Source organism: Schistocerca gregaria, chromosome 10 (assembly GCF_023897955.1).
Source record: "Schistocerca gregaria isolate iqSchGreg1 chromosome 10, iqSchGreg1.2, whole genome shotgun sequence".
Taxonomy (NCBI): domain Eukaryota; kingdom Metazoa; phylum Arthropoda; class Insecta; order Orthoptera; family Acrididae; genus Schistocerca; species Schistocerca gregaria.
The window spans coordinates 27638901-27710989 of record NC_064929.1 but is presented as its reverse complement, the minus strand read 5'-3'; positions in this window follow the sequence as shown (position 1 = coordinate 27710989).

The following is a 72089-nucleotide window of genomic DNA, read 5'->3' as shown; positions in this document are numbered from 1 at the left end:
CAGTCGCCATGCGCTCTTTCCTCCACGGGAGTAATGTCTCAAACAGTCTACGCTTTGATCGTTCCCTGGAAGACCAGTAGTAGTTTGCGATGCACATCTGGTTTCATTCTGTAATCAGTGGACTATCAGAGTGTTGATGAAACACAGAAATTGCAACGTGGTTTAATACAACAGTCACCATGCGCACATTCCTCCATGGGAGTAATGTCTCAAACAGTCTTCTCTTTTATCGTTCCCAGGAAGACCAGTAGCAGTTACCGATGCACATCTAAAGGCATTCTGTAATCTGCGGACTATCAGAGTGATGATGAAACACAGAAAATGCATCGGGATTGAATACAACAGTCACCATGCGCACTTTCCTACATGCGAGTAATGTCTCAAACAGTCTACGCTTTGATCGTTCCCTGGAAGACCAGTAGTAGTTTCCGATGCACATCTGGAGCCATTCTGTAGTCTGTGGACTATCAGAGTGTTAATGAAACACAGATATTGCATCGGGATTGAATACAACAATCACCATGCGCACTTCCCTCCATGGGAGTAATTCTCAAACGGTCTACGCTTTGATCGTTCCCTGGAAGACCAGTAGTAGTTTCCGATGCACATCTGGTGGCATTCTGTAATCTGTGGACTATCAGAGTGTTGATGAAACACAGAAACTGCATCGGGATTGAATACAACAGTCACCATGCGCACTTTCCTCTATGGAAGTAATGTCTCAAACAGTCTACGCTTTGATCGTTCCCTGGAAGACCAGTAGTAGTTTCCGATGCACATCTGGTGGCATTCTGTAATCTGTGGACTATCAGAGTGTTGATGAAACACAGAAATTGCATCGGGATTGAATACAACAGTCGCCGTGCGCACATACCTCCACGGGAGGTATGTCTCGAACAGTCTACGCTTTGATCGTTCCCTGGAAGACAAGTAGTAGTTTGCGATGCACATCTGGTGGCATTCTGTAATCTGTGGACTATCAGAGTGTTGATGAAACACAGAAATTGCATCGGGATTGAATACAACAGTCACCATCCGCACTTTCCTCCATGGGAGTATTGTCTGAAACAGTCTACGGTTTGATCGTTCCCTTGAAGACCAGTAGTAATTTCCGATGCACATCTGGTGGCATTCTGCAATCTGTGGACTATCAAATTGTTGATGAAACACAGAAAATGCATCGGGATTGAATACAACAGTCACCATGCGTACTTTCCTCCATGGGAGAAATGTCTCAAACAGTCTACGCTTTGATCGTTCCCTGGAAGACCAGTAGTAGTTTGCGATGCACATCTGGTATCATGCTGTAATCTTTGGACTATCAGAGTGTTGATGAAACACAGAAATTGCATCGGGATTGAACAAAACAGTCAACATGCGCACATTCCACCACGGGAGATATGTCTCGAACAGTCCACGCTTTGATCGTTCCCTGGAAGGCCAGTAGTAGTTTGCGATGCACATCTGATGGCATTCTGTAATCTGTGGACTATCAGAGTGTTGATGAAACACAGAAATTGCATCGGAATTGAATACAACTGTCACCATGCGCACTTTCCTCTATGGGAGTAATGTCCCAAACAGTCTGCGCTTTGATCGTTCCCTGGAAGACCAGCAGTAGTTTGCGATGCACATCTGGTGGCATTCTGTAATCTGTGGACTATCAGAGTGTTGATGAAACACAGAAATTGCATCGGAATTGAATACAACAGTCGCCATGCGCTCTTTCCTCCACGGGAGTAATGTCTCAAACAGTCTACGCTTTGATCGTTCCCTGGAAGACCAGTAGTAGTTTCCGATGCACATCTGGTGGCATTCTGTAATCTGTGGACTATCAGAGTGTTGATGAAACACAGAAAATGCATCGGGATTGAATACAACAGTCACCATGCGCACTTTCCTCCATGGGAGTAATGTCTCAAACAGTCTACGCTTTGATCGTTCCCTGGAAGACCAGTAGTAGTTTGCGATGCACATCTGGTGGCATTCTGTAATCTGTGGACTATCAGAGTGTTGATGAAACACAGAAATTGCATCGGAATTGAATACAACAGTCACCATGCGCACTTTCCTCTATGGGAGTAATGTCTCAAACAGTCTACGATTTGATCGTTCCCTGGAAGACTAGTAGTAGTTTCCGATGCACATCTGGCGGCATTCTGTAATCTGTGGACTATCAGAGTGTTGATGAAACACAGAAATTGCATCGGGATTGAATACAACAGTCACCATCCGCACTTTCCTCCATGGGAGTAATGTCTGAAACAGTCTACGATTTGATCGTTCCCTTGAAGACCAGTAGTAATATCCGATGCACATCTGGTGGCATTCTGTAATCTGTGGACTATCAGAGTGTTGATGAAACACAGAAAATGCATCGGGATTGAATACAACAGTCACCATGCGCACTTTCCTCCATGGGAGTAATGTCTCAAACAGTCTACGCTTTGATCGTTCCCTGGAAGACCAGTAGTAGTTTCCGATGCACATCTGGTTTCATTCTGTAATCAGTGGACTATCAGAGTATTGATGAAACACAGAAATTGCAACGTGGTTAAATACAACAGCCACCATGCGCACATTCCTCCATGGGAGTAATGTCTGAAACAGTCTACGATTTGATCGTTCCCTTGAAGACCAGTAGTAATATCCGATGCACATCTGGTGGCATTCTGTAATCTGTGGACTATCAGAGTGTTGATGAAACACAGAAATTGCATCGGGATTGAATACAACAGTCGCCATGCGCTCTTTCCTCCACGGGAGTAATGTCTCAAACAGTCTACGCTTTGATCGTTCCCTGGAAGACCAGTAGTAGTTTGCGATGCACATCTGGTTTCATTCTGTAATCAGTGGACTATCAGAGTGTTGATGAAACACAGAAATTGCAACGTGGTTTAATACAACAGTCACCATGCGCACATTCCTCCATGGGAGTAATGTCTCAAACAGTCTTCTCTTTTATCGTTCCCAGGAAGACCAGTAGCAGTTACCGATGCACATCTAAAGGCATTCTGTAATCTGCGGACTATCAGAGTGATGATGAAACACAGAAAATGCATCGGGATTGAATACAACAGTCACCATGCGCACTTTCCTACATGCGAGTAATGTCTCAAACAGTCTACGCTTTGATCGTTCCCTGGAAGACCAGTAGTAGTTTCCGATGCACATCTGGAGCCATTCTGTAGTCTGTGGACTATCAGAGTGTTAATGAAACACAGATATTGCATCGGGATTGAATACAACAATCACCATGCGCACTTCCCTCCATGGGAGTAATTCTCAAACGGTCTACGCTTTGATCGTTCCCTGGAAGACCAGTAGTAGTTTCCGATGCACATCTGGTGGCATTCTGTAATCTGTGGACTATCAGAGTGTTGATGAAACACAGAAACTGCATCGGGATTGAATACAACAGTCACCATGCGCACTTTCCTCTATGGAAGTAATGTCTCAAACAGTCTACGCTTTGATCGTTCCCTGGAAGACCAGTAGTAGTTTCCGATGCACATCTGGTGGCATTCTGTAATCTGTGGACTATCAGAGTGTTGATGAAACACAGAAATTGCATCGGGATTGAATACAACAGTCGCCGTGCGCACATACCTCCACGGGAGGTATGTCTCGAACAGTCTACGCTTTGATCGTTCCCTGGAAGACAAGTAGTAGTTTGCGATGCACATCTGGTGGCATTCTGTAATCTGTGGACTATCAGAGTGTTGATGAAACACAGAAATTGCATCGGGATTGAATACAACAGTCACCATCCGCACTTTCCTCCATGGGAGTATTGTCTGAAACAGTCTACGGTTTGATCGTTCCCTTGAAGACCAGTAGTAATTTCCGATGCACATCTGGTGGCATTCTGCAATCTGTGGACTATCAAATTGTTGATGAAACACAGAAAATGCATCGGGATTGAATACAACAGTCACCATGCGTACTTTCCTCCATGGGAGAAATGTCTCAAACAGTCTACGCTTTGATCGTTCCCTGGAAGACCAGTAGTAGTTTGCGATGCACATCTGGTATCATGCTGTAATCTTTGGACTATCAGAGTGTTGATGAAACACAGAAATTGCATCGGGATTGAACAAAACAGTCAACATGCGCACATTCCACCACGGGAGATATGTCTCGAACAGTCCACGCTTTGATCGTTCCCTGGAAGGCCAGTAGTAGTTTGCGATGCACATCTGATGGCATTCTGTAATCTGTGGACTATCAGAGTGTTGATGAAACACAGAAATTGCATCGGAATTGAATACAACTGTCACCATGCGCACTTTCCTCTATGGGAGTAATGTCCCAAACAGTCTGCGCTTTGATCGTTCCCTGGAAGACCAGCAGTAGTTTGCGATGCACATCTGGTGGCATTCTGTAATCTGTGGACTATCAGAGTGTTGATGAAACACAGAAATTGCATCGGAATTGAATACAACAGTCGCCATGCGCTCTTTCCTCCACGGGAGTAATGTCTCAAACAGTCTACGCTTTGATCGTTCCCTGGAAGACCAGTAGTAGTTTCCGATGCACATCTGGTGGCATTCTGTAATCTGTGGACTATCAGAGTGTTGATGAAACACAGAAAATGCATCGGGATTGAATACAACAGTCACCATGCGCACTTTCCTCCATGGGAGTAATGTCTCAAACAGTCTACGCTTTGATCGTTCCCTGGAAGACCAGTAGTAGTTTGCGATGCACATCTGGTGGCATTCTGTAATCTGTGGACTATCAGAGTGTTGATGAAACACAGAAATTGCATCGGAATTGAATACAACAGTCACCATGCGCACTTTCCTCTATGGGAGTAATGTCTCAAACAGTCTACGATTTGATCGTTCCCTGGAAGACTAGTAGTAGTTTCCGATGCACATCTGGCGGCATTCTGTAATCTGTGGACTATCAGAGTGTTGATGAAACACAGAAATTGCATCGGGATTGAATACAACAGTCACCATCCGCACTTTCCTCCATGGGAGTAATGTCTGAAACAGTCTACGATTTGATCGTTCCCTTGAAGACCAGTAGTAATATCCGATGCACATCTGGTGGCATTCTGTAATCTGTGGACTATCAGAGTGTTGATGAAACACAGAAAATGCATCGGGATTGAATACAACAGTCACCATGCGCACTTTCCTCCATGGGAGTAATGTCTCAAACAGTCTACGCTTTGATCGTTCCCTGGAAGACCAGTAGTAGTTTCCGATGCACATCTGGTTTCATTCTGTAATCAGTGGACTATCAGAGTATTGATGAAACACAGAAATTGCAACGTGGTTAAATACAACAGCCACCATGCGCACATTCCTCCATGGGAGTAATGTCTCAAACAGTCTTCTCTTTTATCGTTCCCAGGAAGACCAGTAGCAGTTACCGATGCACATCTAAAGGCATTCTGTAATCTGCGGACTATCAGAGTGATGATGAAACACAGAAAATGCATCGGGATTGAATACAACAGTCACCATGCGCACTCTCCTACATGCGAGTAATGTCTCAAACAGTCTACGCTTTGATCGTTCCCTGGAAGACCAGTAGTAGTTTCCGATGCACATCTGGAGGCATTCTGTAGTCTGTGGACTATCAGAGTGTTAATGAAACACAGAAAATGCATCGGGATTGAATACAACAGTCACCATGCGCACTTCCCTCCATGGGAGTAATTCTCAAACAGTCTACGCTTTGATCGTTCCCTGGAAGACCAGTAGTAATTTCCGATGCACATTTGGTGGCATTCTGTAATCTGTGGACTATCAGAGTGTTGATGAAACACAGAAATTGCATCGGGATTGAATACAACAGTCGCCATGCGCTCTTTCCTCCACGGGAGTAATGTCTCAAACAGTCTACGCTTTGATCGTTCCCTGGAAGACCAGTAGTAGTTTGCGATGCACATCTGGTGGCATTCTGTAATCTGTGGACTATCAGAGTGTTGATGAAACACAGAAATTGCATCGGAATTGAATACAACAGTCACCATGCGCACTTTCCTCTATGGGAGTAATGTCTCAAACAGTCTACGATTTGATCGTTCCCTGGAAGACTAGTAGTAGTTTCCGATGCACATCTGGTGGCATTCTGTAATCTGTGGACTATCAGAGTGTTGATGAAACACAGAAATTGCATCGGGATTGAATACAACAGTCACCATCCGCACTTTCCTCCATGGGAGTAATGTCTGAAACAGTCTACGATTTGATCGTTCCCTTGAAGACCAGTAGTAATATCCGATGCACATCTGGTGGCATTCTGTAATCTGTGGACTATCAGAGTGTTGATGAAACACAGAAAATGCATCGGGATTGAATACAACAGTCACCATGCGCACTTTCCTCCATGGGAGTAATGTCTCAAACAGTCTACGCTTTGATCGTTCCCTGGAAGACCAGTAGTTGTTTGCGATGCACATCTGGTGGCATTCTGTAATCTGTGGACTATCAGAGTGTTGATGAAACACAGAAATTGCATCGGAATTGAATACAACAGTCACCATGCGCACTTTCCTCTATGGGAGTAATGTCTCAAACAGTATACGATTTGATCGTTCCCTGGAAGACTAGTAGTAGTTTCCGATGCACATCTGGTGGCATTCTGTAATCTGTGAACTATCAGAGTGTTGATGAAACACAGAAATTGCATCGGGATTGAATACAACAGTCACCATGCGCACTTTCCTTAACGGGAGTAATTCTCAAACAGTCTACGCTTTGATCGTTCCCTTGAAGACCAGTAGTAGTTTCCGTTGCACATCTGGTGGCATTCTGTAATCTGGGGACTATCAGAGTGTTGATGAAACACAGAAATTGCATCGGGATTGAATACAACAGTCGCCATGCGCTCTTTCCTCCACGGGAGTAATGTCTCACACAGTCTACGCTTTGATCGTTCCCTGGAAGACCAGTAGTAGTTTGCGATGCACATCTGGTGGCATTCTGTAATCTGTGGACTATCAGAGTGTTGATGAAACACAGAAATTGCATCGGGATTGAATAAAACAGTCAACATGCGCACATTCCACCACGGGAGGTATGTCCCGAACAGTCCACTCTTTGATCGTTCCCTGGAAGGCCAGTAGTAGTTTGCGATGCACATCTGGTGGCATTCTGTAATCTGTGGACTATCAGAGTGTTGATGAAACACAGAAATTGCATCGGAATTGAATACAACAGTCACCATGCGCACTTTCCTCTATGGGAGTAATGTCCCAAACAGTCTGCGCTTTGATCGTTCCCTGGAAGACCAGTAGTAGTTTCCGATGCACATCTGGTGGCATTCTGCAATCTGTGGACTATCAGAGTGTTGATGAAACACAGAAAATGCATCGGGATTGAATACAACAGTCACCATGCGCTCTTTCCTCCATGGGAGTAATGCCTCAAACAGTCTACGCTTTGATCGTTCCCTGGAAGACCAGTAGTAGTTTGCGATGCACATCTGGTGGCATTCTGTAATCTGTGGACTATCAGAGTGTTGATGAAACACAGAAATTGCATCGGGATTGAATAAAACAGTCAACATGCGCACATTCCACCACAGCAGTTATGTCTCGAACAGTCCACGCTTTGATCGTTCCCTGGAAGGCCAGTAGTAGTTTGCGATGCACATCTAGTGGCATTTTGTAATCTGTGGACTATCAGAGTGTTGATGAAACACAGAAATTGCATCGGAATTGAAGGCAACAGTCACCATGCATCCTTTCCTCTATGGGAGTAATGTCTCAAACAGTCTGCGCTTTGATCGTTCCCTGGAAGACCAGCAGTAGTTTGCGATGCACATCTGGTGGCATTCGGTAATCTGTGGACTATCAGAGTGTTGATGAAACACAGAAATTGCATCGGAATTGAATACAACAGTCGCCATGCGCTCTTTCCTCCACGGGAGTAATGTCTCAAACAGTCTACGCTTTGATCGTTCCCTGGAAGACCAGTAGTAGTTTCCGATGCACATCTGGTGGCATTGTGTAATCTGTGGACTATCAGAGTGTTGATGAAACACAGAAATTGCAATGCGGTTGAATACAACAGTTTCCATGCGCACATTCCTCCATGGGACTAATGTCTCAAACAGTCTTCTCTTTTATCGTTCCCAGGAAGACCAGTAGCAGTTACCGATGCACATCTAAAGGCATTCTGTAATCTGCGGACTATCAGAGTGATGATGAAACACAGAAAATGCATCGGGATTGAATACAACAGCCACCATGCGCACTTTCCTCCATCCGAGTAATGTCTCAAAGAGTCTACGCTTTGATCGTTCCCTGGAAGACCAGTAGTAGTTTGCGATGCACATCTGGTGGCATTCTGTAATCTGTGGACTATCAGAGTGTTGATGAAACACAGAAATTGCATCGGGATTGAATACAACAGTCACCATCCGCACTTTCCTCCATGGGAGTAATGTCTGAAACAGTCTACGATTTGATCGTTCCCTTGAAGACCAGTAGTAATATCCGATGCACATCTGGTGGCATTCTGTAATCTGTGGACTATCAGAGTGTTGATGAAACACAGAAAATCAGCGGATTGAATACAACAGTCACCATGCGCACTTTCCTCCATGGGAGTAATGTCTCAAACAGTCTACGCTTTGATCGTTCCCTGGAAGACCAGTAGTAGTTTGCGATGCACATCTGGTGGCATTCTGTAATCTGTGGACTAAGAGAGTGTTGATGAAACACAGAAATTGAATCGGGATTGAATACAACAGTCACCATGCGCAATTTCCTTCATGGGAGTAATTCTCAAACAGTCTACGCTTTGATCGTTCCCTCGAAGACCAGTAGTAGTTTCCGTTGCACATCTGGTGGCTTTCTGTAATCTGGGGACTATCAGAGTGTTGATGAAACACATAAATTGCTTGGGGACTGAATACAACAGTCGCCATGCGCTCTTTCCTCCACGGGAGTAATGTCTCAAACAGTCTACGCTTTGATCGTTCCCTGGAAGACCAGTAGTAGTTTCCGATGCACATCTGGTGGCATTCTGTAATCTGTGGACTATCAGAGTGTTGATGAAACACAGAAATTGCAACGGGGTTGAATACAACAGTCACCACGCGCACTTTCCTCCATGGGAGTAATGTCTGAAACAGTCTACGCTTTGATCGTTTCCTAGAAGACCAGTAGTAATTTCCGATGCACATTTGGTGGCATTCTGTAATCTGTGGACTATCAGAGTGTTGATGAAACACAGAAATTGCATCGGGATTGAATACAACAGTCGCCATGCGCTCTTTCCTCCACGGGAGTAATGTCTCAAACAGTCTACGCTTTGATCGTTCCCTGGAAGACCAGTAGTAGTTTCCGATGCACATCTGGTTTCATTCTGTAATCAGTGGACTATCAGAGTGTTGATGAAACACAGAAATTGCAACGTGGTTAAATACAACTCACCATGCGCACATTCCTCCATGGGAGTAATGTCTCAAACAGTCTTCTCTTTTATCGTTCCCAGGAAGACCAGTAGCAGTTACCGTTGCACATCTAAAGGCATTCTGTAATCTGCGGACTATCAGAGTGATGATGAAACACAGAAAATGCATCGGGATTGAATACAACAGTCACCATGCGCACTTTCCTACATGCGAGTAATGTCTCAAACAGTCTACGCTTTGATCGTTCCCTGGAAGACCAGTAGTAGTTTCCGATGCACATCTGGAGGCATTCTGTAGTCTGTGGACTATCAGAGTGTTAATGAAACACAGATATTGCATCGGGATTGAATACAACAATCACCATGCGCACTTCCCTCCATGGGAGTAATTCTCAAACGGTCTTCGCTTTGATCCTTCCCTGGAAGACCAGTAGTAGTTTCCGATGCACATCTGGTGGCATTCTGTAATCTGTGGACTATCAGAGTGTTGATGAAACACAGAAACTGCATCGGGATTGAATACAAAAGTCACCATGCGCACTTTCCTCTATGGAAGTAATGTCTCAAACAGTCTACGCTTTGATCGTTCCCTGGAAGACCAGTAGTAGTTTCCGATGCACATCTGGTGGCATTCTGTAATCTGTGGACTATCAGAGTGTTGATGAAACACAGAAATTGCATCGGGATTGAATACAACAGTCACCGTGCGCACATTCCTCCACGGGAGGTATGTCTCGAACAGTCTACACTTTGATCGTTCCCTGGAAGACCAGTAGTAATTTCCGATGCACATCTGGTGGCATTCTGCAATCTGTGGACTATCAAATTGTTGATGAAACACAGAAAATGCATCGGGATTGAATACAAAAGTCACCATGCGCACTTTCCTCCATGGGAGTAATGAGTAGTTTGCGATGCACATCTGGTGGCATTCTGTAATCTGTGGACTATCAGGGTGTTGATGAAACACAGAAATTGCATCGGGATTGAATAAAACAGTCAACATGCGCACATTCCACCACGGGAGGTATGTCTCGAACAGTCCACGCTTTGATCGTTCCCTGGAAGGCCAGTAGTAGTTTGCGATGCACATCTGGTGGCATTCTGTAATCTGTGGACTATCAGAGTGTTGATGAAACACAGAAATTGCATCGGAATTGAATACAACAGTCACCATGCGCACTTTCCTCTATGGGAGTAATGTCCCAAACAGTCTGCGCTTTGATCGTTCCCTGGAAGACCAGCAGTAGTTTGCGATGCACATCTGGTGGCATTCTGTAATCTGTGGACTATCAGAGTGTTGATGAAACACAGAAATTGCATCGGAATTGAATACAACAGTCGCCATGCGCTCTTTCCTCCACGGGAGTAATGTCTCAAACAGTCTACGCTTTGATCGTTCCCTGGAAGACCAGTAGTAGTTTCCGATGCACATCTGGTGGCATTCTGTAATCTGTGGACTATCAGAGTGTTGATGAAACACAGAAAATGCATCGGGATTGAATACAACAGTCACCATGCGCACTTTCCTCCATGGGAGTAATGTCTCAAACAGTCTACGCTTTGATCGTTCCCTGGAAGACCAGTAGTAGTTTGCGATGCACATCTGGTGGCATTCTGTAATCTGTTGACTATCAGAGTGTTGATGAAACACCGAAATTGCATCGGAATTGAATACAACAGTCACCATACGCACTTTCCTCTATGGGAGTAATGTCTCAAACAGTCTACGATTTGATCGTTCCCTGGAAGACTAGTAGTAGTTTCCGATGCACATCTGGTGGCATTCTGTAATCTGTGGACTATCAGAGTGTTGATGAAACACAGAAATTGCATCGGGATTGAATACAACAGTCACCATCCGCACTTTCCTCCATGGGAGTAATGTCTGAAACAGTCTACGGTTTGATCGTTCCCTTGAAGACCAGTAGTAATATCCGATGCACATCTGGTGGCATTCTGTAATCTGTGGACTATCAGAGTGTTGATGAAACACAGAAAATGCATCGGGATTGAATACAACAGTCACCATGCGCACTTTCCTCCATGGGAGTAATGTCTCAAACAGTCTACGCTTTGATCGTTCCCTGGAAGACCAGTAGTAGTTTGCGATGCACATCTGGTGGCATTCTGTAATCTGTGGACTATCAGAGTGTTGAGGAAACACAGAAATTGCATCGGAATTGAATACAACAGTCACCATGCGCACTTTCCTCTATGGGAGTAATGTCTCAAACAGTATACGATTTGATCGTTCCCTGGAAGACTAGTAGTAGTTTCCTATGCACATCTGGTGGCATTCTGTAATCTGTGAACTATCAGAGTGTTGATGAAACACAGATATTGCATCGGGATTGAATACAACAGTCACCATGCGCACTTTCCTTAACGGGAGTAATTCTCAAACAGTCTACGCTTTGGTCGTTCCCTTGAAGACCAGTAGTAGTTTCCGTTGCACATCTGGTGGCATTCTGTAATCTGGGGACTATCAGAGTGTTGATGAAACACATAAATTGCTTGGGGACTGAATACAACAGTCGCCATGCGCTCTTTCCTCCACGGGAGTAATGTCTCAAACAGTCTATTCTTTGATCGTTCCCTGGAAGACCAGTAGTAGTTTCCGATGCACATCTGGTGGCATTCTGTAATCTGTGGACTATCAGAGTGTTGATGAAACACAGAAATTGCAACGGGGTTGAATACAACAGTCACCATGCGCACTTTCCTCCATGGGAGTAATGTCTGAAACAGTCTACGCTTTGATCGTTCCCTGGAAGACCAGTAGTAATTTCCGATGCACATTTGGTGGCATTCTGTAATCTGTGGACTATCAGAGTGTTGATGAAACACAGAAATTGCATCGGGATTGAATACAACAGTCGCCATGCGCTCTTTCCTCCACGGGAGTAATGTCTCAAACAGTCTACGCTTTGATCGTTCCCTGGAAGACCAGTAGTAGTTTCCGATGCACATCTGGTTTCATTCTGTAATCAGTGGACTATCAGAGTATTGATGAAACACAGAAATTGCAACGTGGTTAAATACAACAGTCACCATGCGCACATTCCTCCATGGGAGTAATGTCTCAAACAGTCTTCTCTTTTATCGTTCCCAGGAAGACCAGTAGCAGTTACCGATGCACATCTAAAGGCATTCTGTAATCTGCGGACTATCAGAGTGATGATGAAACACAGAAAATGCATCGGGATTGAATACAACAGTCACCATGCGCACTCTCCTACATGCGAGTAATGTCTCAAACAGTCTACGCTTTGATCGTTCCCTGGAAGACCAGTAGTAGTTTCCGATGCACATCTGGAGGCATTCTGTAGTCTGTGGACTATCAGAGTGTTAATGAAACACAGATATTGCATCGGGATTGAATTCAACAATCACCATGCGCACTTCCCTCCATGGGAGTAATTCTGAAACAGTCTACGATTCGATCGTTCCCTGGAAGACCAGTAGTAGTTTCCGATGCACATCTGGTGGCATTCTGTAATCTGTGGACTATCAGAGTGTTGATGAAACAGAGAAACTGCATCGGGATTGAATACAACAGTCACCATGCGCACTTTCCTCTATGGAAGTAATGTCTCAAACAGTCTACGCTTTGATCGTTCCCTGGAAGACCAGTAGTAGTTTCCGATGCACATCTGGTGGCATTCTGTAATCTGTGGACTATCAGATTGTTGATGAAACACAGAAATTGCATCGGGATTGAATACAACAGTCACCGTGCACACATTCCTCCACGGGAGGTATGTCTCGAACAGTCTACGCTTTGATCGTTCCCTGGAAGACAAGTAGTAGTTTGCGATGCACATCTGGTGGCATTCTGTAATTTGTGGACTATCAGAGTGTTGATGAAACACAGAAATTGCATCTGGATTGAATACAACAGTCACCATGTGCACTTTCCTCCATGGGAGTAATGTCTGAAACAGTCTACGGTTTGATCGTTCCCTTGAAGACCAGTAGTAATTTCCGATGCACATCTGGTGGCATTCTGTTATCTGTGGACTATCAAAGTGTTGATGAAACACAGAAAATGCATCGGGATTGAATACAACAGTCACCATGCGCACTTTCCTCCATGGGAGTAATGTCTCAAACAGTCTACGCTTTGATCGTTCCCTGGAAGACCAGTAGTAGTTTGCGATGCACATCTGGTGGCATTCTGTAATCTGTGGACTATCAGAGTGTTGATGAAACACAGAAATTGCATCGGGATTGAATAAAACTGTCAACATGCGCACATTCCACCACGGGAGGTATGTCTCGAACAGTCCACGCTTTGATCGTTCCCTGGAAGACCAGTAGTAGTTTGCGATGCACATCAGGTGGCATTCTGTAATCTGTGGACTATCAGAGTGTTGATGAAACACAGAAATTGCATCGGAATTGAATACAACAGTCACCATGCGCACTTTCCTCTATGGGAGTAATGTCCCAAACAGTCTGCGCTTTGATCGTTCCCTGGAAGACCAGCAGTAGTTTGCGATGCACATCTGGTGGCATTCTGTAATCTGTGGACTATCAGAGTGTTGATGAAACACAGAAATTGCATCGGAATTGAATAGAACAGTCGCCATGCGCTCTTTCCTCCACGGGAGTAATGTCTCAAACAGTCTACGCTTTGATCGTTCCCTGGAAGACCAGTAGTAGTTTGCGATGCACATCTGGTGGCATTCTGTAATCTGTGGACTATCAGAGTGTTGATGAAACACAGAAAATGCATCGGGATTGAATACAACAGTCACCATGCGCACTTTCCTCCATGGGAGTAATGTCTCAAACAGTCTACGCTTTGATCGTTCCCTGGAAGACCAGTAGTAGTTTGCGATGCACATCTGGTGGCATTCTGTAATCTGTGGACTATCAGAGTGTTGATGAAACACAGAAATTGCATCGGAATTGAATACAACAGTCACCATGCGCACTTTCCTCTATGGGAGTAATGTCTCAAACAGTCTACGATTTGATTTTCCCTGGAAGACTAGTAGTAGTTTCCGATGCACATCTGGTGGCATTCTGTAATCTGTGGACTATCAGAGTGTTGATGAAACACAGAAATTGCATCGGGATTGAATACAACAGTCACCATGCGCACTTTCCTTAACGGGAGTAATACTCAAACAGTCTACGCTTTGATTGTTCCCTGGAAGATCAGTAGTAGTTTCCGATGACATCGGGTGGCATTCTGTAATTTGTGGACTATCAGTGTGTTGTTGAAACACAGATATTGCAACGGGGTTGAATACAACAGTCACCATGCGCACATTCATCCATGGGAGGTCTCAAAGGGTCTTCTCTTATATCGTTCCCAGGAAGACCAGTAGCAGTTACCGATGCACATCTAAAGGCATTCTGTAATCTCCGGACTATCAGAGTGTTGATGAAACACACTAAATGCATCGGGATTGAATACAACAGTCACCATGCGCACTTTCCTCCATGGGAGTAATGTCTCAAACAGTCTACGCTTTGATCGTTCCCTGGAAGACCAGTAGTAGTTTGCGATGCACATCTGGTGGCATTCTGTAATCTGTGGACTATCAGAGTGTTGATGAAACGTAGAAATTGCATCGGAATTGAATACAACAGTCACCATGCGCACTTTCCTCTATGGGAGTAATGTCTCAAACAGTCTACGATTTGATCGTTCCCTGGAAGACTAGTAGTAGTTTCCGATGCACATCTGGTGGCATTCTGTAATCTGTGGACTATCAGAGTGTTGATCAAACACAGAAATTGCATCGGGATTGAATACAACAGTCACCATCCGCACTTTCCTCCATGGGAGTAATGTCTCAAACAGTCTACGCTTTGATCGTTCCCTGGAAGACCAGTAGTAGTTTGCGATGCACATCTGGTGGCATTCTGTAATCTGTGGACTATCAGAGTGTTGATGAAACACAGAAATTGCATCGGAATTGAATACAACAGTCACCATGCGCACTTTCCTCTATGGGAGTAATGTCTCAAACAGTCTACGATTTGATCGTTCCCTGGAAGACTAGTAGTAGTTTCCGATGCACATCTGGTGGCATTCTGTAATCTGTGGACTATCAGAGTGTTGATGAAACACAGAAATTGCATCGGGATTGAATACAACAGTCACCATGCGCACTTTCCTACACGGGAGATATGTCTCAAACAGTCTACGCTTTGATCGTTCCCTGGAAGACCAGTAGTAGTTTGCGATGCACATCTGGTGGAATTCTGTAATCTGTGGACTATCAGAGTGTTGATGAAACACAGAAATTGCATCGGGATTGAATACAACACTCACCATCCGCACTTTCCTCCATCGGAGTAATGTCTGAAACATTCTAAGCTTTGATCGTTCCCTGGAAGACTAGTAGTAATTTCCGATGCACATCTGGTGGCATTCTGTAATTTGTGGACTATCAGAGTGTTGATGAAACAAAGAAATTCCATCGGGATTGAATACAAAAGTCGCCATGCGCTCTTTCCTCCACGGGAGTAATGTCTCAAACTGTCTACGCTTTGATTGTTCCCTGGAAGATCAGTAGTAGTTTCCGATGACATCTGGTGGCATTCTGTAATCAGTGGACTATCAGTGTGTTGTTGAAACACAGATATTGCAACGGGGTTGAATACAACAGTCACCATGCGCACATTCCTCCATGGGAGTAATGTCTCAAACAGTCTTCTCTTTTATCGTTCCCAGGAAGACCAGTAGCAGTTACCGATGCACATCTAAAGGCATTCTGTAATCTGCGGACTATCAGAGTGATGATGAAACACAGAAAATGCATCGGGATTGAATACAACAGTCACCATGCGCACTTTCCTACATGCGAGTAATGTCTCAAACAGTCTACGCTTTGATCGTTCCCTGGAAGACAAGTAGTAGTTTCCGATGCACATCTGGAGGCATTCTGTAGTCTGTGGACTATCAGAGTGTTAATGAAACACAGATATTCCATCGGGATTGAATACAACAATCACCATGCGCACTTCCCTCCATGGGAGTAATTCTCAAACAGTCTACGCTTTGATCGTTCCCTGGAAGACCAGTAGTAGTTTCCGATGCACATCTGGTGGCATTCTGTAATCTGTGGACTATCAGAGTGTTGATGAAACACAGAAATTGCATCGGGATTGAATACAACAGTCACCATGCGCACTTTCCTCTATGGAAGTAATGTCTCAAACAGTCTACGCTTTGATCGTTCCCTGGAAGACCAGTAGTAGTTTCCGATGCACATCTGGTGGCATTCTGTAATCTGTGGACTATCAGAGTGTTGATGAAACACAGAAATTGCATCGGGATTGAATACAACAGTCACCGTGCGCACATTCCTCCACGGGAGGTATGTCTCGAACTGTCTACGCTTTGATCGTTCCCTGGAAGACAAGTAGTAGTTTGCGATGCACATCTGGTGGCATTCTGTAATCTGTGGACTATCAGAGTGTTGATGAAACACAGAAATTGCATCGGGATTGAATACAACAGTCACCATCCGCACTTTCCTCCATGGGAGTAATGTCTGAAACAGTCTACGGTTTGATCGTTCCCTTGAAGACCAGTAGTAATTTCCGATGCACATCTGGTGGCATTCTGCAATCTGTGGACTATCAAAGTGTTGATGAAACACAGAAAATGCATCGGGATTGAATACAACAGTCACCATACGCACTTTCCTCCATGGGAGTAATGTCTCAAACAGTCTACGCTTTGATCGTTCCCTGGAAGACCAGTAGTAGTTTGCGATGCACATCTGGTGGCATTCTGTAATCTGTGGACTATCAGAGTGTTGATGAAACACAGAAATTGCATCGGGATTGAATAAAACAGTCAACATGCGCACATTCCACCACGGGAGGTATGTCTCGAACAGTCCACGCTTTGATCGTTCCCTGGAAGGCCAGTAGTAGTTTGCGATGCACATCTGGTGGCATTCTGTAATCTGTGGACTATCAGAGTGTTGATGAAACACAGAAATTGCATCGGAATTGAATACAACAGTCACCATGCGCACTTTCCTCTATGGTAGTAATGTCCCAAACAGTCTGCGCTTTGATCGTTCCCTGGAAGACCAGCAGTAGTTTGCGATGCACATCTGGTGGCATTCTGTAATCTGTGGACTATCAGAGTGTTGATGAAACACAGAAATTGCATCGGAATTGAATACAACAGTCGCCATGCGCTCTTTCCTCCACGTGAGTAATGTCTCAAACAGTCTACGCTTTGATCGTTCCCTGGAAGACCAGTAGTAGTTTCCGATGCACATCTGGTGGCATTCTGTAATCTGTGGACTATCAGAGTGTTGATGAAACACAGAAATTGCAACGCGGTTGAATACAACAGTTACCATGCGCACATTCCTCCATGGGACTAATGTCTCAAACAGTCTTCTCTTTTATCGTTCCCAGGAAGACCAGTAGCAGTTACCGATGCACATCTAAAGGCATTCTGTAATCTGCGGACTATCAGAGTGATGATGAAACACAGAAAATGCATCGGGATTGAATACAACAGTCACCATGCGCACTTTCCTCCATGCGAGTAATGTCTCAAACAGTCTACGCTTTGATCGTTCCCTGGAAGACCAGTAGTAGTTTGCGATGCACATCTGGTAGCATTCTGTAATCTGTGGACTATTAGAGTGTTGATGAAACACAGAAATTGCATCGGGATTGAATACAACAGTCACCATCCGCAGTTTCCTCCATGGGAGTAATGTCTGAAACAGTCTACGATTTGATCGTTCCCTTGAAGACCAGTAGTAATATCCGATGCACATCTGGTGGCATTCTGTAATCTGTGGACTATCAGAGTGTTGATGAAACACAGAAAATGCATCGGGATTGAATACAACAGGCACCATGCGCACTTTCCTCCATGGGAGTAATGTCTCAAACAGTCTACGCTTTGATCGTTCCCTGGAAGACCAGTAGTAGTTTGCGATGCACATCTGGTGGCATTCTGTAATCTGTGGACTATCAGAGTGTTGATGAAACACAGAAATTGCATCGGAATTGAATACAACAGTCACAATGCGCACTTTCCTCTATGGGAGTAATGTCTCAAACAGTCTACGATTTGATCGTTCCCTGGAAGACTAGTAGTAGTTTCCGATGCACATCTGGTGGCATTCTGTAATCTGTGGACTATCAGAGTGTTGATGAAACACAGAAATTGCATCGGGATTGAATACAACAGTCACCATGCGCACTTTCCTTAACGGGAGTAATTCTCAAACAGTCTACGCTTTGATCGTTCCCTTGAAGACCAGTAGTAGTTTCCGTTGCACATCTGGTGGCATTCTGTAATCTGGGGACTATCAGAGTGTTGATGAAACACAGAAATTGCATCGGGATTGAATACAACAGTCACCATGCGCACTTTCCTACACGGGAGATATGTCTCAAACAGTCTACGCTTTGATCGTTCCCTGGAAGACCAGTAGTAGTTTGCGATGCACATCTGGTGGAATTCTGTAATCTGTGGAGTATCAGAGTGTTGATGAAACACAGAAATTGCATCGGGATTGAATACAACACTCACCATCCGCACTTTCCTCCATCGGAGTAATGTCTGAAACATTCTAAGCTTTGATCGTTCCCTGGAAGACTAGTAGTAATTTCCGATGCACATCTGGTGGCATTCTGTAATTTGTGGACTATCAGAGTGTTGATGAAATAAAGAAATTGCATCGGGATTGAATACAACAGTCGCCATGCGCTCTTTCCTCCACGGGAGTAATGTCTCAAACTGTCTACGCTTTGATTGTTCCCTGGAAGATCAGTAGTAGTTTCCGATGACATCTGGTGGCATTCTGTAATCTGTGGACTATCAGTGTGTTGTTGAAACACAGATATTGCAACGGGGTTGAATACAACAGTCACCATGCGCACATTCATCCATGGGAGGTCTCAAAGTGTCTTCTCTTTTATCGTTCCCAGGAAGACCAGTAGCAGTTACCGATGCACATCTAAAGGCATTCTGTAATCTCCGGACTATCAGAGTGTTGATGAAACACACTAAATGCATCGGCATTGAATACAACAGTCACCATGCGCACTTTCCTCCATGGGAGTAATGTCTCAAACAGTCTACGCTTTGATCGTTCCCTGGAAGACCAGTAGTAGTTTGCGATGCACATCTGGTGGCATTCTGTAATCTGTGGACTATCAGAGTGTTGATGAAACGTAGAAATTGCATCGGAATTGAATACAACAGTCACCATGCGCACTTTACTCTATGGGAGTAATGTCTCAAACAGTCTACGATTTGATCGTTCCCTGGAAGACTAGTAGTAGTTTCCGATGCACATCTGGTGGCATTCTGTAATCTGTGGACTATCAGAGTGTTGATGAAACACAGAAATTGCATCGGGATTGAATAAAACAGTCACCATGCGCACATTCCTCCACGGGAGGTATGTCTCGAACAGTCTACGCTTTGATCGTTCCCTGGAAGACCAGTAGTAGTTTCCGATGCACATCTGGTGGCATTCTGTAATCTGTGGACTATCAGAGTGTTGATGAAACACAGAAATTGCATCGGGATTGAATACAACTGTCACTATGCGCACTTTCCTCCATGGGAGTAATGTCTCACACATTGCACGCTTTGATCGTTCCCTGGAAGACCAGTAGTAGTATCCGATGCACATCTAGAGTCATACTGTAATCTGTGGACTAATAGAGTGTTGATGAAACACAGAAATTGCATCGGGATTGAATACAACAGTCACCATGCGCACATTCCTTAACGGGAGTAATTCTCAACAGTCTACGCTTTGATCGTTCCCTTGAAGACCAGTAGTAGTTTCCGTTGCTCATCTGGTGGCATTCTGTAATCTGGGGACTATCAGAGTGTTGATGAAACACAGAAATTGCATCGGGATTGAATACAACAGTCACCATGCGCTCCTTCCTACACGGGAGATATGTCTCAAACAGTCTACGCTTTGATCGTTCCCTGGAAGACCAGTAGTAGTTTGCGATGCACATCTGGTGGAATTCTGTAATCTGTGGACTATCAGAGTGTATATGAAACACAGAAAGTGCATCGGGATTGAATACAACACTCACCATCCGCACCTTCCTCCATCGGAGTAATGTCTGAAAGAGTCTAAGCTTTGATCGTTCCCTGGAAGACTAGTAGTAATTTCCGATGCACATCTGGTGGCATTCTCTAATTTGTGGACTATCAGAGTGTTGGTGAAACAAAGAAATTGCATCGGGATTGAATACAACAGTCGCCATGCGCTCTTTCCTCCACGGGAGTAATGTCTCAAACAGTCTACGCTTTGATCGTTCCCTGGAAGACCAGTAGTAGTTTCCGATGACATCTGGTGGCATTCTGTAATCTGTGGACTATCAGAGTGTTGATGAAACACAGATATTGCAACGGGGTTGAATACAACAGTTACCATGCGCACATTCATCCATGGGAGGTCTCAAAGATTCTTCTCTTTTACCGTTCGCAGGAAGACCAGTAGCAGTTACCGATGCACATCTAAAGGCATTCTGTAATCTCCGGACTATCAGAGTGTTGATGAAACACACTAAATGCATCGGGATTGAATACAACAGTCACCATGCGCACATTCCTCCACGGGAGGTATGTCTCGAACAGTCTACGCTTTGATCGTTCCCTGGAAGACCAGTAGTAGTTTGCGATGCACATCTGGTGGCATTCTGTAATCTGTGGACTATCAGAGTGTTGATGAAACACAGAAAATTCATCGGGATTGAATACAACAGTCACCATGCGCACTTTCCTCCATGACAGTAATGTCTCAAACAGTTTACGCTTTGATCGTTCCCTGGAAGACCAGTAGTAGTTGAAGATGCACATCTGGTGGCATTCTGTAATCTGTGGACTATCAGAGTGTTGATGAAACACAGAAATTGCATCGGAATTGAATACAACAGTCACCATGCGCACTTTCCACTATGGGAGTAATGTCTCAAACAGTCTACGCTTTGATCGTTCCCTGGAAGACCAGTAGTAGTTTCCGATGCACATAAGGTCTAATTCCGTAATCTGTGGACCTTCAAAGTTTTGATGAAACACAGATATTGCATCGGGATTGAATACAACAGTTACCATGCCTACTTTCCTCCATGCGAGTAATTCTCAAACAGTCTACGGTTTGATCGTTCCCAGGAAGACCAGTAGTAGTTTCCGATGCACATCTGGAGACAATCTGTAATCTGTGGACCTTCAAAGTGTTGATGAAACACAGAAATTGCCTCGGGATTGAATACAACAGTCAGCATGCGCACTTTCCTCTATGGGGGTTATGTCTGAAACAGCCGACCATTTGATTGTTCCCGGGAAGAGCAGTAGTAGTTACCGATGAACATCTGGAGACAACCTGTAATCTGTGGACTTTCAGAGTGTTGATGAAACACAGAAATTGCATCGGAATTGAATACAACAGTCACCATGTGCACTTTCCTCCATGGGAGTAATGTCTCAAACAGTCTTCTCTTTTATCGTTCCTAGGAGGACCAGTAGTAGTTACCGATGCATATCTAAAGGCATTCTGTAATCTGTGGACTATCAGAGTTTTGATGAAACACAGAAATTGCATCGGGATTGAATACAACAATCACCATGCACACTTTTCTCCACGGGAGTAATTCTCAAACAGTCTACGCTTTGATAGTTCCCTGGAAGTCCAGTAGTAGTTTCCGATGCACATCTTGTGGCATTCTGTAATCTGTGGACTATCAGAGTGTTGATGAAACACAGAAATTGAATCGGGATTGTATACAACAGTCACCATCCGCACTTTCCTCCATGGGAGTAATGTCTGAAACAGTCTATGCTTTGATCGTTCCCTGGAAGTCCAGTAGTAGTTTCCGATGCACATCTGGAGACAATCTGTAATCTGTGGACCTTCAAAGTGTTCATGAAACACAGAAATTGCCTCGGGATTGAATAAAACAGTAAGCATGCGCACTTTCCTCTATGGGAGTAATGTCTCAAACAGCCGACGATTTGATCGTTTCCTGGAAGAACAGTAGTAGTTACCGATGCAAATATGGGGGCATTCTGTAATCTGTGGACTATCTGAGTGTTGTTGAAACACAGAAATATCATCGGGATTGAATACAAGTGTCACCATGCGCACTTTCCTCCATGGGAGGAATGTGTGAAACAGTCTACGCTTTGACCGTTTCCTTGAAGACCAGTAGTAGTTATCGATGCACATCTGGAGGCATTCAGTAATCTGTGGACTATCACAGTGTTGATGAAACACAGAAAATGCATCGCGATTGAATACAACAGTCACCATGCGCACTTTCCTCCATGGGAGCAATGTCTCAAACAGTCTACGTTTTGATCGTTCCCTGGAAAACCAGTAGTAGTTTCCGATGCACATCTGGAGGAATTTTGTAATCTGTGGACTATCAGAGTGTTGATGAAACACAGAAAATGCATCGGGATTGAATACAACAGTCACCATGCGCACTTTCCTCCATGGGAGTAATGTCTCAAACAGTCTACGCTTTGATCGTTCCCTGGAAGACCAGTAGTAGTTGAAGATGCACATCTGGTGGCATTCTGTAATCTGTGGATTTTCAGAGTGTTGATGAAACACAGAAATTGCATCGGAATTGAATACAACAGTCACCATGCGCACTTTCCTCTATGGGAGTAATGTCTCAAACAGTCTACGCTTTGATCGTTCCCTGGAAGACCAGTAGTAGTTTCCGATGCACATAAGGTCTAATTCTGTAATCTGTGGACCTTCAAAGTTTTGATGAAACACAGATATTGCATCGGGATTGAATACAACAGTTACCATGCCTACTTTCCTCCATGCGAGTAATTCTCAAACAGTCTACGGTTTGATCGTTCCCAGGAAGACCAGTAGTAGTTTCCGATGCACATCTGGAGACAATCTGTAATCTGTGGACCTTCAAAGTGTTGATGAAACACAGAAATTGCCTCGGGATTGAATACAACAGTCAGCATGCGCACTTTCCTCTATGGGAGTTATGTCTGAAACAGCCGACCATTTGATTGTTCCCTGGAAGAGCAGTAGTAGTTACCGATGCACATCTGGAGACAATCTATAATCTGTGGACTTTCAGAGTGTTGATGAAACACAGAAATTGCATCGGAATTGAATACAACAGTCACCATGTGCACTTTCCCTCATGGGAGTAATGTCTCAAACAGTCTTCTCTTTTATCGTTCCTAGGAGGACCAGTAGTAGTTACCGATGCATATCTAAAGGCATTCTGTAATCTGTGGACTATCAGAGTTTTGATGAAACACAGAAATTGCATCGGGATTGAATACAACAATCACCATGCACACTTTTCTCCACGGGAGAAATTCTCAAACAGTCTACGCTTTGATCGTTCCCTGGAAGTTCAGTAGTAGTTTCCGATGCACATCTTGTGGCATTCTGTAATCTGTGGACTATCAGAGTGTTGATGAAATACAGAAATTGCATCGGGATTGAATACAACAGTCACCATGCGCACATTCCTCTACGGGAGGTATGTCTCGAACAGTCTACGCTTTGATCGTTCCCTGGAAGACCAGTAGTAGTTTGCGATGCACATCTGGAGGCATTCTGTAATCTGTGGACTATCAGAATGTTGATGAAACCCAGAAATTGCATCGGGATTGAATACAACAGTCACCATCCGCACTTTCCTCCATGGGAGTAATGTCTGAAACAGTCTATGCTTTGATCGTTCCCTTGAAGACCAGTAGTAATTTCCGATGCACATCTGGTGGCATTCTGTAATCTGTGGACAATCAGAGTGTTGATGAAACACAGAAATTGCATCGGAATTGAATACAACAGTCGCCATGCACACTTTCCTACACGGGAGTAATTCTCAAACAGTCTAGGCTTTGATCGTTCCCTGGGAGACCAGTAGTAGTTTCCGATGCACATAAGGTGGCATTCTGTAACCTGTGGACCTTCAAAGTTTTGATGAAACACAGAAATTGCATCGGGATTCAATACAACAGTTACCATGCCTACTTTCCTCCATGGGAGTAATTCTCAAACAGTCTACGTTTTGATCGTTCCCAGGAAGACCAGTAGTAGTTTCCGATGCACATCTGGAGACAATCTGTAATCTGTGGACCTTCAAAGTGTTCATGAAACACAGAAATTGCCTCGGGATTGAATAAAACAGTAAGCATGCGCACTTTCCTCTATGGGAGTAATGTCTCAAACAGCCGACGCTTTGATCGTTTCCTGGAAGAACAGTAGTAGTTACCGATGCAAATATGGGGGCATTCTGTAATCTGTGGACTATCTGAGTGTTGTTGAAACACAGAAATTGCATCGGGATTGAATACAAGTGTCACCATGCGCACTTTCCTCCATGGGAGGAATGTGTGAAACAGTCTACGCTTTGACCGTTTCCTTGAAGACCAGTAGTAGTTATCGATGCACATCTGGAGGCATTCAGTAATCTGTGGACTATCACAGTGTTGATGAAACACAGAAAATGCATCGCGATTGAATACAACAGTCACCATGCGCACTTTCCTCCATGGGAGCAATGTCTCAAACAGTCTACGTTTTGATCGTTCCCTGGAAAACCAGTAGTAGTTTCCGATGCACATAAGGTCTAATTCTGTAATCTGTGGACCTTCAAAGTTTTGATGAAACACAGATATTGCATCGGGATTGAATACAACAGTTACCATGCCTACTTTCCTCCATGCGAGTAATTCTCAAACAGTCTACGGTTTGATCGTTCCCAGGAAGACCAGTAGTAGTTTCCGATGCACATCTGGAGACAATCTGTAATCTGTGGACCTTCAAAGTGTTGATGAAACACAGAAATTGCCTCGGGATTGAATACAACAGTCAGCATGCGCACTTTCCTCTATGGGAGTTATGTCTGAAACAGCCGACCATTTGATTGTTCCCTGGAAGAGCAGTAGTAGTTACCGATGCACATCTGGAGACAATCTGTAATCTGTGGACTTTCAGAGTGTTGATGAAACACAGAAATTGCATCGGAATTGAATACAACAGTCACCATGTGCACTTCCCCTCATGGGAGTAATGTCTCAAACAGTCTTCTCTTTTATCGTTCCTAGGAGGACCAGTAGTAGTTACCGATGCATATCTAAAGGCATTCTGTAATCTGTGGACTATCAGAGTTTTGATGAAACACAGAAATTGCATCGGGATTGAATACAACAATCACCATGCACACTTTTCTCCACGGGAGTAATTCTCAAACAGTCTACGCTTTCATCGTTCCCTGGAAGTTCAGTAGTAGTTTCCGATGCACATCTTGTGGCATTCTGTAATCTGTGGACTATCAGAGTGTTGATGAAATACAGAAATTGCATCGGGATTGAATACAACAGTCACCATGCGCACATTCCTCTACGGGAGGTATGTCTCGAACAGTCTACGCTTTGATCGTTCCCTGGAAGACCAGTAGTAGTTTGCGATGCACATCTGGAGGCATTCTGTAATCTGTGGACTATCAGAATGTTGATGAAACCCAGAAATTGCATCGGGATTGAATACAACAGTCACCATCCGCACTTTCCTCCATGGGAGTAATGTCTGAAACAGTCTATGCTTTGATCGTTCCCTTGAAGACCAGTAGTAATTTCCGATGCACATCTGGTGGCATTCTGTAATCTGTGGACTTTCAGAGTGTTGATGAAACACAGAAATTGCATCGGAATTGAATACAACAGTCACCATGCGCACTTTCCTCTATGGGAGTAATGTCTCAAACAGTCTACGCTTTGATCGTTCCCTGGAAGACCAGTAGTAGTTTCCGATGCACATAAGGTCTAATTCTGTAACCTGTGGACCTTCAAAGTTTTGATGAAACACAGAAATTGCATCGGGATTGAATACAACAGTTACCATGCCTACTTTCCTCCATGGGTAGTAATTCTCAAACAGTCTACGTTTTGATCGTTCCCTGGAAGGCCAGTAGTAGTTTCCGATGCACATCTGGTGGCATTCTGTCATCTGTGGACCTTCAAAGTGTTGATGAAACACAGAAATTGCATCGGGACTGAATACAACAGTCACCATCCGCACTTTCCTCCATGTTAGTAATGTATCAAACAGTCTACGCTTTGATAGTACCCTGGAAGACCAGTGTTAGTTTCCGATGCACATTTGGAGGCATTCTGTAATCTGTGGACTTTCAGAGTGTTGATGAAACACTGAAATTGCATCGGGATTGAATACAACAGTCACCATGCACACTTTCCTCCATGTTAGTAATGTCTCAAACAGTCTACGCTTTGATCGTTCCCTTGAAGACCAGTAGTAGTTACCGATGCACATCTGGAGGCATTCTGTAATCTGTGGACTATCAGAGTGTTGATGAAACACAGAAATTTCATCGAAATTGATTACAACAGTCACCATGCGCACTTTCCTCCATGGGAGCAATGTCTCAAACAGTCTACGCTTTGATCGTTCCCTGGAAGGCCAGTAGTAGTTTCCGATGCACATCTGGAGGCATTCTGTAATCTGTGGACCTTCAAAGAGTTGATGAAACACAGAAATTGCATCGGGATTGAATACAACAGTCACCATCCGCACTTTCCTCCATGTTAGTAATATCTCAAACAGTCTACGCTTTGATAGTTCCCTGTAAGACCAGTGTTAGTTTCCGATTCACATCTGGAGGCATTCTGTAATCTGTGGACTATCAGAGTGTTGATGAAACACTAAAATTGCATCGCGATTGAATACAATAGTACCATGCGAACTTTCCTCCATGGGAGTAATGTCTCAATGAGTGTACGATTTGATCGTCCCCTGGAAGACCAGTAGTAGTTTCCGATGCACATCTGGAGGCAATCTGTAATCTGTGGACTATAAGACTGTCGATGAAACACAGAATTTGCATCGGGAGTGAATACAACAGTCACCATCCGCACTTTCCTCCATGAGAGTAATTCTCAAACAGTCTACGTTTTGATCGTTTCCAGGAAGACCAGTAGTAGTTTCCGATGCACATCTGGAGACAATCTGTAATCTGTGGACCTTCAAAGTGTTGATTAAACACAGAAATGGCATCGGGTTTGAATAAAACAGTCACCATGCGCACTTTCCTCCATGGGAGTAATGTCTCTAACAGTCTACCCTTTGATCGGTCCCTGGAAGACCAGTAGTAGTTTCCGATGCACTTCTGGAGGAATTCTGTAATCTGTGGACTATCTGAGTGTTGTTGAAACACAGAAATTGCATCGGGATTGAATACAAGTGTCACCATGCGCACTTTCCTCCATGGGAGGAATGTCTCAAACAGTCTACGCTTTGATCGGTCCCTGATGACCAGTAGTAGTTTCCGATTCACATCTGGAGGAATTCTGTAATCTGTGGACTATCAGAGTGTTGATTAAACACTAAAATTGCATCGGGATTGAATACAACAGTCACCATGCGAACTTTCCACCATGGGAGTAATGTCTCAAACAGTCTACGCTTTGGTCGTTCCCTGGAAGACCAGTAGTAGTTACCGATGCACACCTGGTGGCATTCTGTAATCTGTGGACTACCAGAGTGTTGATGAAACACAGAAATTGCATCGGGTTTGAATAAAACAGTCACCATGCACACTTTCCTCCATGTTAGTAATGTCTCAAACAGTCTACGCTTTGATCGTTCCCTTGAAGACCAGTAGTAGTTTCCGATGCACATATGGAGGCAATCTGTAATCTGTGGACTATAAGACTGTTGATGAAACACAGATGTTGCATCGGGAGTGAATACAACAGTCACCATCCGCACTTTCCTCCATGTTAGTAATGTCTCAAACAGTCTACGCTTTGATAGTACCCTGAAAGACCAGTGTCAGTTTCCGATCCTGATTTGGAGTCATTCTGTAATCTGTGGACTATCAGAGTGTTGATGAAACACAGAAATTGCATCGGGATTGAATACAACAGTCACCATGCACACTTTCCTCCATGTTAGTAATGTCTCAAACAGTCTACGCTTTGATCGTTCCCTTGAAGACCAGTAGTAGTTTCCGATGCACATATGGAGGCAATCTGTAATCTGTGGACTATAAGACTGTTGATGAAACACAGAAGTTGCATCGGGAGTGAATACAACAGTCACCATCCGCACTTTCCTCCATGAGAGTAATTCTCAAACAGTCTACGTTTTGATCGTTCCCAGGAAGACCAGTAGTCGTTTCCGATGCACATCTGGAGACAATCTGTAATCTGTGGACCTTCAAAGTGTTGATGAAACACAGAAATTGCCTCGGGATTGAATACAACTGTCAGCATGCGCACTTTCCTCCATGGGAGTAATGTCTCTAACAGTATACGCTTTGATCATTCCCTCGAAGACCAGTAGTAGTTTCCGCTGCACATCTGGAGGCATTAGGTAATCTGTGGACTATCTGAGTGTGGATGAAACACATAAATTGCATCGGGATTGAATACAAGAGTCACCATTTGCCCTTTCCTGTGTGGGAGGAATGTCTCAAACAGTCTACGCTTTGATCGTTCCCTTGAAGACCAGTAGTAGTTACCGATGCACATCAGGAGGCATTATGTAATCTGTGGACTATCTGAGACTTGATGAAACACATAAATTTCATCGGGATTGAATATAACCGTCACCATGCGCACTTTCCTCCATGGGAGCAATGTCTCAAACAGTCTACCCTTTGATCGGTCCCTGGAAGACCAGTAGTAGTTTCCGATGCACATCTGGAGGAATTCTGTAATCTGTGGACTATCAGAGTGTTGATGAGACACTAAAATTGCATCGGGATTGATTACAACAGTCACCATGCGAACTTTCCTAAATTGGATTAATGTCTCAAGGAGTTTACGCTTTGATCGTTCCCTGGAAGACCAGTAGTAGTTTCCAATGCACATCTGGAGGCATTCTGTAATCTGTGCACTATCAGACTGTTGATGAAACACAGATATTGCATCGGGAGTAAATACAACAGTCACCATCGGCACTTTCCTCCATGAGAGTAATTCTCAAACAGTCTACGTTTTCATCGTTCCCAGGAAGACCAGTAGTAGTTTCCGATGCACATCTGGAGGCATTCTGTAATCTGTGGACTATCAGAGTGTTGATGAAACACAGAAATTGCATCGGGTTTGAATAACACAGTCACCATGGGCACTTTCCTCCATGGGAGTGATGTCTCTAACAGTATACGCTTTGATCATTCCCATGATGACCAGTAGTAGTTTCCGATGCACATCTGGAGGCATTTTATAATCTGTGGACTATCTGAGTTTTGATGAAACACATAAATTGCATTTGGTTTGAATACAAGAGTCACCATGTGCCCTTCCCTCCATGGGAGCAATGTCTCAAACAGTCTACGCTTTGATCGGTCCCTGATGACCAGTAGTAGTTTCCGATGCACATCTGGAGGAATTCTGTAATCTGTCGACTATCAGAGTGTTGATGAAACACTAATATTGCATCGGGATTGATTACAACAGTCACCATGCGAACTTTCCACCATTGGAGTAATGTCTCAAAGTGTTTACGTTTTTATCGTTCTCTGGAAGACCAGTAGTAGTTTCCGATGCACATCTGGAGGCATTCTGTAATCTGTGGACTATCTGAGTGTTGATGAAACACATAAATTACATCGGGATTGAATACAACAGTAACCATGCTCACTTTCCTCCATGGGAGCAATGTCTCACACAGTCTACGCTTTGATCGTTCCCTGGATGGCCAGTAGTAGTTTCCGATGCACATCTGGTGGCATTCTGTCATCTGTGGACCTTCAAAGTGTTGATGAAACACAGAAATTGCATAGGGACTGTATACAACAGTCACCATCCGCACTTTCCTCCATGTTAGTAATGTCTCAAACAGTCTACGCTTTGATAGTACCCTGGAAGACCAGTGTTAGTTTCCGATGCTCATTTGGAGGCATTCTGTAATCTGTGGACTATCAGTGTGTTGATGAAACACAGAAATTGCATCGGGATTGAATACAACAGTCACCATGCACACTTTCCTCCATGTTAGTAATGTCTCAAACAGTCTACGCTTTGATCGTTCCCTTGTAGACCAGTAGTAGTTTCCGATGCACATATGGAGGCAATCTGTAATCTGTGGACTATAAGACTGTTGATGAAACACAGAAGTTGCATCGGGAGTGAATACAACAGTCACCATCCGCCCTTTCCTCCATGAGAGTAATTCTCAAACAGTCTACGTTTTGATCGTTCCCAGGAAGACCAGTAGTAGTTTCCGATGCACATCTGGAGGCATTCTGTAATCTGTGGACTATCAGAGTGTTGATGAAACACAGAAATTGCATCGGGATTGAATGCAACAGTCACCATTCGTACTTTCCTCCATGTTAGTAATGTCTCAAACAGTATACGCTTTGATCATTCCCTGGAAGACCAGTGTTAGTTTCCGATGCACATCTGGAGGCATTCTGTAATCTATGGACTATCAGAGTATTGATGACACACAGATATTGCATCGGGATTGAATACAACAGATACAATGCGCACTTCCCTCCATGGGAGTAATGTCTATAACAGTCTACCCTTTGATCGGTCCCTGGGAGGCCAGTAGTAGTTTCCGATGCACATCTGGAGGAATTCTGTAATCTGTGGACTATCAGAGTGTTGATGAAACATAGAAATTGCATCGGGACTGAATACAACAGTAGCCATGCGCACTTTCCTCCAAGGGAGTAATGTCTCAAACAGTCTACTCCTTAATCGTTCCCTAGAAGTCCAGTAGTAGTTTCCGATGCACATCTGAAGGCAGTCTGTGATCTGTGGACTATCAGACTGTTGATGAAACACAGATATTCCATCGGGATTGAATACAACAGTCACCATGCGCACTTTCCTCCATGTTAGTATTGTTTCAAACAGTCTACGCTTTGATCATTCCCAGGAAACCAGTGTTAGCTTCCGATGCACATCTGGAGCCATTCTGTAATCTGTGGACTATCAGAGTGTTGATGAAACATAGAAATTGCATCGGGATTGAATACAACGGCCACAATGCGCACTTTCCTCCATGGGAGTAATGTCTCTAACAGTCCGCCCTTTGATCGGTCCCTGGAAGACCAGTAGTAGTTTCCGATGCACATCTGGAGGCATTCTGTAATCTGTGGACTATCCGATTGTTGATGAAACACAGAAATTGCATCGGGACTAAATATAACAGTCACCATGCGAACTTTCCTCCATGAGAGTAATGTCTCAAAGAGTTTACGTTTTGATCGTTCCCATTAAGACCAGTAGTAGTTTCCGATGCACATCTGGAGACAATCTGTAATCTGTGGACTTTCAAAGTGTTGATGAAACACAGAAATTGCCTCGGGATTGAATACAACAGTCAGCATGCGCTCTTTCCTCCATGGGAGTAATGTCTCAAAGAGTATACGCTTTGATTGTTCCCTGGAAGACCAGTAGTAGTTACCGATGCACATCTTTAGGCATTCTGTAATCTGTGGACTATCAGAGTGTTGATGAAACACAGAAATTGATCGGGTTTGAATAAAACAGTCACCATGCGCACTTTCCTCCATGGGAGTAATGTCTCAAACAGTCTACGCTTTGATCGTTCCCTGGAAGACCAGTAGTAGATTTCGATGCACATCTGGAGGCATTCTGTAATCTGTGGACTATCAGACTGTTGATGAAACACAGAAATTGCATCGGGAGTGAATACAACAGTCACTATTCGCACTTCCTCCATGAGAGTAATTCTCAAACAGTCTACGTTTGGATCGTTCCCAGGAAGACCAGTAGTAGTTTCCGATGCACATCTGGAGACAATCTGTAATCTGTGGACCTTTAAAGTGTTGTTGAAACACAGAAATTGCCTCAGGATTGAATACAACAGTCAGCATGCGCACTTTCCTCCATGGGAGTAATGTCTCAAACAGTCAACGCTTTGATCGGTCCCTTGAAGTCCAGTAGTAGTTACCGATGCACATCTGGAGGCATTCTGTAATCTGTGGACTATCAGAGTGTTGATGAAACACACAAATTGCATCGGGTTTGAATACAACAGGCACCATGCGCACTTTCCTCCATGGGAGCAATGTCTCTAACAGTCTAAGCTTTGATCATTCCCTAGAAGACCAGTAGTAGTTTCCGATGCACATCTGGAGGCATTCTGTAATCTGTGGACCATCTGAGTGTTGATGAAACACATAAATTGCGTCGGGATTGAATACAAGAGTCACCATGTGCCCTTTCCTCCATGGGATTAATGTCTCAAACGGCCTACGATTTGATAGTTCCCAGGAAGACCAGTGTTAGTTTCCTATGCACATCTGGAGGCATTCTGTAATCTGTGGACTATCAGAGTGTTGATGAAACACAGAAATTGCATCGGGTTTGAATAAAACAGTCACCATGCGCACTTTCCTCCATGGGAGTAACGTCTCTAACAGTCTACGCTTTGATCATTCCCTGGAAGACCAGTAGTAGTTTCCGGTGCACATCTGGAGGCATTATGTAATCTGTGGACTATCAGGGTTTTGATGAAACACAGAAATTGCATCGGGATTGAATACAAGAGTCACCATGCGCACTTTCCTCCATGGGAGGAATGTCTCAGACAGCCTACGCTTTGATCGTTCCCTTGAAGACCAGTAGTAGTTACCGATGCACATCTGGAGGCATTCTGTAATCTGTGGACTATCAGAGTGTTGATGAAACACAGAAATTGCATCGGGATTGAATACGTCACAATGCGCACTTTCCTCCATGGGAGCAATGTCTCAAACAGTCTACGCTTTGATCGTTCCCTGGAAGGCCAGTAGTAGTTTCCGATGCACATCTGGAGGCGTTCTGTAATCAGTGTACTATCAGAGTGTTGATGAAACACTAAAATTGCATCGGGATTGAATACAAGAGTCACCATGCGCACTTTCCTCCATGGGAGTAATGTCTCAAACAGTCTACGATTTGATCGTTCCCTTGAAGACCAGTAGTTGTTACCGATGCACACCTGGAGGCATTCTGTAATCTGTGGACTATCAGAGTGTTGATGAAACACAGAAATTGCCTCGGGATTGAATACAACAGTCAGCATGCGCACATTCCTCCATGGGAGTAATGTCTCAAAGAGTCTACGCTGTGATCGTTCCCTGGAGGACCAGTAGTAGTTACCGATGCAAATATGGAGGCATTCTGTAATCTGTGGACTATCAGAGTGTTGATGAAACACAGAAATTGCATCGGGATTGAATACAACAGTCACCATGCGCACTTTCCTCCATGGGAGCAATGTCTCAAACAGTCTACGCTTTGATCGTTCCCTGGAAGGCCAGTAGTAATTTCCGATGCACATCTGGAGGCATTCTGTAATCAGTGGACTATCAGAGTGTTGATGAAACACTAAAACTGCATCGGGATCGAATACAACAGTCACCATGCGCACTTTCCTCCATGGGAGTAATGTCTCAAACAGTCTACGCTTTGATCATTCCCTGGAAGACCAGTAGTAGTTTCTGATTCACATCTGGAGGCATTCTGTAATCTGTGGAATATCTGAGTGTTGATGAAACACATAAATTGCATCGGGATTGAATACAAGAGTCACCATGCGCACTTTCCTCCATGGGAGTAATGTCTCAAACAGTCTACACTTTGATCGTTCCCTTGAAGACCAGTAGTAGTTACCGATGCACATATGGAGGCATTCTGTAATCTGTGGACTATCAGAGTGCTGATGAAACACAGAAATTGCATCGGGATTGAAGACAACAGTCACCATGCGCACTTTCCTCCATGGGAGTAATGTCTCAAAGAGTCTACGCTTTGATCGGTCCCTTGTAGATTAGTAGTAGTTACCGATGCACATCTGGAGGCATTATGTAATCTGTGGACTATCAGAGTGTTGATGAAACACACAAATTGCATCGGGTTTGAATACAACAGGCACCATGCGCACTTTCCCCCATGGGAGTAATGTCTCTAACAGTCTACGCTTTGATCATTCCCTGGAAGACCAGTGTTAGTTTCCGAAGCACATCTGGAGGCATTCTGTAATCTGACGACTATCAGAGTGTTGATGAAACACAGAAATGGCCTCGGGATTGAATACAACAGCCACCATGCGCACTTTCCTCCATGGGAGTAATGTCTCTAAGAGTTTACACTTTGATCGTTCCATGGAAGACGAGTAGTAGTTTCCGATGCACATCTGGAGGCATTCTATAATCTGTGGACCTTCAAAATGTTGATGAAACACAGAAATTTCATCGGGAGTGAATACAACAGTAACCATGCGCACTTCCCTCCATGGGAGTAATGTCTCAAATAGTCTACGCTTTGATCGTTCCCAGGAAGACCAGTAGTAGTTTCCGATGCACATCTGGATTTATTCTGCAATCTGTGGACTATCACAGTGTTGATGAAACACAGAAAATGCATCGGGATTGAATACAACAGTCTCCATGGGCACTTTCCTCCATGTGAGTAATGTCTCAAAGAGTTTACGCTTTGATCGTTCCCTGGAAGACCAGTAGTAGCTTCCGATGTACATCTGGAGGCATTCTGTAATCTGTGGACTATCAGAGTGTTGATGAAACACAGAAATTGCATCGGGATTGAATACAACAGTCACCATGAACACTTTCCTCCATTGGAGTAATGTCTCAAACAGTCTACGCTTTGGTCGTTCCCTGGAAGACCAGTAGTAGTTACCGATGCACATCTGGAGGCATTCTGTAATGTGTGGACTATCAGAGTGTTGATGAAACACAGAAATTGCATCGGGTTTGAATAAAACAGTCACCATGCGCACTTTCCTCCATGGGAGGAATGTCTCAAAGAGTCTACGCTTTGATCTTTCCCTTGAAGACCAGTAGTAGTTACCGATGCACATCTGGAGGCGTTCTGTAATCTGTGGACTATCAGAGTGTTGATGAAACACAGAAATTCCCTCGGGATTGAATACAACAGTCAGCATGCGCACATTCCTCCATGGGAGTAATGTCTCAAAGAGTCTACGCTTTGATCGTTCCCTGGAATACCAGTAGTAGTTACCGATGCACATCTGGAGGCCTTCTGTAATCTGTTGACTATCAGAGTGTTGATGAAACACAGAAATTGCATCGGGATTGAATACAACAGTCACCATGCGCACTCTCCTCCATGTGAACAATGTCTCAAACAGTCTACGCTTTCATCGTTCCCTGGAAGGCCAGTGGTAGTTTCCGATGCACATCTGGAGCCATTCTGTAATCTGTGGACCTTCAAAGTGTTGATGGAACACAGAAATTGCATCGGGATTGAATACAACAGTCACCATGCCCACTTTCCTCCATGGGAGTAATTCTCAAACAGTCTACGCTTTGATCATTCCCTGGAAGACCAGTATAGTTTCCGATGCACATCTGGACCCATTCTGTAATCTGTGGACTATCAGGGTGTTGATGAAACACAGAAATTGCATCGGGATTGAATACAACAGTCACCTTGCGCACTTTCCTCCACGGGAGGTATGTCTCAAACAGTCTACGCTTTGATTGTTAACTGGAAGACCAGAAGTAGTTTACGATGCACATCAGGTGGCATTCTGCAATCTGTGGACCTTCAAAGTGTTGATGAAACACAGAAATTGCCTCGGTATTGAATACAACAGTCAGCATGCGCACTTTCCTCCATGGGAATAATGTCTCAAACAGCCTACGCTTTGATGGTTCCCTGGGAGACCAGTAGTAGTTTCCGATGCACGTCTGGTGGCATTCTGTAACCTGTGGACGATCAGAGTGTTGATGAAACACAGAAATTGCATCGGGATTGAATACAACAGTCACCATGCGCACTTTAATCCATTAGAGTAATGTCTCAAACAGTGTACGCTTTGATCGTTACCTGGAAGACCAGTAGTTGCATCCGATGCACGTCTGGTGGCATTCTGTAATCTGTGGACTATCAGAGTGTTATGAAACACAGAAATTGCATCGGGATTGAATACAAAAGTCACCATGCTCACTTTCCTCCATGGGAGCATTGTCTCAAACTGTCTACGCTTTGATCGTTCCCTGGAAGGCCAGTAGTAGTTTCCGATGCACATCTGGAGACATCCTGTAATCAGTGGACTATCAGAGTGTTGATGAAACACTAAAATTGCATCGGGATTGAATACAACAGTCAGAATGCGCACATTCCTCCATGGGAGTAATGACTCAAAGAGTCTACGCTGTCATCGTTCCCTGGAAGACCAGTAGTAGTTTCCGATGCACATCTGGAGGCATTCTGTAAGCAGTGGACTATCAGAGTGTTGATGAAACACTAAAACTGCATCGGGATCGAATACAACAGTCACCATGCGCACTTTCCTCCATGGGAGTAATGTCTCAAACAGTCTACGCTTTGATCATTGCCTGGAAGACCAGTAGTAGTTTCCGATTCACATCTAAAGGCATTCTGTAATCTGTGGAATATCTGAGTGTTGATGAAACACATAAATTGCATCGGGATTGAATAAAAGAGTCACCATGCGCACTTTCCTCCATGGGAGTAATGTCTCAAACGGTGTACGCTTTTATCGTTCCCTTGAAGACAAGTAGTACTTACCGATGCACATATGGAGGCATTCTGTAATCTGTGGACTATCAGAGTGTTGATGAAACACAGAAATTGCATCGGGATTGAATACAACAGTCACCATGCGCACTTTCCTCCATGGGAGCAATGTCTCAAAGAGTCTACGCTTTGAACGTTCCCTGGAAGGCCAGTAGTAGTTTCCGATGCACATCTGGAGGCATTCTGTAATCAGTGGACTATCAGAGTGTTGATGACACACTAAAATTGCATCGGGAGTGAATACAACAGTCACCATCCGCCCTTTCCTCCATGTTAGTAATGTCATAACAGTCTACGCTTTGATAGTTCCCTGGAAGACCAGTGTTAGTTTCCGATGCACATCTGGAGGCATTCTGTAATCTGACGACTATCAGAGTGTTGATGAAACACAGAAATGGCCTCGGGATTGAATACAACAGCCACCATGCGCACTTCCCTCCATGGGAGTAATGTCTCTAAGAGTTTACACTTTGATCGTTCCATTGAAGACGAGTAGTAGTTTCCGATGCACCTCTGGAGGCATTCTGTAATATTGTGGACCTTCAAAGTGTTGATGAAACACAGAAATTTCATCGAAAGTGAATACAACAGTAACCATGCGCACTTCCCTCCATGGGACTAATGTCTCAAACAGTCTACGCTTTGATCGTTCCCAGGAAGACCAGTAGTAGTTTCCGATGCACATCTGGATTTATTCTGCAATCTGTGGACTATCACAGTGTTGATGAAACACAGAAATTGCATCGGGATTGAATACAACAGTCACCTTGCGCACTTTCCTCCACGGGAGGTATGTCTCAAACAGTCTACGCTTTGATTGTTAACTGGAAGACCAGAAGTAGTTTACGATGCACATCAGGTGGCATTCTGTAATCTGTGGACCTTCAAAGTGTTGATGAAACACAGAAATTGCCTCGGTATTGAATACAACTGTCAGCATGCGCATTTTCCTCCATGGGAATAATGTCTCAAACAATCTACGCTTTGATGGTTCCCTGGGAGACCAGTAGTAGTTTCCGATGCACGTCTGGTGGCATTCTGTAACCTGTGGACGATCAGAGTGTTGATGAAACACAGAAATCGCATCGGGATTGAATACAACAGGCACCATGCGCACTTTAATCCATTAGAGTAATGTCTCAAACAGTGTACGCTTTGATCGTTACCTGGAAGACCAGTAGTTGCTTCCGATGCACGTCTGGTGGCATTCTGTAATCTGTGGACTATCAGAGTGTTGATGAAACACAGAATTTGCATCGGGATTGAATACAACAGTCACCATGCTCACTTTCCTCCATGGGAGCAATGTCTCAAACAGTCTACGCTTTGATCGTTCACTGGAAGGCCAGTAGTAGTTTCCGATGCACATCTGGTGGCATTCTGTAATCTGTGGACTATCAGAGTGTTGATGAAACACAGAAATTGCATCGGGATTGAATACAACAGTCACCATGCGCACTTTCCTCCATGGGAGCAATGTCTCAAAGAGTCTACGCTTTGAACGTTCCCTGGAAGGCCAGTAGTAGTTTCCGATGCACATCTGGAGGCATTCTGTAATCAGTGGACTATCAGAGTGTTGATGACACACTAAAATTGCATCGGGATTGAATACAACAGTCAGCATGTGCACATTCCTCCATGGGAGTAATGTCTCAAAGAGTCTACGCTGTCATCGTTCCCTGGAAGACCAGTAGTAGTTTCCGATGCACATCTGGAGGCATTCTGTAATCAGTGGACTATCAGAGTGTTGATGAAACACTAAAACTGCATCGGGATCGAATACAACAGTCACCATGCGCACTTTCCTCCATGGGAGTAATGTCTCAAACAGTCTACGCTTTGATCATTCCCTGGAAGACCAGTAGTAGTTTCCGATTCACATCTGGAGGCATTCTGTAATCTGTGGAATATATGAGTGTTGATGAAACACATAAATTGCATCGGGATTGAATACAAGAGTCACCATGCGCACTTTCCTCCATGGGAGTAATGTCTCATACAGTCTACGCTTTGATCGTTCCCTTGAAGACCAGTAGTAGTTACCGATGCACATATGGAGGCATTCTGTAATCTGTGGACTATCAGAGTGTTGATGAAACACAGAAATTGCATCGGGATTGAATACAACAGTCACCATGCGCACTTTCCTCCATGGGAGCAATGTCTCAAAGAGTCTACGCTTTGAACGTTCCCTGGAAGGCCAGTAGTAGTTTCCGATGCACATCTGGAGGCATTCTGTAATCAGTGGACTATCAGAGTGTTGATGACACACTAAAATTGCATCGGGATTGAATACAACAGTCACCATCCGCCCTTTCCTCCATGTTAGTAATGTCTCAAACAGTCTACGCTTTGATAGTTCCCTGGAAGACCAGTGTTAGTTTCCGATGCACATCTGGAGGCATTCTGTAATCTGACGACTATCAGAGTGTTGATGAAGCACAGAAATGGCCTCGGGATTGAATACAACAGCCACCATGCGCACTCTCCTCCATGGGAGTAATGTCTCTAAGAGTTTACACTTTGATTGTTCCATGGAAGACGAGTAGTAGTTTCCGATCCACATCTGGAGGCATTCTGTAATCTGTGGACCTTCAAAGTGTTAAAGAAACACAGAAATTTCATCGGGAGTGAATACAACAGTAACCATGCGCACTTCCCTCCATGGGAGTAATGTCTCAAACAGTCTACGCTTTGATAGTTCCCTGGAAGACCAGTGTTAGTTTCCGATGCACATCTGGAGGCATTCTGTAATCTGACGACTATCAGAGTGTTGTTGAGACACAGAAATTGCATCGGGATTGAATACAACAGTCACCATGCGCACTTTCCTCCATTGGAGTAATGTCTCAAACAGTCTACGGTTTGATCGTTCCCTGGAAGACCAGTAGTAGTTACCGATGCACATCTGGAAGAATTCTGTAATGTGTGGACTATCAGAGTGTTGATGAAACACAGAAATTGCATCGGGTTTGTATAAAACAGTCACCATGCGCACTTTCCTCCATGGGAGGAATGTCTCAAACAGTCTACGCTTTGATCGTTCCCTTGAAGACCAGTAGTAGTTACCGATGCACATATGGAGGCATTCTGTAATCTGTGGACTATAAGAGTGTTGATGAAACACAGAAATTGCATCGGGATTGAATACAACAGTCACCATGCGCACTTTCCTCCATGGGAGCAATGTCTCAAAGAGTCTACGCTTTGATCGTTCCCTGGAAGGCCAGTAGTAGTTTCCGATGCACATCTGGAGGCATTCTGTAATCAGTGGACTATCAGAGTGTTGATGACACACTAAAATTGCATCGGGATTGAATACAACAGTCACCATACGAACTTTCCTCAATGGGAGTAATGTCTCAAACAGTCTACGCTTAGATCATTCCCTGGAAGACCAGTAGTAGTTTCCGATTCACATCTGGAGGCATTCTGTATTCTGTGGACTATCTGAGTGTTGATGAAACACATAAATTGCATCGGGATTGAATACAAGAGTCACCATGCGCACTTTCCTCCATGGGAGTAATGTCTCAAACAGTCTACGCTTTGATAGATCCCTTGAAGACCAGTAGTAGTTACCGATGCACATCTGGAGGCATTCTGTAATCTGTGGACTATCAGAGTGTTGATGAAACACAGAAATTGCCTCTGGATTGAATACAACAGTCAGCATGCGCACATTCCTCCATGGGAGTAATGTCTCAAACAGTCTACACTTTGATCATTCCCTGGAAGACCAGTAACAGTTTCCGATGCACATCTGCAGGCATTCTGTAATCAGTGGACTATCAGAGTGTTGATGAAACACTAAAGTTTCATCGGGATTGAATACAACAGTCACCATGCGCACTTTCCTCCATGGGAGTAATGTCTCAAACAGTCTACGCACTGATCATTCCCTGGAAGACCAGTAGTAGTTTCCGATTCACATCTGGAGGCATTCTGTAATCTGTGGACTATCTGAGTGTTGATGAAACACATAAATTGCATCGGGATTGAATACCAGAGTCACCATGCGCACTTTCCTCCATGGAAGTAATGTCTCAAACAGTCTACGCTTTGATCGTTCCCTTGAAGACCAGTAGTAGTTACCGATGCACATCTGGAGGCATTCTGTAATCTGTGGACTATCAGAGTGTTGATGAAACATAGAAATTGCATCGGGATTGAATACAACCGTCACCATGCGCACTTTCCTCCATGGGAGTAATGTGTCAAACAGTCTACACTTTGATCATTCCCTGGAAGACCAGTAACAGTATCCGATGCACATCTGGAGGCATTCTGTAATCTGTGGACTATCAGAGTGGTGACGAAACACAAAAATAGCATCGGGTTTGAATACAACAGGCACCATGCGCACTTTCCTCCATGGGAGCAATGTCTCTAAGAGTCTACAATTGATCATTCCCTGGAAGACCAGTAGTAGTTGCCGATGCACATCTGGAGGCATTCTGTAATCTGTGGACTATCTGAGTGTTGATGAAACACATAAATTGCATCGGGATTGAATACAAGAGTCACCATGTGCCCTTTCCTCCATGGGAGGAATGTCTCAAACTGTCTACGATTTGATAGTTCCCAGGAAGACCAGTGTTAGTTTCCGATGCACATCTGGAGGCATTCTGTAATCTGTGGACTATCAGAGTGTTGATGAAACACAGAAATTGCATCGGGATTGAATACAACAGTCACCTTGCGCACTTTCCTCCATGGCAGTAATGTCTCAAACAGTCTAGGCTTTGGTCGTTCCCTGGAAGACCAGTAGTAGTTACCGATTTACATCTGGAGGCATTCTGTAATGTGTGGACTATCAGAGTGTTGATGAAACACAGAAATTGCATCGGGTTTGAATAAAACAGTCACCATGCGCACTTTCCTCCATGGGAGGAATGTCTCAAACAGTCTACGCTTTGATCGTTCCCTTGAAGACCAGCAGTAGTTACCGACGCACATCTGGAGGCGTTCTGTAATCTGTGGACTATCAGAGTGTTGATGAAACACAGAAATTGCTTCGGGATTGAATACCACAGTCAGCATGTGCACATTCCTCCATGGGAGTAATGTCTCAAAGAGTCTACGCTGTCATCGTTCCCTGGAAGACCAGTAGTAGTTTCCGATGCACATCTGGAGGCATTCTGTAATCAGTGGACTATCAGAGTGTTGATGAAACACTAAAACTGCATCGGGATCGAATACAACAGTCACCATGCGCACTTTCCTACATGGGAGTAATGTCTCAAACAGTCTACGCTTTGATCATTCCCTGGAAGACCAGTAGTAGTTTCCGATTCACATCTGGAGGCATTCTGTAATCTGTGGAATATATGAGTGTTGATGAAACACATAAATTGCATCGGGATTGAATACAAGAGTCACCATGTGCCCTTTCCTCCATGGGAGTAATGTCTCAAACAGTCTACGATTTGATAGTTCCCAGGAAGACCAGTGTTAGTTTCCGATGCACATCTGGAGGCATTCTGTAATCTGTGGACTATCAGAGTGTTGATGAAACACAGAAATTGCATCGGGATTGAATACAACAGTCACCATGCGCACTTTCCTCCATGGGAGCAATGTCTCAAACAGTCTACGCTTTGATCGTTCCCTGGAAGGCCAGTAGTAGTTTCCGATGCACATCTGGAGGCATTCTGTTATCAGTGGACTATCAGAGTGTTGATGAAACATTAAAATTGCATCGGGATTGAATACAACAGTCACCATACGAACTTTCCTCAATGGGAGTAATGTCGCAAACAGTCTACGCTTAGATCATTCCCTGGAAGACCAGTAGTAGTTTCCGATTCACATCTGGAGGCATTCTGTATTCTGTGGACTATCTGAGTGTTGATGAAACACATAAATTGCATCGGGATTGAATACAAGAGTCACCATGCGCACTTTCCTCCATGGGAGTAATGTCTCAAACAGTCTACGCTTTGATAGATCCCTTGAAGACCAGTAGTAGTTACCGATGCACATCTGGAGGCATTCTGTAATCTGTGGACTATCAGAGTGTTGATGAAACACAGAAATTGCCTCTGGATTGAATACAACAGTCAGCATGCGCACATTCCTCCATGGGAGTAATGTCTCAAACAGTCTACACTTTGATCATTCCCTGGAAGACCAGTAACAGTTTCCGATGCACATCTGCAGGCATTCTGTAATCAGTGGACTATCAGAGTGTTGATGAAACACTAAAGTTTCATCGGGATTGAATACAACAGTCACCATGCGCACTTTCCTCCATGGGAGTAATGTCTCAAACAGTCTACGCCCTGATCATTCCCTGGAAGACCAGTAGTAGTTTCCGATTCACATCTGGAGGCATTCTGTAATCTGTGGACTATCTGAGTGTTGATGAAACACATAAATTGCATCGGGATTGAATACCAGAGTCACCATGCGCACTTTCCTCCATGGAAGTAATGTCTCAAACAGTCTACGCTTTGATCGTTCCCTTGAAGACCAGTAGTAGTTACCGATGCACATCTGGAGGCATTCTGTAATCTGTGGACTATCAGAGTGTTGATGAAACATAGAAATTGCATCGGGATTGAATACAACCGTCACCATGCGTACTTTCCTCCATGGGAGTAATGTGTCAAACAGTCTACACTTTGATCATTCCCTGGAAGACCAGTAACAGTATCCGATGCACATCTGGAGGCATTCTGTAATCTGTGGACTATCAGAGTGGTGACGAAACACAAAAATAGCATCGGGTTTGAATACAACAGGCACCATGCGCACTTTCCTCCATGGGAGCAATGTCTCTAAGAGTCTACAATTGATCATTCCCTGGAAGACCAGTAGTAGTTGCCGATGCACATCTGGAGGCATTCTGTAATCTGTGGACTATCTGAGTGTTGATGAAACACATAAATTGCATCGGGATTGAATACAAGAGTCACCATGTGCCCTTTCCTCCATGGGAGGAATGTCTCAAACTGTCTACGATTTGATAGTTCCCAGGAAGACCAGTGTTAGTTTCCGATGCACATCTGGAGGCATTCTGTAATCTGTGGACTATCAGAGTGTTGATGAAACACAGAAATTGCATCGGGATTGAATACAACAGTCACCTTGCGCACTTTCCTCCATGGCAGTAATGTCTCAAACAGTCTAGGCTTTGGTCGTTCCCTGGAAGACCAGTAGTAGTTACCGATTTACATCTGGAGGCATTCTGTAATGTGTGGACTATCAGAGTGTTGATGAAACACAGAAATTGCATCGGGTTTGAATAAAACAGTCACCATGCGCACTTTCCTCCATGGGAGTAATGTCTCATACAGTCTACGCTTTGATCGTTCCCTTGAAGACCAGTAGTAGTTACCGATGCACATATGGAGGCATTCTGTAATCTGTGGACTATAAGAGTGTTGATGAAACACAGAAATTGCATCGGGATTGAATACAACAGTCACCATGCGCACTTTCCTCCATGGGAGCAATGTCTCAAAGAGTCTACGCTTTGAACGTTCCCTGGAAGGCCAGTAGTAGTTTCCGATGCACATCTGGAGGCATTCTGTAATCAGTGGACTATCAGAGTGTTGATGACACACTAAAATTGCATCGGGATTGAATACAACAGTCACCATCCGCCCTTTCCTCCATGTTAGTAATGTCTCAAACAGTCTACGCTTTGATAGTTCCCTGGAAGACCAGTGTTAGTTTCCGATGCACATCTGGAGGCATTCTGTAATCTGACGACTATCAGAGTGTTGATGAAACACAGAAATGGCCTCGGGATTGAATACAACAGCCACCATGCGCACTTTCCTCCATGGGAGTAATGTCTCTAAGAGTTTACACTTTGATCGTTCCATGGAAGACGAGTAGTAGTTTCCGATCCACATCTGGAGGCATTCTGTAATCTGTGGACCTTCAAAGTGTTAAAGAAACACAGAAATTTCATCGGGAGTGAATACAACAGTAACCATGCGCACTTCCCTCCATGGGAGTAATGTCTCAAACAGTCTACGCTTTGATAGTTCCCTGGAAGACCAGTGTTAGTTCCCGATGCACATCTGGAGGCATTCTGTAATCTGACGACTATCAGAGTGTTGATGAAACACAGAAATTGCATCGGGATTGAATACAACAGTCACCATGCGCACTTTCCTCCATTGGAGTAATGTCTCAAACAGTCTACGGTTTGATCGTTCCCTGGAAGACCAGTAGTAGTTACCGATGCACATCTGGAAGAATTCTGTAATGTGTGGACTATCAGAGTGTTGATGAAACACAGAAATTGCATCGGGTTTGTATAAAACAGTCACCATGCGCACTTTCCTCCATGGGAGGAATGTCTCAAACAGTCTACGCTTTGATCGTTCCCTTGAAGACCAGTAGTAGTTACCGATGCACATCTGGAGGCGTTCTGTAATCTGTGGACTATCAGAGTGTTGATGAAACACAGAAATTGCCTCGGGATTGAATACAACAGTCAGCGTGCGCACATTCCTCCATGGGAGTCATGTCTCAAAGAGTCTACGCTTTGATCGTTCCCTGGAATACCAGTAGTAGTTACCGATGCACATCTGGAGGCATTCTGTAATCTGTGGACTATCAGAGTGTTGATGAAACACAGAAATTGCATCGGGATTGAATACAACAGTCACCAAGCGCACTTTCCTCCATGTGAACAACGTCTCAAACAGTCTACGCTTTCATCGTTCCCTGGAAGGCCAGTGGTAGTTTCCGATGCACATCTGGAGGCATTCTGTAATCTGTGGACCTTCAAAGTGTTGATGGAACACAGAAATTGCATCGGGATTGAATACAACAGTCACCATGCCCACTTTCCTCCATGGGAGTAATTCTCAAACAGTCTACGCTTTGATCATTCCCTGGAAGACCAGTATAGTTTCCGATGCACATCTGGACCCATTCTGTAATCTGTGGACTATCAGAGTGTTGATGAAACACAGAAATTGCATCGGGATTGAATACAACAGTCACCTTGCGCACTTTCCTCCACGGGAGGTATGTCTCAAAGAGTCTACGCTTTGATCGTTAACTGGAAGACCAGAAGTAGTTTCCGATGCACATCAGGTGGCATTCTGTAATCTGTGGACCTTCAAAGTGTTGATGAAACACAGAAATTGCCTCGGGATTGAATACAAGAGTCACCATGCGCACTTTCCTCCATGGGAGTAATGTCTCAAATAGTCACCGCTTTGATCGGTCCCTTGTAGACCAGTAGTAGTTACCGATGCACATCTGGAGGCATTATGTAATCTGTGGACTATCAGAGTGTTGATGAAACACACAAATTGCATCGGGTTTGAATACAACAGGCACCATGCGCACTTTCCTCCATGGGAGAAATGTCTCTAACAGTCTACGCTTTGATCATTCCCTGGAAGACCAGTAGTAGTTTCCGATGCACATCTGGAGGCATTCTGTAATCTGTGGACTATCTGAGTGTTGATGAAACACATAAATTGCATCGGGATTGAATACAAGAGTCACCATGTGCCCTTTCCTCCATGGGAGTAATGTCTCAAACAGTCTACGATTTGATAGTTCCCAGGAAGACCAGTGTTAGTTTCCGATGCACATCTGGAGGCATTCTGTAATCTGTGGACTATCAGAGTGTTGATGAAACACAGAAATTGCATCGGGATTGAATACAACAGTCACCATGCGCACTTTCCTCCATGGGAGCAATGTCTCAAACAGTCTACGCTTTGATCGTTCCCTGGAAGGCCAGTAGTAGTTTCCGATGCACATCTGGAGGCATTCTGTAATCAGTGGACTATCAGAGTGTTGATGAAACACTAAAATTGCATCGGGATTGAATACAACAGTCACCATACGAACTTTCCTCAATGGGAGTAATGTCTCAAACAGTCTACGATTAGATCATTCCCTGGAAGACCAGTAGTAGTTTCCGATTCACATCTGGAGGCATTCTGTATTCTGTGGACTATCTGAGTGTTGATGAAACACATAAATTGCATCGGGATTTAATACAAGAGTCACCATGCGCACTTTCCTCCATGGGAGTAATGTCTCAAACAGTCTACGCTTTGATAGATCCCTTGAAGACCAGTAGTAGTTACCGATGCACATCTGGAGGCATTCTGTAATCTGTGGACTATCAGAGTGTTGATGAAACACAGAAATTGCCTCTGGATTGAATACAACAGTCAGCATGCGCACATTCCTCCATGGGAGTAATGTCTCAAACAGTCTACACTTTGATCATTCCCTGGAAGACCAGTAACAGTTTCCGATGCACATCTGCAGGCATTCTGTAATCAGTGGACTATCAGAGTGTTGATGAAACACTAAAATTTCATCGGGATTGAATACAACAGTCACCATGCGCACTTACCTCCACGGGAGTAATGTCTCAAACAGTCTACGCACTGATCATTCCCTGGAAGACCAGTAGTAGTTTCCGATTCACATCTGGAGGCTTTCTGTAATCTGTGGACTATCTGAGTGTTGATGAAACACATAAATTGCATCGGGATTGAATACCAGAGTCACCATGCGCACTTTCCTCCATGGAAGTAATGTCTCAAACAGTCTACGCTTTGATCGTTCCCTTGAAGACCAGTAGTAGTTACCGATGCACATCTGGAGGCATTCTGTAATCTGTGGACTATCAGAGTGTTGATGAAACATAGAAATTGCATCGGGATTGAATACAACCGTCACCATGCGCACTTTCCTCCATGGGAGTAATGTCTCAAACAGTCTACGCTTTGATCATTCCCTGGAAGACCAGTAACAGTATCCGATGCACATCTGGAGGCATTCTGTAATCTGTGGACTATCAGAGTGGTGACGAAACACAAAAATAGCATCGGGTTTGAATACAACAGGCACCATGCGCACATTCCTCCATGGGAGCAATGTCTCTAAGAGTCTACAATTGATCATTCCCTGGAAGACCAGTAGTAGTTGCCGATGCACATCTGGAGGCATTCTGTAATCTGTGGACTATCTGAGTGTTGATGAAACACATAAATTGCATCGGGATTGAATACAAGAGTCACCATGTGCCCTTTCCTCCATGGGAGGAATGTCTCAAACTGTCTACGATTTGATAGTTCCCAGGAAGACCAGTGTTAGTTTCCGATGCACATCTGGAGGCATTCTGTAATCTGTGGACTATCAGAGTGTTGATGAAACACAGAAATTGCATCGGGATTGAATACAACAGTCACCTTGCGCACTTTCCTCCATGGCAGTAATGTCTCAAACAGTCTAGGCTTTGGTCGTTCCCTGGAAGACCAGTAGTAGTTACCGATTTACATCTGGAGGCATTCTGTAATGTGTGGACTATCAGAGTGTTGATGAAACACAGAAATTGCATCGGGTTTGAATAAAACAGTCACCATGCGCACTTTCCTAAATGGGAGGAATGTCTCAAACAGTCTACGCTTTGATCGTTCCCTTGAAGACCAGCAGTAGTTACCGATGCACATCTGGAGGCGTTCTGTAATCTGTGGACTATCAGAGTGTTGATGAAACACAGAAATTGCTTCGGGATTGAATACCACAGTCAGCATGCGCACATCCCTCCATGGGAGTAATGTCTCAAAGAGTCTACGCTTTGATCGTTCCCTGGAAGACCAGTAGTAGTTACCGATGCTCATCTGTAGGCATTCTGTAATCCGTGGACTATCAGAGTGTTGATGAAACACAGAAATTGCATCGGGATTGAATTCAACAGACACCATGCGCACTTTCCTCCATGGAAACAATGTCTCAAACAGTCTACGCTTTCGTCGTTCCCTGGAAGGCCAGTGGTAGTTTCCGATGCACATCTAGATTTATTCTGCAATCTGTGGACTATCAGAGTGTTGATGAAACACAGAAATTGCATCGGGATTTAATACAACAGTCACCTTTCGCACTTTCCTCCACGGGAGGTATGTCTCAAACAGTCTACGCTTTGATTGTTAACTGGAAGACCAGAAGTAGTTTACGATGCAAATCAGGTGGCATTCTGTAATCTGTGGACCTTCAAAGTGTTGATGAAACACAGAAATTGCCTCGGTATTGAATACAACAGTCATCATGCGCATTTTCCTCTATGGGAGTAATGTCTCAAACCGATTACGCTTTGATCGTTCCCTGGAAGACCAGTAGTAATATCCGATGCACATCTGAAGGCATTCTGTAATGTGTGGACTATCAGAGTGTTGATGAAACACAAAAATTGCATTAGGATTCAATACAACAGTCACCATGCGCACTTTCCTCCATGGGAGAAATGTCTCAAACAGTTTACGCTTTGATCGTTCCCTGGAAGACCAGTAGTAGTTTCCGATGCACATCTCGGAGCATTCTGTAATGTGTGGACTATCAGTGTGTTGATGAAACACAGAAATTGCATCGGGATTGAATACAACAGTCACCATGCGCACTTTCCTCCATGGGAGTAATGTCTCAAACAGTCTACGCTTTGATCGTTCCCTGCAAGACCAGTAGTACTTTCCAATGCAAATCTGGGGGCTTTCTGTAATCTGTGGACCTTCAAAGTGTTGATGAAATACAGGAATTGCCGGGGGATTGAAAACAACAGTCAGCATTCGCACTTTCCTCCATGGGAGTAATGTCTCAAACAGTCAACGCTTTGATCATTCCCTGGAAGACAAGTAGTAGTTTCCGATGCACTTCTGGTGTCATTCTGTAATCTGTGGACTATCAGAGTGTTGATGAAACACAAAAATTGCATCAGGATTCAATACAACAGTCACCATGCGCACTTTCCTCCATGCGAGAAATGTCTCAAACAGTTTACGCTTTGATCGTTCCCTGGAAGACCAGTAGTAGTTTTCGATGCACATCTGGGAGCATTCTGTAATGTGTGGACTATCAGTGTGTTAATGGAACACAGAAATTGCATCGGGATTGAATACAACAGTCACCATGCGCACTTTCCTCCATGTCAGTAATGTCTCAAACAGTCTACGCTTTGATAGTTCCCAGGAAGAACAGTGTTACTTTCCGATGCATATCTTTAGGCATTTTGTAATCTGTGGACTATCAGAGTGTTGATGAAACACAGAAATTGCATCGGGATTGAATACAACAGCCACCTTGCGCACTTTCCTCCATGTTAGTAATGTCTCAAACAGTCTACGCCTTGATCGTTCCCAGGAAGACCAGTAGTAGTTTCCGATGCACATCTGGAGACAATCTGTAATCTGTGGACCTTCAAAGTGTTGATGAAACACAGAAATTGCTTCGAGATTGAATACAACAGTCAGCATGCGCACTTTCTCCATGGGAGTAATGCCTCAAAGAGTCTACGATTTGATCGTTCAATGGAAGACCAGTAGTAGTTTCCGATGCACATCTGGAGGCATTCTGTACTCTGTGGACTATCAGACTGTTGATGAAAGACAGAAATTGCATCGGGATTGTATACAACAGGCACCATGCGCACTTTCCTCCATGGGAGTAATGTCTCAAACAGTCTATTCTTTGATCGTACCCTGGAAGACCAGAAGTAGTTTCCGATGCAGATCTGGAGGCAATCTGTAACTTGTGGACTAGCAGAGAGATGATGAAACACAGATATTTCATCGGAATTGTTTACTACAGTCACCATGCGCACTTTCCTCCATGGGAGTATTGTCTCAGACAGTCTACGCCTTGATCGATAACAGGAAGACCAGTAGTAGTTTCCGATGCACATCTGGAGGCATTCTGTATTCTGTGGACCTTCAAAGTGTTGATGAACACAGAAATTGCCTCGGTATTGATCGTTCCCTAGAAGTCCAGTAGTAGTTTCCGATGCATATCTGGAGGCATTCTGTAATCTGCGGACTATCAGACTGTTGATGAAACACAGAAATTGCATAGGAATTGAATACAACAGTCACCACTGCGCACTTTTCTCCATGGGAGTAATGTCTCAAACAGTGTACGCTTTGATCGTTCCCTGGAAGACCAGTAGTAGTTTCCGATTCACATCTGGAGACATTCTGTAATCTGTGGACTATCAGAGTGTTAATGAAACACAGATAATGCATCGTGAGTGAATACGACAGTCACCATGCGCACTTCCCTCCATGGGAGTAATGTCTCTAACAGTCTACGCTTTGATCGTTCGCAAGAAGACCAGTAGTAGTTCCCGATACTCATCTGGAGGTATTCTGTAATCTGTGGCCTATCAGAGTGTTGATGAAACACAGAAAATGCATCGGGATTGAATACAACAGTCACCATGCGCACTTTCCTCCATGGGAGTAATTATTAAACAGTCTACGCTTTGATCGTTCCCTGGAAGACCAGAAGTAGTTTCCGATGCACATCTGCAGGCATTCTGTAATCTGTGGACTGTCACACTGTTGATGAAAGACAGAAATTGCATCGGGATTGAATACAACAGGCACCATGCGCACGTTCCTCCATGGGAGTAATGTCTCAAACATTCTATTCTTTGATCGTACCCTGGAAGACCAGAAGTAATTTCCGATGCACATCTGGAGGCAATCTGTAACCTGTGGACTATCAGAGTGATGATGAAAGACAGAAATTGCATCGGGATTGAATACAACAGTCACCATGCGCACTTTCCTGCATGGGAGTAATGTTTCAAACAGTCTACTCTTTGATCGTTCCCTGGAAGACCAGAAGTAGTTTCCGATGCACATCTGGAGGCATTCTGTAATCTGTGGACTGTCACACTGTTGATGAAACACAGAAATTGCATCGGGATTGAATACAACAGCCACCATGCGCACTTTCCTCCATGTTAGTAATGTCTCAAACAGTCTACGCCTTGATCGCTCCCAGGAAGACCAGTAGTAATTTCCGATGCACATCTGGAGACAATCTGTATTCTGTGGACTATCTGAGTGTTGATGAAACACATAAATTGCATCGGGATTGAATGCAAGAGTCACCATGCGCACTTTCCTCCATGGGAGTAATGTCTCAAACAGTCTACGCTTTGATAGATCCCTTGAAGACCAGTAGTAGTTACCGATGCACATCTGGAGGCATTCTGTAATCTTTGGATCGTCAGAGTGTTGATGAAACACAGAAATTGCCTCTGCATTGAATACAACAGTCACCATGCGCACTTTCCTCCATGGGATTAATGTCTCAAACAGTCTACGCTCTGATCGTTCCCTTGAAGACCAGTAGTAGTTACCGATGCACATCTGGAGGCGTTCTGTAATCTGTGGACTATCAGAGTGTTGATGAAACATAGAAATTGCATCGGGATTGAATACAAGAGTCACCATGCGCACTTTAATCCATGGGAGTAATGTCTCAAACAGTGTACGCTTTGATCGTTACCTGGAAGACCAGTAGTAGCTTCCGATGCACGTCTGGTGGCATTCTGCAATCTGTGGACTATCAGAGTGTTGATGAAACATAGAAATTGCATCGGGATTGAATACAACAGTCACCTTGCGCACTTTCCTCCACGGGAGGTATGTCTCAAACAGTCTACGCTTTGATCGTTAACTGGAAGACCAGAAGTAGTTTCCGATGCACATCAGGTGGCATTCTGTAATCTGTGGACCTTCAAAGTGTTGATGAAACACAGAAATTGCCTCGGGATTGAATACAAGAGTCACCATGCGCACTTTCCTCCATGGGAGTAATGTGTCAAACAGTCAACGATTTGATCGCTCGCTTGAAGACCAGTAGTAGTTACCGATGCACATCTGGAGGCATTCTGTAATCTGTGGACTATCAGAGTGTTGATGAAACACAGAAATTGCATCGGGATTGAATACAACAGTCACCATGCGCACTTTCCTCCATGGCTGTAATGTCTCAAACAGTCTAGGCTTTGGTCGTTCCCTGGAAGACCAGTAGTAGTTACCGATTTACATCTGGAGGCATTCTGTTTTGTGTGGACTATCAGAGTGTTGATGAAACACAGAAATTGCATCGGGCTTGAATAATACAGTCACCATGCGCACTTTCCTCCATGGGAGGAATGTCTCAAACAGTCTACGCTTTGATCGTTCCCTTGAAGACCAGCAGTAGTTACCGATGCACATCTGGAGGCGTTCTGTAATCTGAGGACTATCAGAGTGTTGATGAAACACAGAAATTGCTTCGGGATTGAATACAACAGTCAGCATGCGCACATTCCTCCATGGGAGTAATGTCTCAAAGAGTCTACGCTTTGATCATTCCCTGGAAGACCAGTAGTAGTTACCGATGCTCATCTGGAGGCATTCTGTAATCCGTGGACTATCAGAGTGTTGATGAAACACAGAAATTGCATCGGGATTGAATACAACAGTCACTATGCGCACTTTCCTCCATGGAAACAATGTCTCAAACAGTCTACGCTTTCGTCGTTCCCTGGAAGGCCAGTGGTAGTTTCCGATGCACATCTAGATTTATTCTGCAATCTGTGGACTATCAGAGTGTTGATGAAACACAGAAATTGCATCGGGATTTAATACAACAGTCACCTTTCGCACTTTCCTCCACGGGAGGGATGTCTCAAACAGTCTACGCTTTGATTGTTAACTGGAAGACCAGAAGTAGTTTACGATGCACATCAGGTGGCATTCTGTAATCTGTGGACCTTCAAAGTGTTGATGAAACACAGAAATTGCCTCGGTATTGAATACAACAGTCATCATGCGCATTTTCCTCTATGGGAGTAATGTCTCAAACCGATTACGCTTTGATCGTTCCCTGGAAGACCAGTAGTAATTTCCGATGCACATCTGAGGGCATTCTGTAATGTGTGGACTATCAGAGTGTTGATGAAACACAAAAATTGCATCAGGATTCAATACAACAGTCACCATGCGCACTTTCCTCCATGGGAGAAATGTCTCAAACAGTTTACGCTTTGATCGTTCCCTGGAAGACCAGTAGTAGTTTCCGATGCACATCTCGGAGCACTCTGTAATGTGTGGACTATCAGTGTGTTGATGAAACACAGAAATTGCATCGGGATTGAATACAACAGCCACCATGCGCACTTTCCTCCATGTTAGTAATGTCTCAAACAGTCTACGCCTTGATCGTTCCCAGGAAGACCTGTAGTAGTTTCCGATGCACATCTGGAGACAATCTGTAATCTGTGGACCTTCAAAGTGTTGATGAAACACAGAAATTGCCTCGAGATTGAATACAACAGTCAGCATGCGCACTTTCTCCATGGGAGTAATGCCTCAAAGTGTCTACGCTTTGATCGTTCAATGGAAGACCAGTAGTAGTTTCCGATGCACATCTGGAGGCATTCTGTAATCTGTGGACTATCAGACTGTTGATGAAAGACAGAAATTGCATCGGGATTGAATACAACAGGCTCCATGCGCACTTTCCTCCATGGGAGTAATGTCTCAAACAGTCTATTCTTTGATCGTACCCTGGAAGACCAGAAGTAGTTTCCGATGCAGATCTGGAGGCATTCTGTATTCTGTGGGCCTTCAAAGTGTTGATGAAACACAGAAATTGCCTCGGTATTGAATACAACATTCACCATGCGCACTTTCCTCCATGGGAGTAATGTCTGAAACAGTCTACGCTTTGATCGTTCCCTAGAAGTCCAGTAGTAGTTTCCGATGCATATCTGGAGGCATTCTGTAATCTGCGGACTATCAGACTGTTGATGAAACACAGAAATTGCATAGGAATTGAATACAACAGTCACCACTGCGCACTTTTCTCCATGGGAGTAATGTCTCAAAGAGTGTACGCTTTGATCGTTCCCTGGAAGACCAGTAGTAGTTTCCGATTCACATCTGGAGACATTCTGTGATCTCTGGACTATCAGAGTGTTAATGAAACACAGATAATGCATCGTGAGTGAATACGACAGTCACCATGCGCACTTCCCTCCATGGGAGTAATGTCTCTAACAGTCTACGCTTTGATCGTTCGCAGGAAGACCAGTAGTAGTTCCCGATACTCATCTGGAGGTATTCTGTAATCTGTGGCCTATCAGAGTGTTGATGAAACACAGAAAATGCATCGGGATTGAATACAACAGTCACCATGAGCACTTTCCTCCATGGGAGTAATTATTAAACAGTCTACGCTTTGATCGTTCCCTGGAAGACCAGAAGTAGTTTCCGATGCACATCTGGAGGCATTCTGTAATCTGTGGACTGTCACACTGTTGATGAAAGACAGAAATTGCATCGGGATTGAATACAACAGGCAACATGCGCACGTTCCTCCATGGGAGTAATGTCTCAAACATTCTATTCTTTGATCGTACCCTGGAAGACCAGAAGTAATTTCCGATGCACATCTGGAGGCAATCTGTAACCTGTGGACTATCAGAGTGATGATGAAACACAGAAATTTCATCGGAATTGAATACAACAGTCACCATGCGCACTTTCCTGCATGGGAGTAATGTTTCAAACAGTCTACGCTTTGATCGTTCCCTGGAAGACCAGAAGTAGTTTCCGATGCACATCTGGAGGCATTCTGTAATCTGTGGACTGTCACACTGTTGATGAAACACAGAATTTGCATCGGGATTGAATACAACAGCCACCATGCGCACTTTCCTCCATGTTAGTAATGTCTCAAACAGTCTACGCCTTGATCGCTCCCAGGAAGACCAGTAGTAGTTTCCGATGCACATCTGGAGACAATCTGTAATCTGTGGACCTTCAAAGTGTTGATGAAACACAGAAATTGCCTCGGGATTGAATACAACAGTCAGCATGCGCACTATTTCCATGGGAGTAATGTCTCAAAGAGTCTACTCTTTGATCGTTCCCTGGAAGACTAGTAGTAGTTTCCGATGCACATCTGGAGGCATTCTGTAATCTGTGGACTATCAGACTGTTGATGAAACACAGAAATTTCATCGGGAGTGAATACAACAGTCACCATCCGCACTTTCCTCCATGAGAGTGATTCTCAAACAGTCTACGTTTTGATCGTTCCCAGGAAGACCAGTAGTAGTTTCCGATGCACATCTGGTGACAATCTGTAATCTGTGGACCTTCAAAGTGTTGATGAATCACAGAAATTGCCTCGGGATTAAATACAACAGTCAGCATGCGCACTTTCCTCGATGGGAGTAATGTCTCAAACAGTCTACGCTTTGATGGTTCCCTGGAAGACCAGTAGTAGTTTCCGATGCACATCTGGTGGCATTCTGTAACCTGTGGACGATCAGAGTGTTGATGAAACACAGAAATTGCATACAACAGTAACCATGCGCACTTTCGCCCATGGGAGGAATGTCTCAAACAGTCTATTCTTTGATCCTTCACTGGAAGACCAGAAGTAGTTTCCGATGAGCATCTGGAGGCATTCTGTAATCTGTGGACTTTCAAAGTGCTGATGAAACACAGAAATTGCATCGGGATTGAATACAACAGTCCCCATGCGCACTTTCCTCCACGGGAGTAATGTCTCAAAGAGTGTACGTTTTCATCGTTCCCTGGAAAACCAGTACTAGTTATCGATGCACATCTGTAGACAATCTGTAAACTGTGGACCTTCAAAGTGTTGATGAAACACAGAAATTGCATCGTGATTGAATACAACAGTCACCATCCGCCCTTTCCTCCATGTTAGTAATGTCTCAAACAGTCTACGCTTTGATAGTTCCCTGGAAGACCAGTGTTAGTTTCCATTGCACATCTGGAGGCATTCCGTAATGTGACGACTATCAGTGTGTTGATGAAACACAGAAATTGCATCGGGATTGAATACAACACCCACCATGAGCACTTTCCTCCATGGGAGTAATGTCTCTAACAGTTTAAACTTTGATCGTTCCCTGGAAGACCAGTAGTAGTTTCCGATGCACATCTGGAGGCATTCTGTAATCTGTGGACCTTCAAAGTGTTGATGAAACACAGAAATTTCATCGGGAGTGAATACAACAGTCACCATGCGCATTTCCCTCCATGGTTGTAATGTCTCAAACAGTCTACGCTTTGGTCTTTCCCTGGAAGACCAGTAGTAGTTACCGAAGCACATCTGGAGGCATTCTGTAATCTGTGGACTATCAGAGTGTTGATGAAACACAGAAATTGCATCGGTTTTGAATAAAACAGTCACCATGCGCACTTCCCTCCATGGGAGGAATGTCTCAAACAGTCTACGCTTTGATCGTTCCCTTGATGACCAGTAGTAGTTACCGATGCACATCTGGAGGCATTCTGTAATCTGTTAACAATCAGAGTGTTGATGAAACACAGAAATTGGCTCGGGATTAAATACAACAGTCAGCATGCGCACATTCCTCCATGGGAGTAATGTCTCAAAGAGTCTACGTTTTGATCGTTCCCTGGAAGACCAGTAGTAGTTACCGATGCACATCTGGTGGCATTCTGTAATCTGTGGACTATCAGAGTGTTGATGAAACACAGAAATTGCATCGGGATTGAATACAACAGTCACCATGCCCACTTTCCTCCATGGGAGTAATTCTCAAACAGTCCACGCTTTGATCATTCCCTGGAAGACCAGTAGTAGTTTCCGATGCACATCAGGACCCATTCTTCAATCTGTGGACTATCAGAGTGTTGATGAAAAACAGAAATTGCATCGGGATTGAATACAACAGTCACCTTGCGCACTTACCTCCACGGGAGGTATGTCTCAAACAGTCTACGCTTTGATTGTTAACTGGAAGACCAGAAGTAGTTTCCGATGCACATCAGGTGGCATTCTGTAATCTGTGGACATTCAAAGTGTTGATGAAACACAGAAATTGCCTCGGTATTGAATACAACAGTCAGCATGTGCACTTTCCTCCATGGGAGTAATGTCTCAAACAGTCTACGCTTTGATGGTTCCCTGGAAGACGAGTAGTAGTTTCCGATGCACATCTGGTGGCATTCTGTAACCGGTGGACGATCAGAGTGTTGATGAAACACAGAAATTGCATCGGGATTGCATACAACAGTCACCTTGCGCAATTTCCTCCATGGGAGGAATGTCTCAAACAGTCTATTCTTTGATCCTTCAGTGGAAGACCAGAACTAGTTTCAGATGAACATCTGGAGACATTCTGTAATCTGTGTACTATCAGAGTGTTGATGAAACACAGAAATTGCATCGGGATTTAATACAACAGTCACCTTTCGCACTTTCCTCCACGGGAGGTATGTCTCAAACAGTCTACGCTTTGATTGTTAACTGGAAGACCAGAAGTATCTTACGATGCACATCAGGTGGCATTCTGTAATCTGTGGACCTTCAAAGTGTTGATGAAACACAGAAATTGCCTCGGTATTGAATACAACAGTCACCATGCGCACTTTCCTCCATGGGAGAAATGTCTCAAACAGTTTACGCTTTGATCGTTCCCTGGAAGACCAGTAGTAGTTTCCGACGCACATCTCGGAGCACTCTGTAATGTGTGGACTATCAGTGTGTTGATGAAACACAGAAATTGCATCGGGATTGAATACAACAGTCACCATGCTCACTTTCCTCCATGGGAGTAATGTCTCAAACAGTCTACGCTTTGATCGTTCCCTGCAAGACCAGTAGTACTTTCCAATGCAAATCTGGGGGCTTTCTGTAATCTGTGGACCTTCAAAGTGTTGATGAAATACAGTAATTGCCGGGGGATTGAAAACAACAGTCAGCATTCGCACTTTCCACCATGGGAGTAATGTCTCAAACAGTCTACGCTTTGATCATTCCCTGGAAGACAAGTAGTAGTTTCCGATGCACTTCTGGTGTCATTCTGCAATCTGTGGACTATCAGAGTGTTGATGAAACACAAAAATTGCATCAGGATTCAATACAACAGTCACCATGCGCACTTTCCTCCATGGGAGAAATGTCTCAAACAGTTTACGCTTTGATCGTTCCCTGGAAGACCAGTAGTAGTTTTCGATGCACATCTGGGAGCATTCTGTAATGTGTGGACTATCAGTGTGTTGATGAAACACAGAAATTGCATCGGGATTGAATACAACAGTCACCATGCGCACTTTCCTCCATGTCAGTAATGTCTCAAACAGTCTACGATTTGATAGTTCCCAGGAAGAACAGTGTTACTTTCCGATGCATATCTTTAGGCATTTTGTAATCTGTGGACTATCAGAGTGTTGATGAAACACAGAAATTGCATCGGGATTGAATACAACAGCCACCATGCGCACTTTCCTCCATGTTAGTAATGTCTCAAACAGTCTACGCCTTGATCGTTTCCAGGAAGACCAGTAGTAGTTTGCGATGCACATCTGGAGACAATCTGTAATCTGTGGACCTTCAAAGTGTTGATGAAACACAGAAATTGCCTCGAGATTGAATACAACAGTCAGCATGCGCACTTTCTCCATGGGAGTAATGCCTCAAAGAGTCTACGATTTGTTCGTTCAATGGAAGACCAGTAGTAGTTTCCGATGCACATCTGGAGGCATTCTGTAATCTGTGGACTATCAGACTGTTGATGAAAGACAGAAATTGCATCGGGATTGAATACAACAGGCACCATGCGCACTTTCCTCCATGGGAGTAATGTCTCAAACAGTCTATTCTTTGATCGTACCCTGGAAGACCAGAAGTAGTTTCCGATGCAGATCTGGAGGCAATCTGTAACTTGTGGACTAGCAGAGAGATGATGAAACACAGATATTTCATCGGAATTGTATACAACAGTCACCATGCGCACTTTTCTCCATGGGAGTATTGTCTCAGACAGTCTACGCCTTGCTCGATAACAGGAAGACCAGTAGTAGTTTCCGATGCACATCTAGAGGCATTCTGTATTCTGTGGACCTTCAAAGTGTTGATGAAACACAGATATTGCCTCGGTATTGAATACAACATTCACCATGCCCACTTTCCTCCATGGGAGTAATGTCTGAAACAGTCTACGCTTTGATCGTTCCCTAGAAGTCCAGTAGTAGTTTCCGATGCATATCTGGAGGCATTCTGTAATCTGCAGACTATCAGACTGTTGATGAAACACAGAAATTGCATAGGAATTGAATACAACAATCACCACTGCGCACTTTTCTCCATGGGAGTAATGTCTCAAACAGTGTACGCTTGATCGTTCCCTGGAAGACCAGTAGTAGTTTCCGATTCACATCTGGAGACATTCTGTGATCTGTGGACTATCAGAGTGTTAATGAAACACAGATAATGCATCGTGAGTGAATACGACAGTCACCATCCGCACTTTCCTCCGTGAGAGTAATTCTCAAACAGTCTACGTTTTGATCGTTCCCAGGAAGACCAGTAGTAGTTCCCGATACTCATCTGGAGGTATTCTGTAATCTGTGGACTATCAGAATATTGATGAAACACAGAAAATGCATCGGGATTGAATACAACAGTCACCATGCGCACTTTCCTCCATGGGAGTAATTATTAAACAGTCTACGCTTTGATCGTTCCCTGGAAGACCAGAAGTAGTTTCCGATGCACATCTGGAGGCATTCTGTAATCTGTGGACTGTCACACTGTTGATGAAAGACAGAAATTGCATCGGGATTGAATACAACAGGCAACATGCGCACGTCCCTCCATGGGAGTAATGTCTCAAACATTCTATTCTTTGATCGTACCCTGGAAGACCAGAAGTAATTTCCGATGCACATCTGGAGGCAATCTGTAACCTGTGGACTATCAGAGTGATGATGAAACACAGAAATTTCATCGGAATTGAATACAACAGTCACCATGCGCACTTTCCTCCATGGGAGTAATTATTAAACTGTCTACGCTTTGATCGTTCCCTGGAAGACCAGAAGTAGTTTCCGATGCACATCTGGAGGCATTCTGTAATCTGTGGACTGTCACACTGTTGATGAAACACAGAAATTGCATCGGGATTGAATACAACAGGCAACATGCGCACGTTCCTCCATGGGAGTAATGTCTCAAACAGTCTACGCCTTGATCGCTCCCAGGAAGACCAGTAGTAGTTTCCGATGCACATCTGGAGACAATCTGTAATCTGTGGACCTTCAAAGTGTTGATGAAACACAGAAATTGCCTCGGGATTGAATACAACAGTCAGCATGCGCACTATTTCCATGGGAGTAATGTCTCAAAGAGTCTACTCTTTGATCGTTCCCTGGAAGACCAGTAGTAGTTTCCGATGCACATCTGGAGGCATTCTGTAATCTGTGGACTATCAGACTGTTGATGAAACACAGAAATTGCATCGGGAGTGAATACAACAGTCACCATCCGCACTTTCCTCCATGAGAGTAATTCTCAAACAGTCTACGTTTTGATCGTTCCCAGGAAGACCAGTAGTAGTTTCCGATGCACATCTGGTGACAATCTGTAATCTGTGGACCTTCAAAGTGTTGATGAATCACAGAAATTGCCTCGGGATTGAATACAACAGTCAGCATGCGCACTTTCCTCGATGGGAGTAATGTCTCAAACAGTCTACGCTTTGATGGTTCCCTGGAAGACCAGTAGTAGTTTCCGATGCACATCTGGTGGCATTCTGTAACCTGTGGACGATCAGAGTGTTGATGAAACACAGAAATTGCATCGGGATTGCATACAACAGTAACCATGCGCACTTTCGCCCATGGGAGGAATGTCTCAAACAGTCTATTCTTTGATCCTTCCCTGGAAGACCAGAAGTAGTTTCCGATGCACATCTGGAGGCATTCTGTAATCTGTGGACTGTCACACTGTTGATGAAAGACAGAAATTGCATCGGGATTGAATACAACAGGCAACATGCGCACGTTCCTCCATGGGAGTAATGTCTCAAACATTCTATTCTTTGATCGTACCCTGGAAGACCAGAAGTAATTTCCGATGCACATCTGGAGGCAATCTGTAACCAGTGGACTATCAGAGTGATGATGAAACACAGAAATTTCATCGGAATTGAATACAACAGTCACCATGCGCACTTTCCTCCATGGGAGTAATTATTAAACTGTCTACGCTTTGATCGTTCCCTGGAAGACCAGAAGTAGTTTCCGATGCACATCTGGAGGCATTCTGTAATCTGTGGACTGTCACACTGTTGATGAAAGACAGAAATTGCATCGGGATTGAATACAACAGTCACCATGCGCACTTTCCTGCATGGGAGTCATGTTTCAAACGGTCTACGCTTTGATCGTTCCCTGGAAGACCAGAAGTAGTTTCCGATGCACATCTGGAGGCATTCTGTAATCTGTCGACTGTCACACTGTTGATGAAACACAGAAATTGCATTGGGATTGAATACAACAGCCGCCATGCGCACTTTCCTCCATGTTAGTAATGTCTCAAACAGTCTACGCCTTGATCGCTCCCAGGAAGACCAGTAGTAGTTTCCGATGCACATCTGGAGACAATCTGTAATCTGTGGACCTTCAAAGTGTTGATGAAACACAGAAATTGCCTCGGGATTGAATACAACAGTCAGCATGCGCACTATTTCCATGGGAGTAATGTCTCAAAGAGTCTACTCTTTGATCGTTCCCTGGAAGACCAGTAGTAGTTTCCGATGCACATCTGGAGGCATTCTGTAATCTGTGGACTATCAGACTGTTGATGAAACACAGAAATTGCATCGGGAGTGAATACAACAGTCACCATCCGCACTTTCCTCCGTGAGAGTAATTCTCAAACAGTCTACGTTTTGATCGTTCCCAGGAAGACCAGTAGTAGTTTTTGATGCACATCTGGTGACAATCTGTAATCTGTGGACCTTCAAAGTGTTGATGAATCACAGAAATTGCCTCGGGATTGAATACAACAGTCATCATGCGCATTTTCCTCTATGGGAGTAATGTCTCAAACCGATTACGCTTTGATCGTTCCCTGGAAGACCAGTAGTAATTTCCGATGCACATCTGAAGGCATTCTGTAATGTGTGGACTATCAGAGTGTTGATGAAACACAAAAATTGCATCAGGATTCAATACAACAGTCACCATGCGCACTTTCCTCCATGGGAGAAATGTCTCAAACAGTTTACGCTTTGATCGTTCCCTGGAAGACCAGTAGTAGTTTCCGATGCACATCTCGGAGCACTCTGTAATGTGTGGACTATCAGTGTGTTAATGAAACACAGAAATTGCATCGGGATTGAATACAACAGTCACCATGCGCACTTTCCTCCATGGGAGTAATGTCTCAAACAGTCTACGTTTTGATCGTTCCCTGCAAGACCAATAGTACTTTCCAATGCAAATCTGGGGGCTTTCTGTAATCTGTGGACCTTCAAAGTGTTGATGAAATACAGGAATTGCCGGGGGATTGAAAACAACAGTCAGCATTCGCACTTTCCTCCATGGGAGTAATGTCTCAAACAGTCTACGCTTTGATTATTCCCTGGAAGACAAGTAGTAGTTTCCGATGCACTTCTGGTGTCATTCTGCAATCTGTGGACTATCAGAGTGTTGATGAAACACAAAAATTGCGTCAGGATTCAATACAACAGGCACCATGCGCACTTTCCTCCATGGGAGTAATGTCTCAAACAGTCTATTCTTTGATCGTACCCTGGAAGACCAGAAGTAGTTTCCGATGCAGATCTGGAGGCAATCTGTAACTTGTGGACTAGCAGAGAGATGATGAAACACAGATATTTCATCGGAATTGTATACAACAGTCACCATGCGCACTTTTCTCCATGGGAGTATTGTCTCAGACAGTCTACGCCTTGATCGATAACAGGAAGACCAGTAGTAATTTCCGATGCACATCTGAAGGCATTCTGTAATGTGTGGACTATCAGAGTGTTGATGAAACACAAAAATTGCATCAGGATTCAATACAACAGTCACCATGCGCACTTTCCTCCATGGGAGAAATGTCTCAAACAGTTTACGCTTTGATCGTTCCCTAGAAGTCCAGTAGTAGTTTCCGATGCATATCTGGAGGCATTCTGTAATCTGCGGACTATCAGACTGTTGATGAAACACAGAAATTGCATAGGAATTGAATACAACAGTCACCACTGCGCACTTTTCTCCATGGGAGTAACGTCTCAAACAGTGTACGATTTGATCGTTCCCTGGAAGACCAGTAGTAGTTTCCGATTCACATCTGGAGACATTCTGTGATCTGTGGACTATCAGAGAGTTAATGAAACACAGATAATGCATCGTGAGTGAATACGACAGTCACCATGCGCACTTCCCTCCATGGGAGTAATGTCTCTAACAGTCTACGCTTTGATCGTTCGCAGGAAGACCAGTAGTAGTTCCCGATACTCATCTGGAGGTATTCTGTAATCTGTGGCCTATCAGAGTGTTGATGAAACACAGAAAATGCATCGGGATTGAATACAACAGTCACCATGCGCACTTTCCTCCATGGGAGTAATTATTAAACTGTCTACGCTTTGATCGTTCCCTGGAAGACCAGAAGTAGTTTCCGATGCACATCTGGAGGCATTCTGTAATCTGTGGACTGTCACACTGTTGATGAAAGACAGAAATTGCATCGGGATTGAATACAACAGGCAACATGCGCACGTTCCTCCATGGGAGTAATGTCTCAAACATTCTATTTTTTGATCGTACCCTGGAAGACCAGAAGTAATTTCCGATGCACATCTGGAGGCAATCTGTAACCTGTGGACTATCAGAGTGATGATGAAACACAGAAATTTCATCGGAATTGAATACAACAGTCACCATGCGCACTTTCCTGCATGGGAGTAATGTTTCAAACAGTCTACGCTTTGATCGTTCCCTGGAAGACCAGAAGTAGTTTCCGATGCACATCTGGAGGCATTCTGTAATCTGTGGACTGTCACACTGTTGATGAAACACAGAAATTGCATCGGGATTGAATACAACAGCCACCATGCGCACTTTCCTCCATGTTAGTAATGTCTCAAACAGTCTACGCCTTGATCGCTCCCAGGAAGACCAGTAGTAGTTTCCGATGCACATCTGGAGACAATCTGTAATCTGTGGACCTTCAAAGTGTTGATGAAACACAGAAATTGCCTCGAGATTGAATACAACAGTCAGAATGCGCACTATTTCCATGGGAGTAATGTCTCAAAGAGTCTACTCTTTGATCGTTCCCTGGAAGACCAGTAGTAGTTTCCGATGCACATCTGGAGGCATTCTGTAATCTGTGGACTATCAGACTGTTGATGAAACACAGAAATTGCATCGGGAGTGAATACAACAGTCACCATCCGCACTTTCCTCCATGAGAGTAATTCTCAAACAGTCTACGTTTTGATCGTTCCCAGGAAGACCAGTAGTAGTTTCCGATGCACATCTGGTGACAATCTGTAATCTGTGGACCTTCAAAGTGTTGATGAATCACAGAAATTGCCTCGGGATTGAATACAACAGTCATCATGCGCATTTTCCTCTATGGGAGTAATGTCTCAAACCGATTACGCTTTGATCGTTCCCTGGAAGACCAGTAGTAATTTCCGATGCACATCTGAAGGCATTCTGTAATGTGTGGACTATCAGTGTGTTGATGAAACACAGAAATTGCATCGGGATTGAATACAACAGTCACCATGCGCACTTTCCTCCATGGGAGTAATGTCTCAAACAGTCTACGCTTTGATCGTTCCCTGCAAGACCAGTAGTACTTTCCAATGCAAATCTGGGGGCTTTCTGTAATCTGTGGACCTTCAAAGTGTTGATGAAATACAGGAATTGCCGGGGGATTGAAAACAACAGTCAGCATTCGCACTTTCCTCCATGGGAGTAATATCTCAAACAGTCTACGCTTTGATCATACCCTGGAAGACAAGTAGTAGTTTCCGATGCACTTCTGGTGTCATTCTGCAATCTGTGGACTATCAGAGTGTTGATGAAACACAAAAATTGCATCAGGATTCAATACAACAGTCACCATGCGCACTTTCCTCCATGGGAGAAATGTCTCAAACAGTTTACGCTTTGATCGTTCCCTGGAAGACCAGTAGTAGTTTTCGATGCACATCTGGGAGCATTCTGTAATGTGTGGACTATCAGTGTGTTGATGAAACACAGAAATTGCATCGGGATTGAATACAACAGTCACCATGCGCACTTTCCTCCATGTCAGTAATGTCTCAAACAGTCTACGCTTTGATAGTTCCCAGGAAGAACTGTGTTACTTTCCGATGCATATCTTTAGGCATTTTGTAATCTGTGGACTATCAGAGTGTTGATGAAACACAGAAATTGCATCGGGATTGAATACAACAGCCACCATGCGCACTTTCCTCCATGTTAATAATGTCTCAAACAGTCTACGCCTTGATCGTTCCCAGGAAGACCAGTAGTAGTTTCCGATGCACATCTGGAGACAATCTGTAATCTGTGGACCTTCAAAGTGTTGATGAAACACAGAAATTGCCTCGAGATTGAATACAACAGTCAGCATGCGCACTTTCTCCATGGGAGAGTCTACGATTTGATCGTTCAATGGAAGACCAGTAGTAGTTTCCGATGCACATCTGGAGGCATTCTGTAATCTGTGGACTATCAGACTGTTGATGAAAGACAGAAATTGCATCGGGATTGAATACAACAGGCACCATGCGCACTTTCCTCCATGGGAGTAATGTCTCAAACAGTCTATTCTTTGATCGTAATCTGGAAGACCAGAAGTAGTTTCCGATGCAGATCTGGAGGCAATCTGTAACTTGTGGACTAGCAGAGAGATGATGAAACACAGATATTTCATCGGAATTGTATACAACAGTCACCATGCGCACTTTCCTCCATGGGAGTATTGTCTCAGACAGTCTACGCCTTGATCGATAACAGGAAGACCAGAAGTAGTTTCCGATGCACATCTGGAGGCATTCTGTAATCTGTGGACTGTCACACTGTTGATGAAAGACAGAAATTGCATCGGGATTGAATACAACAGGCAACATGCGCACGTTCCTCCATGGGAGTAATGTCTCAAACATTCTATTCTTTGATCGTACCCTGGAAGACCAGAAGTAATTTCCGATGCACATCTGGAGGCAATCTGTAACCTGTGGACTATCAGAGTGATGATGAAACACAGAAATTTCATCGGAATTGAATACAACAGTCACCATCCGCACTTTCCTGCATGGGAGTAATGTTTCAAACAGTCTACGCTTTGATCGTTCCCTGGAAGACCAGAAGTAGTTTCCGATGCACATCTGGAGGCATTCTGTAATCTGTGGACTGTCACACTGTTGATGAAACACAGAAATTGCATCGGGATTGAATACAACAGCCACCATGCGCACTTTCCTCCATGTTAGTAATGTCTCAAACAGACTACGCCTTGATCGCTCCCAGGAAGACCAGTAGTAGTTTCCGATGCACATCTGGAGACAATCTGTAATCTGTGGACCTTCAAAGTGTTGATGAAACACAGAAATTGCCTCGGGATTGAATACAACAGTCAGCATGCGCACTATTTCCATGGGAGTAATGTCTCAAAGAGTCTACTCTTTGATCGTTCCCTGGAAGACCAGTGGTAGTTTCCGATGCACATCTGGAGGCATTCTGTAATCTGTGGACAATCAGACTGTTGATGAAACACAGAAATTGCATCGGGAGTGAATACAACAGTCACCATCCGCACTTTCCTCCATGAGAGTAATTCTCAAACAGTCTACGTTTTGATCGTTCCCAGGAAGACCAGTCGTAGTTTCCGATGCACATCTGGTGACAATCTGTAATCTGTGGACCTTCAAAGGGTTGATGAATCACAGAAATTGCCTCGGGATTGAATACAACAGTCAGCATGCGCACTTTCCTCGATGGGAGTAATGTCTCAAACAGTCTACGCTTTGATGGTTCCCTGGAAGACCAGTAGTAGTTTCCGATGCACATCTGGTGGCTTTCTGTAACCTGTGGACGATCAGAGTGTTGATGAAACACAGAAATTGCATCGGGATTGCATACAACACTAACCATGCGCACTTTCGCCCATGGGAGGAATGTCTCAAACAGTCTATTCTTTGATCCTTCACTGGAAGACCAGAAGTAGTTTCCGATGAGCATCTGGAGGCATTCTGTAATCTGTGGACTTTCAAAGTGCTGATGAAACACAGAAATTGCATCGGGATTGAATACAACAGTCCCCATGCGCACTTTCCTCCACGGGAGTAATGTCTCAAAGAGGGTACGTTTTCATCGTTCCCTGGAAAACCAGTACTAGTTATCGATGCACATCTGTAGACAATCTGTAAACTGTGGCCCTTCAAAGTGTTGATGAAACACAGAAATTGCATCGTGATTGAATACAACAGTCACCATCCGCCCTTTCCTCCATGTTAGTAATGTCTCAAACAGTCTACGCTTTGATAGTTCCCTGGAAGACCAGTGTTAGTTTCCATTGCACATCTGGAGGCATTCCGTAATGTGACGACTATCAGTGTGTTGATGAAACACAGAAATTGCATCGGGATTGAATACAACACCCACCATGAGCACATTCCTCCATGGGAGTAATGTCTCTAACAGTTTAAACTTTGATCGTTCCCTGGAAGACCAGTAGTAGTTTCCGATGCACATCTGGAGGCATTCTGTAATCTGTGGACCTTCAAAGTGTTGATGAAACACAGAAATTTCATCGGGAGTGAATACAACAGTCACCATGCGCATTTCCCTCCATGGTTGTAATGTCTCAAACAGTCTACGCTTTGGTCTTTCCCTGGAAGACCAGTAGTAGTTACCGAAGCACATCTGGAGGCATTCTGTAATCTGTGGACCTTCAAAGTGTTGATGAAACACAGAAATTGCCTCGGGATTAAATACAACAGTCAGCATGCGCACATTCCTCCATGGGAGTAATGTCTCAAAGAGTCTACGTTTTGATCGTTCCCTGGAAGACCAGTAGTAGTTACCGATGCACATCCGGTGGCATCCTGTAATCTGTGGACTATCAGAGTGTTGATGAAACACAGAAATTGCATCGGGATTGAATACAACAGTCACCATGCACACTTTCCTCCATGGGAGTAATTCTCAAACAGTCCACGCTTTGATCATTCTCTGGAAGACCAGTAGTAGTTTCCGATGCACATCAGGACCCATTCTTCAATCTGTGGACTATCAGAGTGTTGATGAAACACAGAAATTGCATCGGGAGTGAATACAACAGTCACCTTGCGCACTTTCCTCCACGGGAGGTATGTCTCAAACAGTCTACGCTTTGATTGTTAACTGGAAGACCAGAAGTAGTTTCCGATGCACATCAGGTGGCATTCTGTAATCTGTGGACCTTCAAAGTGTTGATGAAACACAGAAATTGCCTCGGTATTGAATACAACAGTCAGCATGTGCACTTTAATCCATGAAAGTAATGTCTCAAACAGTCTACGCTTTGATGGTTCCCTGGAAGACCAGTAGTAGTTTCCGATGCACATCTGGTGGCATTCTGTAACCGGTGGACGATCAGAGTGTTGATGAAACACAGAAATTGCATCGGGATTGCATACAACAGTCACCATGCGCAATTTCCTCCATGGGAGGAATGTCTCAAACAGTCTATTCTTTGATCCTTCAGTGGAAGACCAGAAGTAGTTTCCGATGAACATCTGGAGACATTCTGTAATCTGTGTACTATCAGAGTGTTGATGAAACACAAAAAATTTCATCAAGAGTGAATACAAAAGTCACCATGCGCACTTACCTCCATGGGAGTAATGTCTCAAACAGTCTACGCTTTGATCGTTCGCAGGAAGACCAGTAGTAGTTTCCGATGCACATCTGGAGGTATTCTGTAGTCTGTGGACTATCAGAGTGTTGATGAAACACAGAAAATGCATCGCGATTGAATACAACAGTCTCCATGGGCACTTTCCTCCATGGGAGTAATGTCTCAAAGAGTTTACGATTTGATCGTTCCCTGGAAGACCAGTAGTAGCTTCCGATGTACATCTGGAGGCATTCTGTAATCTGTGGACTATCAGAGTGTTGATGAAACACAGAAATTGCATCGGAATTGAATACAACAGTCACCATGCGCACTTCCCTCCATGGGAGTAATTCTCAAACAGTCTACGATTTGATCGTTCGCTGGAAGACCAGTAGTAGTTTCCGATGCACATTTGGAGGCATTCTGTAATCTGTGGACCTTCAAAGTGTTGATGAAACACAGAAATTGCATCGGGATTAAATACAACAATGACCATGCGCACTTTCCTCTATGGGAGTAATGTCTCAAATAACTTACGCTTTGATCGTTCCCTGGTAGACCAGTAGTACTTTCCGATGCACATCTGTAGGCATTCTGTAATCTGTGGACTATCAGACTGTTGATGAAAAACAGAAATTGCATCGGGATTGAATACAACAGGCACCATGCGCACTTTCCTCCATGGGAGTAAAGTCTCAAACAGTCTATTGTTTGATCGTACCCTGGAAGACCAGAAGTAGTTTCCGATGCACATCTGGAGGTATTCTGTAATCTGTGGACTATAAGAGTGTTGATGAAACACAGAAAATGCATCGGGATTGAATACAACAGTCACCATGCGCACTTTCCTCCATGGGAGTAATTCTCAATCAGTCTACGCTATGATCGTTCCCTGGAAGACCAGTAGTAGTTTCCGATGCACATCTGGAGGCATTCTGTATTCTGTGGACCTTCAAAGTGTTGATGAAACACAGAAATTTCATCGGTATTGTATACAACAGTCACCATGCGCACTTTCCTCCATGGGAGTAATGTCTGAAACAGTCTGCGCTTTGATCGCTCCCATGAAGACCAGTGGTAGTTTCCGATGCACATCTGGAGGCATTCTGTAATCTGTATACTATCAGAGTGTTGATGAAACACAGAAATTGCATCGGGAGTGAATACAACAGTCACCATGCGCACTTCCCTCCATGGGAGTAATGTCTCTAACAGTCTACGCTTTGATCGTTCGCAGGAAGACCAGTAGTAGTTTCCGATGCACATCTGGAGGTATTCTGTAATCTGTGGACTATAAGAGTGTTGATGAAACACAGAAAATGCATCGGGATTGAATACAACAGTCACCATGAGCACTTTCCTCCATGGGAGTAATTCTCAAACAGTCTACGCTTTGATCGTTCCCTGGAAGACCAGTAGTAGTTATCGATGCACATCTGTAGACAATCTGTAAACTGTGGACCTTCAAAGTGTTAATGAAACACAGAAATTGCCTCGGTATTCAATACATCAGCCATCATGCGCACATTCCTCAATGGGAGTAAAGTCTCTAACAGTCTACGATTTGATCGTTCCCTGGAAGACCAGTAGTAGTTACCGATGCACATCTGGAGGCATTCTGTAAACTGTGGACTATCAAAGTGTTGATGAAACACAGACATTGCATCGGGATTGAATACAAAAGTCACCATGCGCACTTTCCTCCATGGAAGTAAAGTCTCTAACAGTCTACGCTTTTATCGTTCCCTGGAAGACCAGTAGTAGTTTCCGATGCACATCTGGAGGCATTCTGTAATCTGTGGACCTTCAAAGTGCTGATGAAACACAGAAATTGCATCGGTATTGAATACAAGTCACCAACCGAACTTTCCTCCATGTTAGTAATGTCTCAGACAGTCTACAATTTGTTCGTTCCCTGGCAGACCAGTGTTAGTTCCGATGCACATCTGGAGGAATTCTGTAATCTGTGGACTATCAAAGTGTTGATCAAACACAGAAATTGCCTCGGGATTGAATACAACAGTCACCATGCGCACTGTCCTCCATGGGAGTAACGCCTCTAGCAGTTTACCCTTTGATCGTTCCCTGGAAGACCAGTAGTAGTTTCCGATGCACATCTGGAGGCATTCTGTAATCTGTGGACTATCCGAGTGTTGATGAAACACTAAAATTGCATCGGAATTGAATACAACAGTCACCATGCGCACTTTCCTCCATGGGAGTAATGTCTCAAATGGTCTACGCTTTGATCGTTCCCACGAAGACCAGTTTTAGTTTCCGATTCCATCTGGAGACATTCTGTAATCATTGAACTATCAGAGTGTTAATGAAACACAGAAATTGCATCGGGAGTGAATACAACAGTCACCATGCGCACTTCCCTCCATGGGAGTAATGTCTCAAACAGTCTACGCTTTGATCGTTCGTAGGAAGACCAGTAGTAGTTTCCGATGCACATCTGGAGGTATTCTGTAATCTGTGGACCATCAGAGTGTTGATGAAACAGAGAAAATTCATCGGGGTTTAATACAACAGTCATCATGCGCACTTTCCTCCATGGGAGTAATTCTCAAACAGTCTACGATTTGATCGTTCCCTGGAAGACCAGTAGTAGTTTCCGATGCACATCTGGAGGCATTGTGTAATCTGTGTACCTTCAGAGTGCTGATGAAACACAGAAA